The sequence below is a fragment of the Diadema antillarum genome, unplaced genomic scaffold (assembly GCF_040938485.1).
Source record: "Diadema antillarum isolate AM-2024a unplaced genomic scaffold, OU_Dant_1.0 seq00000712_RagTag, whole genome shotgun sequence".
Lineage (NCBI taxonomy): Eukaryota > Metazoa > Echinodermata > Echinoidea > Diadematoida > Diadematidae > Diadema > Diadema antillarum.
Window position 1 is genome coordinate 212,583 of NW_027271616.1, and position 60,824 is coordinate 273,406.

A 60,824-nucleotide genomic window follows, 5' to 3' on the forward strand; every position below is an offset into this window, starting at 1 on the left:
GAATTGGGTGTTTTTTCTGCTTTACATGGCATTTTGAAGATTTTGTGTCTTGGAACATGTCTATTATTCAGAAGTGTGATGGAAATAGATCATGTGACTTTGTTGATGGGGGGGGGGGAATCAACATTCACCCTTTCCACTTATAATTCATAACACAATACTTTATGACGCGTAGAATAAAGTACTGTGTTCATTGTTTATGAAAATCTGCACAGTTACTCATTGAAATCAACATTTTGATTGATCAAAAAGTGTCATTTTATTAACAGCATCATTGCCCGCAAAAGGTATAGCACGCAGTTTCCCAATCACCCGCCTGCTTGATAATTTATTATGAAAGATTTTAGTTCAACTGACATTTTTTTATTGTTTCATTTCCTTCGATTTATTAAAGAGTCCAATATTGATTACTTGTATAAAGGTTTGAATATCGTATAAAACTACAATGACGTTGGTCTATACTGCCTCTGAATGCATAATCACTCAATGATATTATTCTAATCACATATCCCCGAGATAAAGTTTCATTTGATAATGCTTTTTATAAAAGCACTTCATTCTTATAAAATTTTCATAATATTCTGCATATTGTGCAAAGTAGGTTAAAATCCCTGGTCAGTCTATTTCGATTGAGTGATACAGTGTAATCTGTGTACGTGCATGCCAAAATGTGGCATTTATGCTGTCGATATACCATGAAGAGAAAGTTTTTTTTCTTTCTTTCAAGAGGAAAAGTGAGAAACATTGCGAAGTCTTAAATAAAAGCTTGAAAAAGCTTCGAATGAACAAGTAACTCAAGCACAGAGAGCTATACATATTTCACGAAAAACAAAATTTTATCTTTTTGTCTACCAATTGACATTCATCTCGAGTTATTTGATCAACTATACTATTGCAAATATTGTTATATGCAGGGCTCGACACTAACGGTGGCCCGGTGGCCCGGGGCCACCAAAAACGCATGTCGGGCCACCAAAATTTCAGAAATGAAGAATGTGGTGGCCCGATGGGGCACCAAAAAGGTCGGATGTTTGCCTTTGGGCCACAATTTAATAATAAAAGTTAGTGCGGAACACTGTTATGAGTGTGATATTTGGGGTTTTGAAAACGTAATCCAATTTTGAAACATTTATACTTAAGGGCTTTTTACACTTGTAAATTTTTGCTTAGCCCCGGACCAACGGTGGGGCTAAGGGGGGGGGGGGGGGGGGCCTTAGCCCCACCGTTGGTACGGGACTATCCTTAGCCCACTTTCTGTTTACACTCGTTTTTGCCAAAGTGGGCTAGCCCCACCGATAGTACGGTACTATCTGGCCCTGCAAAATAGCAGGGATTAGCACCGCAATTGCGGTGCAAAGCAAGTGAGTGTAAACAGAACGAAAAAAATAATCCTGGGCTAAGCGACGGAGACGAAGTCCGACCCTCACTGACCAATCAGAAACGAGGTAATCAAGTGCTGCCGGTGCGTGCGTGTACGTGTACAGTACACAGCGTAATTATGAATATTCATGTGGTTTGGAAAGTCCGGGGCTAAGAAATACGAGTGTAAAAAGGTCAGTTTTCTCCTTAGCCCCGGACAAGAGATATAGTCCATGGGCCAGGCCAGATATTGGTACCATCTGAGGTGGCAATACCTTTTTGGAGTCATTTTGTTTGTCGGGCATAGATATGCTTATCAAGCTATGATAGCATTTCCAAATGAGTACGGTAGCTTAGTCATAGTAAATGAATTTTAAACCAATTTGGTTTCGTTGTTATATCCCTGTACTTCTGAATGGAGACCAACCGCTATACAAAGAAGAGCACTGTCTTCTGTATGTTCACAGGTGTTCTGTTGTAAACGCGGTGCGCTTAGTCTTTATTCAAGGTAACGAAGGGAATATCCAAGGGTTATGATGTCCACAGCACTTAGTCTAATATTCAAGACGGCGAAGGGAATATCCAAAGCTTATGATACAGTGTATATCCCTTTATCAAAAAACAACAACAACAAAAAAGCAATTTCTCGTGAATTTTAGCGTCTTTTTCAATTATTTATCATTTTCCGGTGAAAATGCTACGTTGAAAACGCTAATACCACGCCAATGTTGCTTTATTTCCATCCAACAATGAAAGATTATGCAAAAACAATGTACCGGTACACTACAATACATTATAATTAATAATGTTGTAAATGAACAGAGTGATTTTTGTTTAAAACTGATGTATTAGTTGAGAGGGTGGTATAAATACAGTATAGACAATCCCTTTTATTAGGAACTTTAGATATGATAACGGTACATTGTTCTAGAAAAAGACTAAGCGCACCGCGTGACAGTTGTGGACATCATAACCCTTTGGATATTCCCTTCGCTGCCTTGAATAAAGACTAAGCGCACCGCGTTTACAACAGAACACCTGTGGACATACAGAAGGCAGTGCTCGTATTTGTATAGCGGTTAGTTTCGATTCAGAAGTATAGGGATATAAAAACGAGACTAAATTGGTTAAAAATTCATTTATTATGACTAAGCTACTCATTTGGAAATGCTATCATAGCTTGATAAGCGTATCTATGTCCGACAAACAAAATGACACCAAAAAGGTTTTGCCACCTCGGGTGGTACCAACAACCCATTTTTCGGCTCTTGGCCCATGGACTAATAGTACGGGACTAATTGGCGAGTGTAAAAAGCTGAAAAAATTGGTACTGGACTAACGATAGTCCTGCGTCAGAGAAAGTCCGGGGTTAAGAAACACAAGTGTAAAAAGCCCTTAAGAAATATTGTCATTTTCCATTAGTTATCGTACTTTATACTTTTTTCTTTCAATCAATTTGTAAATTTATTTAGGTGGTTTGACTTACTACATCAGGCAGTGCTTGTATTATTCACATACAGTTATGTTAATGTAGACTCACATCTCTATGACTATTCACAATCTATTTTCATGCAAATATTAAGGTCATGTCCTTTATACATATTGTTATACATCAATATGTTTAGGCCTTATAGTTGGGTGTTGTTTTTTTTTGTTTTTTTTTTTGCAATTGTTCTATTTTGTATAATTTATGTTATCGGTAAAGTAAATTGTATTGGACTCCAATGCCCCATGAGCGTCGTTGAGTTAATGAAATTCATACTTCAAAACTTTGTACCCACGTTTTCGCAAAGGTCATTTTTGTCATCTTACCCCCATGCCCCCGCTGGTCCTGGGTCCCTGGGAAAGGTAGTTATAATTACCATGAAGCTCCTTGGTATTTTCATTGTACCAGGGATCTCACCGGACCTCCCTCTTGCCAAAAGCCACACCTAGCTCATCATACCGCACACGCGCGCACACGTACACTACACTGGTATTGACGATATTAAATGGTTCTTCCAGCTTCCGCCAGGGGATCTTCCGAACCATGACAAAGCTTCAGTGGTTTCAGACAGCGCGCCGTAAATCTGCAGTCTCGGATTGGTCCATCCTAGCGATACGTCATCGTTAATCAGCTGCCAGCGCGAACGAGCATTCTGCAAGACACGGCCACAGTGAGTGCTTTGCGACCCGCGGGAAAATCGTTGTTTTCGCGCTTAGACCAAACCGCAATAAACTACACAGCCGAGACAGTACGAGGACCCGGTTGGTCGGCGAGCGGTTTGTCAGGCAATTTCGTCAAGATTTCTTCAAGTCCACAGCTACACAGTAACTAGTTGCCCAGTCAAAATGCAGAGAACTTACGTCAAAAAACGAGGTAACCTGATTATATATGATTTTGCATTGTTCGAGAATGTTTTTAGCCGCCCGACAAATGCATCACCAAATTGCGAATGCAAAAGGCGTTCATCATGTTGTTCATATGACGTGAATGGTACAGCAGTGGGAAGATTTCTCCTCGCCCAAATTCCAAATAACCGAGATCATCTAACGTTACTGGTGTAAATTTACTATGCCACAATTGCTTAGTTGTGTACAATTACTATTGCCTTGAATTTCACGTCGCCCATAGTAGTAGGCAAAATGTAATACGAGTGTAAATAAGTAGTAGGCCTACAGTGTTTCGTCAGTAGAGTCTATTTTCAGTCAATAAACTGTTCCCAGTAGGCAGTAGTGTAGTGTGTATAACATAGTGTCTACTATGTATGAAGGCAAAAATTAAGATGTGGGTTAGTAGGGGTCGGGATTGTTACTATAGCATACAAATGCTATACCGGTATGTAACGTTAGAGGTCTCCTAAATTTAAACCTCAAACTACTGTGTTAGAACCCCAGTGTTGATTGTGGTACCGGTGAGTTGTAAGCCGGCCTGGCGGGTTGCATATCATGAAGCATTTTGTGTAACAAATTTGCTGTCACTAACGTTACTCAGCCAATCAGATGCAAGGTCCAGACTTCAGTAGCTTATAAAAGGATATACTGTAACGTTATACGCCGTTATTTTCGCGTACAGATATTTTCGCGAATGACAAGGTCATAGACATTTTCGCGAGGTGTTGTTTTCGCGAATTGACGCCGACGCTTACGTTAATGCTCTATCAACAAAGGGCATGGAGACAATTTCGTTGTTAAATTCGCGATCCAACTGAAATTCGTGAAAATTAAACCCTCGCGAAAATAACGGCGTATACAGTAGGACAAAACGCTTCATCAAATGCCCCCCCCCCTCCCCGTTCAACACGACATGTTTCATTAATTAGATAAGTAGCAGGCCTACAAATATGCATCACTTGTTTCTAGTAGGCCCTAGATCTTCTATGCATTGAGAGAAGAAGTGTACTGAATCATGAATGCTTTTTGATTTTGCTATTTTATTCAGATGGACGGACTGAGAATGTGATGTTTGACAAAATTACATCACGAATCCAGAAACTATGCTACAAACTGAACCCAGATTTCATCGACCCAGTGAGTATAGTCTATAGATTCTAGTCCGTACTGACAGTTAACACTTTGACGTCTGTTTTGAATCATTGTGAATAGAGCAGTCTAAATAAAATGTACATCTGTTGTAAAGTTCAGACATCAAGATTATAACTCTCTTTTCACACACTTGAAATATTCAGACTACTCACTCATGATAATAGGTAGAAATATGCAATATTTTTCATGGCACACTCCACCCCCCCCCCCCCCCCCCCCCGAAAAGATAATGTCGGTGTAACTTAGTGTGCTGTGATGAATCTTGTTGAATTCAAACAAAAAAGAATTCTCGACATCTTACTGAATGAACCATTGACAGGTAGGTACAGCAAAATACTGGGTGTGAATTGTTTTATTTTATTTGATATGCAATATGGGTCTGCCCCTTTATATTCTTGCAGTTGAACACTTATGCTGATGAAATAATGAAGGCAATAATGAAAATTAAGTAAGCATGAGATCTCTTCAATAGGTTCTGTTAAATCCTTCTCTTGGTTATTTGTTTCAATTTACAAAAGCCCATTTATGAAGAATTTATAAAGTGACAAAATGCTTCAATTGATATTCCAGTGGCGCGCTCCTGATCCTAGTTCGCTAGAAATACAAGCAAATGCAAACACACATAAACACGCACATTTGTATTAACAGTCTATGTCTAGTTTAGAAGCTCATTCATTCTGTGTACAGGAAATCAAGTTTTCTCACCAAACTGTAGACTTACACCTACGCATGTCAAACATTCATGTGCATTCTCAAAAATGAAAAAGACCACACTTGTTTTATGCAGCTCACATACCAGTATACATGTAGAGTGCAATACATGCTGATGAATAGCAATGTCAACACGATGCAGACTTTTTCCACTCCACCCCACTCCACTTGTATTCACACTCTATTATTCTTCTGTCAATGCACTTGTTCTGCATCAGTGATTACCTAAAATGGGTATTATGCTCATATGCTTATGCTAGAATATTTCCCTCTGCTAGCTGCTGTGATCGACCTACTATTACTAATATTTAGGAACTGAGCCGACTTCATGGGCACACAGTGCCAAGGTGTAAAATTATTTTGCACAGGCCATTTTGATTACAAATCTTTGCAGTTTTCTGAAACATGGCAAAATGCCCTCATTCATAGAGATGCCACAAGCTTTTCAATTTGTTATTATTATTTTGTAGATGTTGTGAAGTTCTATCTACCTCCCATCATGATATAGATAGGTCTATTGGCATGTAATACATGAAGATATTGATCAAGCATTGTGGTTCTTGTGAGCATAGACATGTACAGCTCAAGTTTTAGGTGACAGTAATTAATACGCAATATGATATTGCACTGTTCATAATTTTCAGTCCTTTGAGCTAGATATTTGCTGGTAGGGTAATGTTAACTCACTGTGTATGGTGTAATTGTGAGTGATTAAAATGATAGAGGCTGCAAGCATAAATACAATGTGGATAAAGTGAAGGTGTCATCATAACTCAACATTCCCCATTTAATTGGTTTACTTGTATGTAAACACAAAATAGATCAGAAAAATGTGCCATGTACATTTGTATTTGGTTGATAATAGAGCGACTTCGACCCCTTTGAACAGCCTTCATTGCTTACCCAGTAGTAGTTATAGCATGGCAATGATGTGAGGTGAAGGATACAACCTTAAAGGTTAGCATTTTGATTTAAATATTGCTTAAAAACAAAAAGAAAAGAAAGTGTGTTGCTGTTTACAGTGTGTCAGCCTGTTTGTCAGAAGATATCACAAGAAGTTTTGAAGTGGAGATCTTACATGTACTGCCGTCGTTTTGATTTTATAGTAACACGCAATTTGCTGATTTGATCTTTTTCAAGGGCTGCACCACCACAAGGCTTCCAAATCTTTTACAGAATTGCCTTTGTACATTAATAAGCTCAGATTTCAGGAAATTTCAGGACTTTTAGTTTCATTCTGCTGCTGCAGATATTTAATGTCCTCCTCGGTTCTGTCAAATATTATTTGCGAGTTTTCTTTCAGCGCAGTGTCATTGTAGTGGCATGGTGTGTGTTAAATTAATGCATGCCGTGGCTATTAGCATGGGATTTGTTGTAACGAACCAATTGTGAAGTACATGGAAAACCCGGTATAAAGAGATCTGGTATACGTAGTAGCTGATATCACATTTTTTCTTCCTTTGGTGACAATTGATTAAGTGCCAACTCCTTGTCTTCAGCACATGTTTGAGTATTTGGTGTTCATTTCAAGTACAAAATGCAGTACTCAACCTTACTGCCACCCTTCATCTTGTTACCACTTTAAAATTACAGATGGGACTTAGTCCCACACATACTGATTTGGTTCATGTGTGCAGCCATTTCAAGTCCATCCTACATAGAGATTGCACACTGATGACAATACATCAAGCTTTTGTTGTTCCAAACTTGTTGATATCATGCTTTTGACCACCTCTACGCTTCCAGGCTGTCATCACCATGAAGGTGATCAGCGGGGTCTACCCCGGCGTGACCACTGTCGAACTCGACACCCTGGCTGCGGAGACTGCCGCTACCATGACGACAAAGCACCCCGACTATGCTGTCCTTGCTGCTCGCATCGCAGTTTCCAACCTCCACAAGGAGACCAAGAAACTCTTCAGCGGTAAGATGGGAGGGGAGAAGAGAGCATCTGACTTGTAGTTTCCCTGCCTCTCAGTAATATAAGTTTTAACTTTGCTGAAGATAGTTCTGGTTTCCATGACATTACAGTGCCTGTTGACCCCAACCTGAGTTTACTCTGACTTATCCAAAACATGGGACTTTTGTCAAACATTTTCCCAATTTCATATGGAACGTAGATCTATGAAATTTGAGGTTGCCCCCCGAATGCAAAGCGTATTATGACCCATAGGTGTGTGACATGAGCATGACAACAAGTTACAGCGTTATAATTTGACATAGTATTGCTGACACATACAAACGCAGTTTTGAGCATTTAAAAAAAAAAAAACAACCTTCAGCTTTTTAAGTAATCTATGTAAAGCAAAGAAAGAGAAGCTTAATTTGCCAGGAAAAATGCTACTAAAAGGCATGCCCTGTCATCCAATTGGGGGGAAGACATTGCCTCAGAACTATTAATCTGCCTGATTGCTTTCTGTTTACGTTGGGGGCTCCATTTGTGAGGGTTTCTTTTTTTTTGGGGGGGGGGGTCTTGTTTTTTGTTTTTGTTTGTCTTTTTTTTTGCTGTCCAGTGTATGCATTTCATAAGCACAAATGCTGTAATTTCCAAGTAAATTTGGAGATTTAAGAGATTTAAGAATTAAGGAAAATTGAAGAGAAACAGAATGAAGAAAAAATATAATTCCTCATCACAAAACTACCAAGGGTACTATCTACATGAAGCATCTATTTTAACGTTGTAGAATGTTTGTTGGTCTTGAGTGAGACTGTTTTGACTTTTTTAGCTCACCTGAGCCGAAGGCTCAAGTGAGCTATTGCGATCGCTCTTCGTCCGGCGTCCGGCGTGCGTCGTCCGGCGTCCGTCGTGCGTAAACTTTTAAATTTTCATCTTCTTCTTGAGAACCCCTTGATCGATTTTCACCAAACTTGGCAGGTAGCATCCCTAGGGGGATAGGATCTCAATTTGTTCAAGTGGGCACCATTCCCTACCTGGGGGGCCCCCAGAGGGGCCCAAACCCCTCAGAATTAAGGAATCTTAAAAAATCTTCTTCTCTAGAACCAAAAGTGATAGAGCTAAGTTAATACTATGAATTAGTACATTGATGACTGTAGTTTCAAGTTTCTTCATGGCGGAATCAGGGGTGCCCCCCTTGGGACCCAGGGGAGGGGGGTGGGGAGGGGTCCTAATGAGGCCCAAATTGTACATTTTCATCTTTTTCTTGCAAATGCCATTATGAATTTCCACCAAAGTTGGCAGGTAGCATCCCTAGGGGGGAAGAATCTCATTCCCATCAAATGGGCACCATGCCCCACCTGGGGGCCCCAGGGGGCCTAAATTTGGACCGAAATTGTAAATTTTCATCTTTTTCTTGAAAACCCTATCACTAATTTTCACCAAACTTGGCAGGTAGCATCCCTAGGGGGATAGAATCTCAATTCCATCAATTGGGCACCATGCCCCACCTGAGGGGCCCCAGGGGTCCCCTCCTGTAAGGAATCTTTACAGATTTTCTCTAGAACTGGAAGTGATTGAGCTAAGTTAATACAATGAGTCAGTATATTGATGACTGTTGTTTCGAGTTTGTTCATGGGAGAATCAGCGGTGCCCTCTCTACCTCCCCCCCCCCCCCCCATCCCCTTGGGACCCAAGGAAGCGGGATGGGATGGGGGGGGGGGTCCAAATGCGGGCCTAAATTTTCATCTTTTTGCTGAAAACAACATAATGGATTTTCACCAAACTTGTCAAGTAGCATTCCCATCTAGGGATAAGATCTCAAAGTGTTTGAATGGGCACCATGCTTTCCTTGGGGGCCCCAGTCGGTCCAAACCTCCTAAATTAGTGAATATTAAATATTATTTTTCTCTAGTTCTAATCAAAAGTGATAGGGCTTTAAGTCTTTTTTCCCAAGCTGCATAATCCAACATTCTATAAAGTACAGTGTACTTGGCAGGTATTTTTACCAGTGTGATGGAATATGTAAATGGACACCATACCCCCATTCTCAAAGCTACCCCCACCATAAGTTTCCAATGTTCTCAGGTAAGAGTCTGCAAGAATGCATGGAAGGTGAACTTGCGATACTCAGATGAGCGCGTGACCCGCGGGTCTCTTGTTTATCATAAGACACTTAAGTACCTGCTATTCTTTATCAAGAGACTTATCAATCTCTATCCTGTCTTTCTCCATTGCAGCTGTCATGAAAGACTTGTACGAATATGTGAACCCCCGGAACGGACTCCACTCCCCTCTCATCAGCAGGGAAACCTTCGACATCATTATGGAAAATGCAGATGTGAGCTATCTAGTTCATTTTTGTTATCTCTCTACTTTTCCTTCTCATCAATTTGTACATCATCATCATCATAATAATAATAATAATAATAGCTGGTTTTTATATAGCGCATTTCACACTTGTAAAGTATCTCAATGCACTTTACAGACTATAATTACCCCGGTCACTGGATACATTATTTCCAACCAGCACTGACAGTGCTCACTCTCCACTCCCTGGGGAGCATTCCAGCCAGTCGCAGCCATTTACAGGCGTGCACATGCTGATCAACCAACATAAACGTGTTGGTACCCTACTTGGTACCCATTCATACTCCTGGGTGGAAAACAGCAATGTGAACAAAGTGCCTTGCTAAAGGGCAAACGTGTCGGGCTTGGCATGGGCTAGAACCCATGAACCATACTACGCTCATGTCGTTCAGACGAGCGCTCTTATCCACTCAGCCACGACACCTCCATCATATGGCAAATTATTCAAATTTATGCCTAGAAATCAGTGAAACTGTAACTGAATGCATAAAGTTTGAAGTGAGTATAATTTATTTAGCTGTGTAATTTTTGCTTATTAATAGTAATATGAAAAACAGTAATCTGTTGCAAATTTATCAGTTGGCTTGGTAAATTTGACAGCTTTGACGTTGTTTCAGCAATATTCTTGACATGAGTCAAGGCTTTCACAGAGCATCATATTCAGTTTGTCAATTTACATGTTATATATATTTTTATTTTCTTTGAAGTAAAAGGTGATTTACCAGATATTTCTATGTGTCTGTAACAGAGGCTGAACTCCGCTGTGCTATATGACCGGGACTTTGAATACAACTACTTTGGCTTCAAGGTGGGTAACCTTACTCAACTAACTCCTTTGATAATACATGCCCACTGATAGACTGATATCGCAGCTTGATAGAGTCCAAAGCAGCATCAACTATTTAGAGCTGTGTTCCAGAAAAAAATATATAGAATTTAATGCCAACATTTTTGTTTGTTTGTTTTTTTTCTTTGCAAATTCCTTCATTTGGGTTACAAGAATCATTATATGTTTTCAGAAGTTTCATTCAGACGGGATGTAAGCAAAGTGTTGACGTTATTTACTAGGAAGGGTAAAACTTTGCATGATATGTGGATAAAAGGCAAAGTTATCGTGTATTGTATTGAAAATTTGATAACATTGAAATGTTATTGAATTGATTAAAGTAATTTCATTACCTGTAGCAGGGAAGAGAAAATCATTGATGTTGACTAAATATGTGAATCTTGCAGCATGCAGCAATAACTGTGATGTATGCCAGTCCGCTCGGCTGGCCCTATGGTAGGGAAAATCAGACATGTTTCACATTTATGAAGTTAAAATGAAACAGTTATCATGAAAATCAGTCACTTGGTATGTCGGCCTTTGATGTGGCATTTTGTCCAATCTTTAGAAAACTAAACTTGCAACCAGAAATCATTTTCAGCAGTTTTCCCCCCACCCATGGCAGTGATTACATTTATTTTTTTTTTCTTTCACACAGACACTGGAAAGATCCTACCTACTGAAAATCAACGGCAAAGGTAAGTCCAAACAAAACATTTGTTTACAAAGTCTCTTGTCTTGGTGATCTATCAGGACTATTTTTAAAGACGGTATTGGGCCTTGTAACAGACAGAGAAAGTTGGAAATGATTTGGATATAAAAACAGTAATGATAATAATAATAAACTGTATTTGTATAGTGCATATCACAAAAAATAGATTAATGTCTCTATGCACATTGAAGGAAGGAACTAATAGAAATTGGGAATAAAGACATGAGAGAGAGAGAGAGAGAGAGAGAGAGAGAGGAGACAAAACAAGACGAAAAGTGACAGAGCTGCGACAAACATTGTACAGTGTTAAGCCAGAGCTTTATTGTTCTACACTCGTAGTAAATAATAATAGTAATAATAAATAATAATAATTGCATTTATATGGCGCTTCATACTGACGTTTCTAAGCGCACGAGTTCAGGATTCTGATTATTATGTCATTTGTTGCTCTCCCCAGTTGCTGAGCGCCCCCAGCACATGTTGATGAGGGTAGCTGTCGGTATACATGGTCGCGACATCGAGGCAGCGTTGGAGGTAAGGTCAAAGGTCATGCCCTGCTGACATTTCACTTCAGCAGTGGTTCAGTGGGCCGTACAGTACACTATAGTTTTGTCGTCTTGTCTACCTTGTTTAAGAAAAAAAACAAAAAAACTGAATATCCAGGAGCCACTACAAGCATAAACCAGTCACGTTCTTTGAAGAGTTTATGTATTGTGCTATCCATGCTATTTCATAATAAGCCGATAATCCTTCAAATTTTTGGCATTTTTCAGAGGTTGATAAATCATCTGTTTTAAAGCAGAAGGGTATTCACCATGCATATATTGTGCAGTGTACATGTAGTGCTACACCTTGTACAAATTGTAGTTCTCAATTGAACTGAACTGGGTTGTTATCCATTTGCAAACAGCCCTCTGTAAAGAAAGTCTTATAACTCGATAAGCATAGCTCAAACAGTACAGAGGGAGACAGCAACAAACTACAAAAATACAGTACTCTCCGCGTAATCAGGTATCGCTTAAACGGGTACTCTGTTTAATTGGGTAGTATTGTCAAAATCAGTTCCAATGCACATTAAATTTACCTGATAATCGGGTTGCCTCTCCGCATAAATGGGTAAATAATTTTCTTCTAATATAATTTCTACCCACATTTTATCGCAGATAAAACACTTTAAGAAATCATGAATGTCAAATTTTCCACGGGTAATCGTATTCTCTTTAATTTGCAAAGAAGACCAATCATTTGGGGAGTGATTAAACATGAGTTTTCCGAAGACATATTTGTCCGTAAAAAGAGTGAATTATTGCTCATTACTCAGCAAGTGTAAGGTATGTATAATGTGCCATGCAAGCATGCGTGTTCAAGCATACAGTGTAGGTATTTGGTGCAGTGTACAATGCATGTATAATGTACATACGCACATTGTATGTGTCAGCTGTGAATGAGACGTGTTCTTCTGTTAATCGGGTACTCCGCTTAATCGGGTAAGAAACGCTCTGCCCGAGGCTACCCGATTATGCGGAGAGCACTGTATTAATTTTTTATTTATGACACATACTGAAACGTGAATAGAATAACAGAAAATAATTGCTTTCACACTGCATGTATATGGAGTAGACGATGGAGTGTATGCTGTTGGCTCTGTGGTGATGTGAAACTAGGTGCCTCAGAAATATCTAGTTATGGGCATGCATTACCCTAGGTTTATGTGTCTCCCAAATAATAGGCCTACCTTATAATTACCAAATAATATATACACATATGAATTATGATACAATACCTCATAATTACATTTCTCGTTAGGGGCCACAGAGTGTTTAAACCACAGAGTTTGAAGTGCTGTTTTGATGAAGTTAACAGTCTCGATTTAGTCTCAGAATTAATAAACTTCCTGTTAAATAGCAATTAAAGGACAAGTTCACCTTCATAAACATAAGGATTGAGAGAATGTAGCAATATTAGTAGAACACATCATTGAAAGTTTGAGGAAAATCAGACAATCCGTTCAAAAGTTATGAATTTTTGAAGTTTTTGTGCAGTACCCGCTGGATGAGAAGACTACTGCAGTGTATGAATAACTTAGATGTCACATGCGTACAACAATATAAGGAAAATATAAAGAGAATTTCACAAAATTTCATCTTTTGAAAAAAGTACACATTCCCCTGACTCGTTACCGATAAATGTTATGGGAAATATTATTCCCCCTGCCTTTAGAAAGAGGCAAGTCAATTGCTCTTTTATTATGCGAAAAAAGTGAAAATATGTTGAATTTTCTTTTATATTTTCTTTATACTGTTGTACGCATATGACTCACAAGCTGTAGTAGTCTCCTCATCCAGCGGTTCCAACACAAAAATTTAAAAAATTCATAACTTTTGCATCGATTGTCCAATTTTCCTCAAACTTTCACTGATATGTTCTACTAATATTGTTGCATTTTCTCAATCCTTATGTTTATGAAGGTGAACTTGTCCTTTAAATCTCGTGAAAAATCTGGTGTTTCCACGTCTGTCAGCCATTATCCATATATAATGTCATGTTAACTGAATATTCAACAATCAACAATGCCCGAGTGTCAGCTGTTCCAAATTTCCAAGTATGTAGTTATTGAATGGTAACATGTTTCATTTTACCTCCTTCTTGCTCTGTACAGACATACAACCTTTTGTCAGACAGGTGGTTCACCCATGCCTCACCGACACTCTTCAACGCTGGAACAAACAGGCCTCAGTTGTCCAGGTGAGCTCATACCACTGTCGCCGTTTTGGTTACTGCAGAAGTGGTAATTTTCGCGCATTTCGCGTGACGTGAAGCTAGCACAAAAATAAAAGTGTGAATATCTTTGATTGTAATATGCAATAATTCATCTATTTGATCCTATGGAATTGAAAACATGCAAAATTTATTTTACCTGAGCTCGAAAAATTACTCGGGTGAAAATTTCTACTTATATTTTCAGTATTTGTATCCATATACAGGTATGTATATTTACGGTTTGTTCATTTGTTTGTTTGTTTGTTTGTTTGTTTGTTTTACTTGTTTGCCTTGTTTTTTGCATTCATGGAAGCTCTGCAGATTTGACATTGAAAAGACTGGCGAGCTGTCGGGTCTCTGATTTTGCAGGAGACTCACTGAAAACTAAAATGTCTCGTGCTCTGGCAAAGTCTTCTTGATTTTGTAATTGTTTTTGCCCCTCATTGAGAGTCATGTGACACGCAAGCATCTCCCCCTGATTTATCCTTGAAATCTCCCTACTTGCAATGTGTGAATGTCGGGGGCAGTAAAAGAGACGAAAAGTATTTTGCAGTGTCCATCATAAGTGATGTTGAGATTTGAGTGAATGCTGACATTGCTTACCATTGTTTGACCAAGATGTTTGTACCAGTCAAATACCACTCCCATTCTTGCCTCGATCCCATTGTGTGCTTGAGTACTGATCGGCACAGAAAACCTCATAACATTGTACACTCTGTCCAAAGTCCTTTGCTCAGAATGGGTAAAAGGAGTAAAAATCATTCAAACAAGATGGTTGAAGTTTTTCTTTTTTTCATTAATTCCATCATTGTATCTTCAGATTTCAAGAGTATTTGGCTGTGCATGGAAAGTGTGCTGAGGCTTGATCAAAGTCTAATTTTTAGATTTTGCACCATAAGTTGCAACTGCAAGACATTTTTCACAATCTACAGTATATCACCAAGTTTGACCTTCAATTAAATGGTGATTGACAAGTGTCGATGTAAAGCATGAAACAGTGAAACACACGAGCATGCTTAGCACAGTGTGATACATAGACAATCAAGACAACATATGAATCAAGTGCTATGTCTGTTTTCTTCCAATGTTGTTCTTTTTATGAGAGAGAGATTCTAAAGATCATTGTTTATAAATATTTTGTCCTGTCCAGTTGCTTCTTGCTGACGATGAAGGATGACAGTATTGACGGAATTTACGAAACCTTGAAAAACTGTGCTCTCATCTCCAAGACGGCCGGAGGAATCGGCCTGAACGTTCACTGCATCAGGGCATCGGGCAGCTACATTGCCGGGGTGAGCTCAGGCTGTATAATGGAATAAAATTGGAATTGAATTTAACCGAATTGATTTTTTTCATACTCCTGTGCAGAGTGATTAACCCGTTGAGGACGGTTTGATTTTGCTACAACACGCATTTCCCATAGACACCTGCGACTCGTCCTCAATGGGTTAAGAGAATGAAAGTCATAGTCTGAGCAAAGCCTGTAGAAAGATATTCATGATTTTGACAGGTAATGTAAAAGACCTAGAGGAATTCAGCAGATACAAAAAGAAAAGAAAAAAAAAGAAAAAGAAGAAAATGGGTGGGTCTCCAGAAAGCAGTCCCCATACAATCATGAAATGTATAATGTCATGATAACAAGTTTATTGAACAGATGTTGATAATACGGACTATTTCTCAATTGACCATATACAGACAGTGCATGATCGCCCACAGGTGTTTGCACATTAAGTGTTTTAAGAAATGGATATTTAATATTGTGTAAGTAGTAATTTCGTAGAGAGGGTAACTTCCAAGATTTGTTTCAAAACTCTAGACTTTAGTCCACTAAGGTATTCAGTTGCCAGGAACTGTCTCCCAAAACTCTTTCAGGAAAATCTTGTATGCAAAGTTTTTAGATACGAAGTAGAATATTGGGATCCACAAGCAATAGATCATATAATGGAGTGTGCTTTTATTGTTTCCTTTGTTCTCATTTTGTGGCATAATACATGGAGAGAAGATTGGCGTCACTGAAATCTCACAAATGTGATGCTTTTAGCGTGATTGGCAATATCAATGAGTTAAAATGCCTCACATTATGGCACACCTGTTTTATGACTGGCAAACTGTTTTTCCCCGCAGACTAATGGTAACTCCAATGGCCTGCTGCCCATGCTTCGTGTCTTCAACAACACGGCAAGATACGTCGACCAAGGGGGAAACAAGGTACGGTGCCATTGTAGTGTGATAGTTAAAGCTTTGCTACACAGAAACTTTTGCTCCAAAAGAGCAATTTTTTTGGTGATTTTTTATGCCTCCGCCACGAAGTGGTGCCGGAGGCATTATGTTTTCGGGTTGTCCGTCCGTCCGTCCGTCCTTCCGTCCGTCCGTAATGAATTTTGTGGACAGGGTAACTACCAAAACCTTTTGAGGTATCCTAATGAAACTTGGCATGTATGTGTATTAGGGGGTGAAGTTGTGCCTATCAACTTTTGGGTGCACATGCTCAAGGTCAAAGGTCAAAAGGTCAAGGTCAAATGATTAAAATTTCACTATTTCCCCCATATCTATGCAATGCCTAAAGATATTTTCTTGAAACTTAGTGTATACATGTATTACCCAATTAAGATTCTCTGGTGAAAGTTTGGGGTCATGAGGTCAAAAGGTCAAAGGTCAAAAGGTCAAGTAAAGTGTTAAAATTTTACTTTTTTCTCTGTATCTTGGAAATTGTTCAAGGTATCTTCATGAAACATAGTATATATGCATGTACTGACTGGCAGTGGTTATCTAGGGAATTCAGGGTTCATTGGGTCAAAGGTCAGGGGTCAAAGGTCAAGGCAATACTTCAAAATTTTACTATTTTCCTTATATTTATGCAATGCCAGCAGGATTATTTTGTTTAACTTGATGTATGCATGTATAACCCAATAGAAATTATTTGGGATTTTTTTTTTTGCCAAGAAGGTCAAAGGTCAAAAGGTCAAAGTGAAAGTGCTGAACTTACTTCTTTCTCCATATCTCGGAAGTGGCTCAAGTTATCTTGAAACTTAGTACATATTTATGTATGTTCTGCCTGACAGTGATTCTCTTATAAATCAAAGGCCAGATGAAAATGATAACAATTTACTGTTCAATACAGAAATTGCACTTTTTCTCCATACCTTGAAAATTACTCGGTGCATAAACTTATGAAAGGGTCAAAGTCAAGTTAAAGTTCTTAAATCCCCAAATACATGCTCTCCTCCAATTCATCCAATTAAACATACACGTGTAGGTCAAGGAAGGTAAACATTCAATACATTTGTGACAAACATGTCATTTTGATATTTTGCCAATTTTGTGAAAATGTAATCACACATTGTCCACATGTACCTGGTACTATAGACCCATTAGGAGAATCATGCATTATGGCGGAGGCATACCAGTCGCCATAGCGACATTTCTAGTTTATTTTTTTTTTTATTTCAGATAGTTACAAATGAACTTTCTTTTTCCACCATAACTAGGGGTGCTTGTCATTATTTCATGCTCTATAATGATGCGACATACACGGAACAGAGAATGATTCTGTTAGCCATGGCTCTGTTGTAAAAGCAACGTGGTCAAACTTCTTCGTAGCACCTCCCTGGTTTAGGTGAGATTATCAATGCAAAATTGTTTCATTCCATGGCAGTTTAAACTCACCCTATATGAGATATTCAACTATGAAACTTACACCAAGTGTAAAGCTTGCCGACTTAATCACAGCAGTTGACAGTCTCATTGTCAGAACAGTGATATTGTTTGTGTTATAAGTGCGATAGGTCTGGTATCAACACCATGACCACTAGCGAAGAGACTTCAACACTTCTGCTTCTGGCGGGATGTCCCTTCCCCCCACCCCACACCCCACACCCCCACCCCCACCCCACCCACTTGAAACCAACATGTGATTCAAGGTCAAGCATTTGTTCCTCATTATGCACTCTTTTCTTCTTCCCTTTCTCTCCCCTCCAGCGACCTGGCGCCTTTGCAATCTACCTCGAGCCGTGGCACGCTGACATCTTCGACTTCCTGGACTGCAAGAAGAACCACGGCAAGGAGGAGCAGCGCGCCCGCGATCTGTTCTACGCCATGTGGGTCCCCGACCTCTTCATGCGCAGGGTGGAGGAGAATGGCGAATGGACCCTCATGTGCCCCCACGAGTGTCCGGGACTCCCCGACGTGTGGGGAGAAGAGTTTGAGGCTCTCTACACCAAGTGAGTTCTACTAAAGTCTGCACAAGGATACCAGTTTTGAGGCAAAAAGCCTGAATTCAGGCCCCCGGCAGAATCAAATGTGACGCCCTTTCATTGACAAACCAGCTTCCTGTAAATGATTTTCAGATCATCTCTCTTAATCTAATTGGCATCCCTGTCTTGTGATGTTCACCTGTATCTCACAATGGACAGTTGTCCGCACGACGATGTAATTGTCAACTTTTTCATTTCTTGTTACTGTTCCATTTTCAGTGAAGAACTTTTTTGTTTTTCCTGGGGATCTGTGCTTCTGAAGAGGGTACTTGGCCCTTGTGAAAATCAAAACCCTGTTGAGCCGGTAGAATCATCGTCCGTGGCTTTTGCTAAATAGTAAATAATTCATACACACCATGGGTGTAAATCGTAACCGTGAAATGTCAAGCTCATTTCTTCCTTTAATTCTGAATCACTTCTGTCTCTTCCCTACCAGCTGCTATAAACAGAATTCTGTGATGTCAGAGTTACGTTTTTTTCGGTGAGAGTATGGTCGTTGAGAGTTTTGCTGGTTACTCTTTCCCACCAGATACGAGAAGGAAGGGCGTGGCCGAAAGACCATCAAGGCCCAGACTTTGTGGTATGCCATCATTGAGTCACAAACGGAGACCGGAACCCCGTACATGGTGTACAAGGACCACTGTAACAGGAAGAGCAACCAGCAGAACCTTGGCACCATCAAGTGCAGCAACCTCTGCACGGAGATCGTGGAGTACTCCAGCCCGGACGAGGTGAGGGATATTGATATCTAGATTTTATCAAGCTTTTAGATTTGTCGCAGTTCATTTCAGCAAGGCATGCTGTGAGCAGACATTGGTATGCAAAGAATAAAGAAGACAAAGGCAAGTCCTGATATGGTGATTAATGAGAAGAGAATTACTAGAGTCAACTTGTAGTCATGGACATTTAAATTTCTGTGGTATAAAATGATGTTTGCCAATGGTTGAGCACTGAAAGAGAAGGTCAATGCTTTTCTCACAGGCAGAAAGTCAAAAGTTTGAATTAAACCTGCACTTGTCGGATTTGGCCATGAATTTTCATGTTCTCATGGACTCCGCAGTTTTCACAAAAACATGATGAATACTATTTTGAAAGCATTTTGAGGGTTGAATAGCTCTCGGACATAAAACGCAAGATACAAGAACTTCCACTCTCGCTTTCTTCGAAATTATGTCACATGCATGCAGACATTTGGTTTCTACGTAATACCTGGACTGCCAACGTAGGTTTCATTGTAGATCTGGATGGTTGTTTTGATGCATATGCAGCATTGATTTGAGGATTTGAAAAATCATTCCCCACGATATAAGTGCAGTGACAGTGTTGAACGGCTACAGACATTTATTTCTTTCCCGTACAGGTTGCTGTTTGCAATCTGGCCTCCATCGCTCTGCCGAGGTTCGTCCTCCCGGACCAGAAGTTCGACTTCAAGAAGCTGGAAGAAGTTACTATGGTCATCACTCGCAATCTCAACAAGATCATTGACATCAACTACTACCCAATCCCAGAGGTGAGTAGGCCAATTGCCTTGGCATTGCCTAAAACAAGTGTTATAATCAAAAGATAAAAAGTGACATAAAATATTAACCAACATGCACACACACTGTAATTACCTTACATATTTGGGCTGTTTGTGTTTTGTATGATAACTGCTAAAGGGTATGCTGAAGGGTATCTTTGTGTCATTTCAGGTTTGATTCAGGATACAAATGAATTTATTCCGTATCCATGTAACTTGTGGCAATGCTTTGCAGAATCCTGAAATAACTTGGTTTCATCGTCAATGGATTCATATTTCTTTCTTCAAGCACATATTGATTTCTTTCCAGTGTGGTCTTTCTGATTCTCCAGGAGGCTCAGTAAAAGTTTAAATGACCTTTTCATATCTTGGCATGAGAATATGCAGGCCTGGAATATGACAGTCTTCCTGATTTGAGAACAAGTTTTTGGCCACTGAGAGGCAAATGGCACACAAAGTTATCCCCAAGTGCTCCCTGGAACCTCCTTGAGCTTGGGTGTGGGAATGTTGGAAGCAATCCTTTCTCCCTTCAGCTGGACAACCACTAGCTCTCCATCACTGTTCAAAAACCTGACATTTTATTTCAAAATCATTCACAGTCATGTGAAGAACCATCTGTGCATGCATGCCTGTTCATCTGCCACATTTGGTGTCACAAATTTGGACGGAAAATTCATGCGCTTTACTTAGTGTGACTGCCCCATATTTCTAAGAATAGTTGTTCAAAAGGGGACAACCTTGTTGCTGTCCTTGGGTTTTCTTTACAATATGGAAAAAGCTCAATCAAAAATCGCTGACTATTTCCCAGGCAGGTGAGGCAAAGAGCCAGCCCATGTTCATGTCTACAGTTGTATGTCAGCTCCAGTGAAGCCAACTGGCAAAGCCAGTGCTGTCTTGCTCAAAGGAGCTCTAAATTGGGGCAGCTTGAAGATGAAAGAAAGAAAGCCACTCTGCAATTTACCACTAGTAGCAGCAAAGCTGAGCAACCTGTTTTTCTTTGATATTATTCATGATTGCAGGCAAGGCGTAGCAACATGCGACACCGGCCCATCGGTATCGGAGTCCAGGGTCTTGCTGACGCCTTCATCCTGATGAGGTACCCCTTTGAGAGTCCTGAGGCTAAGAAGCTCAACATCCAGATCTTCGAGACCATCTACTATGCCGCTGTCAAGGCTAGCTGCGAGCTTGCAGCCAAGCATGGCCCCTACGAGACCTATCCAGGATGTCCAGCCAGCAAGGGGGTGAGTGATTTGCCAACCAGTGACCCATATACTGCCATAACAAACTGTAACATGAGATAACCCTTATAGTCTTTTGATGTCAATGGCAGTTCCATCATTCAAATGATTATGTGCTTAATTGAACTGATTTAGATTTTACTGTAAGGAAAATAGGGCAGTATTTGAGATCAGAAGTGGCAAGATGCTATCTTACAGTATACACTCTACAGGATAGAATGTGCCTACTCTTTATCCATTATAAGAAAAGATATTTATGAAATGCAAAATGCCAAAGATCTTGTCTACACAATATGCATTGACTGTTGGGGGCAACTCACGAAAATTTGATCCCGTTAATAAGGCTGTTGGCTCCCATTCACAAAAAAATTTCATGCCACGAAAATATCATGTTTTACAGTATATGACTTTGCCAGTTTTAACCCAATTATGATTTTTGCCTTCAAAAGTACAGTTATTCTTTTTCGGTCTGCAGAGCTTTGCAGTCATTGTGGTATATTCACTTAGTGCTTTAGTGCTTGTTTTCTGGCTCAGGATATAATCAGGTGTCTCAAATGCCCATTCAAAACTTTTTTGGTCTCTGTCCAAAACAAACATGCAGATCTTGCAGTACGACATGTGGGGAGTGACCCCCACCGACCTCCAGGACTGGGCCACGCTCAAGGCAGACATCGCAAAGCACGGCCTGCGCAACAGCCTTCTCCTGGCCCCCATGCCCACAGCTTCCACCGCCCAGATCCTCGGCAACAACGAGTCCATCGAGCCCTACACCAGCAACATCTACACCCGGCGCGTGCTTTCGGGCGAGTTCCAGATCGTCAATCACCATCTGCTACGAGACCTGACTGACCAGGGTCTCTGGACAGACGAGATGAAGAACTTGCTCATTGCCCACAACGGCTCCATCCAGGTAAAAAGGGGTGGCAGCTCACACTCTTATGCTCACTGCATCTTGTCCACCATGCCAAGACAGCACAATTTCCAGATAAGATTAGTTTAAAAAAGAAAGAAAGATATTTTGCAGTAAACTTTGGGACAGATCCAGCAGGGTGTTTGGTTTTGGGAAGGACAGCACTTAGTTCACATTCTATTTGTCTAGAGTTGGATGTCTGCAACTTAGATACGGAATGATGACATTTCTACCAAATTTGAGACCTGTTTCTTTCATCCAGCTAGTATAATAATCGAATACGACTGTACAGTAAATTTGTTGGAGTTGACAAAGTTTAAATGGATGTATAGAACTTTCTTAATATCTTAAGTTGAAGAATCTATGTGGATATTTGTAAGACCAGTGAAATTAATGAACCAGAGATGTACAGAAATCTGCACTGCTAACCATTCCCCCAATTAGTGTTGTGTTTCCACAAGTAAAACAAAATATTACACTATGAAATTTATACTGTTATGAAAAGGAAATAGAAACAAAAGTGCAAGTTATTTGGTAAAAAATATTGAAGATTGAATCTTCTTTACTTTCTTGCATACTTCATCTTGCTTGATTAACAAGAATAGCTTCCTTCATCAGAATGCTCTTATGGTCTTTTGCCTATTGAGTTCCAAGACATGTGACAGGAGGCACAGTACAACTTCTTTTTTTCTTTTTGAAACAAGTAAAGCATGTATCCTAATCGTGATACACAATGCCTCCTTATCTGCCACAGCAAATCCCGCAAATCTCTGACGACATCAAGGCCCTCTACAAGACAGTCTGGGAGATCTCGCAGAAGACCGTCATCCAGATGGCCGTTGACCGCGGCGCGTTCATCGACCAGAGCCAGTCCCTCAACATCCACATTGCGGAGCCAAACTATGGCAAGCTGACCAGCATGCACTTCTATGCCTGGAAGATGGTGAGTGAAGTAAGGCAATGCGAAAGAGATCGTTGTGAATAGAGTAATTGTTTGGATGGCAAAGTTTTGATATCAGTGTTGATGTCCACTTGCGTACGGTCCAAAACTGTTTGCGCAAGAGTTATACATGAAGTCGAAGCACTTTCGCTCGTCGCAAATACTTTGACTTTGAAGTTTACTGCTGTCGATTGGAGGTTGATTTCTGTCATGAGAGCTGACATTACAACCTTTTTCACTGTATTAAAAATATTCACGAATTGGCACTGGCATTCATGTGTATAGTGTAGACAATAGATTTTGCATGCATTTTAATTGCGCAAATCTTTGCTCTCGCAAATTTGTGATATTAGAATGCATGTGAACATTTCTGGTTCTACAGTAACCTTGTGAATTGCTGACAAATATATTTAATCTTTAATAAAGAAAATAAGATTTTATGGAATTTTATGCACAGGAAAAATGGAAAGGAAGCTCATGTACTGCATCACTGTGTTGCCAGTTTGTACTTGATTGATCACAACTTAACAAATTCATGTCTAATAATTACAACTTCAAAAAATTATAACTTTCTTGGTTTTGATCAAAATTGACTCAAACTTTCACTGTCCTGTTCCTCTCCCTTTTTTCACACAAGAAAATTTCAGGGTAGATCTCCCTTTTAAGAAGCCAATTTTGTGCCATGCTAACCTTTGTTCCACCATTCCTGCTTGTCTTTTTTTCCAGGGCATCAAGACTGGTATGTACTACCTCCGCACCCGACCGGCAGCTGACCCCATCAAATTCACCCTGGACAAGCTTAGCCTCAAGGACAAGGTGGGCAAGGCAGCCTCGGAGGCCAGCAAGAAGGCTGAGAATGAGGCCGCCATGTTGTGTTCCTTGGAGAACAAGGACGCCTGTTTATCATGCGGCTCTTAGAAAGGTCCCCCCCCCCCCCCAAGAAAAAAAGAAACAAAAACTTTGTTAGGAAACAAAGGAGGTCATTGACCTCATCAAACGGGTCTAGAATATGAGCACAATGTCCACATTCATGATATCAACTTGTTTGTTTTCTACTATTTTCATTGTTGATATTTGAAGTACATTGAAATCTATTTACCCAACTGAACGTGATTTCTCAGAAGAGATGTATTGAACCATTACTTTCACAAATGTTTTTTTTCTTGCTACCTTTGTTTGAATTCAAGGCACGTAGCTTGTAAGCATATTTATTACATGATACACTGTTATAAAAGCTACATTACTACTACATTTTAGTACTTTTGATCAAGTGAAGACCATTTACTTTTTTTTTAAGTGTGTTTGTGCATAGTCAAATCAAAGAAGCCTTTTTTTTCCGTTCAGTTTGAAACCAAAACGTGACAAATAACAATCACACTGAATTTCCTTATCTATGGACCAGAAATGTCCTCTAAGAATGAATACTGTTCTGAATAATTAATTTTTTTTTCCAGTGTCTGTTGCCCAAATACATCATTTCTACATTAGCACTATTGCAGAAGTCAATGAAATATAAAAAAACCAAATTTTGTATGATAGAATGTAGAAATTGGGTGTACTCATGTGGGTGTCATCCACTTAAAATGTTGTACAGGGTGTACTGTGTATTGATTTGATTTTTACTGTCCTTGTCCATCATGAGGCTGGTGTAAATTCCAGAAAACTAACATACATTGTTTTCTTTATTGCACTGCTACATCATTACAAGTAAAAAGTACTGTTCATGATATTTGTTTGACACCACAGTAAGACGTGGACGCATGAAGCCATGTCGTTTGAAAAGACGAGTCTGCTCTAGTTTTCGACCATTACCCCTGCCCATACATCTGTGCCTTTATTCCCCAATTTTTTCCTACCTGTATATGAATGTTGAATTGTATGTATTTCCTGTCCAACAGATTGTTTATCTTTCTCCCAAAAAACAGTCCAAAAAATTGTGTATATGTGTATAGTCTGTTTAATGTATACTTGTCATATAAAAACAAAACCAAAAAAAAAAAACAAATGAAAAACAAACTTAGAAAAACAAAAGTGGAGAAAGTATGCATGTACATGTGAGAGGCGTGAGCCCCAAGTTTTTTATTTTCAATTTTTGATACCAAACAGGATCAGGAGCTGATCATGAGGATATGTAGCTCTTGGCCAAAATGGGATCAGATTTGTGGAAAACGTACAAGAAAGAAATGTGCCATTAGAGAGCTTCCAACTGCGCTTTCTTTGAAGCCGCTCTGGAAATAAAGTGTGGTTTCTTTGACTATTTGATGTCTTTGAGATACGAGTTTGCCAAAACATGTATTATTTGCAAAGTAAATGAGCTCAAGGCATTCCATTGGATTAATTTATACCATACACAGACCTCCCAACCATTCTGAATTTTGAGGAAAGAATCTGAATTTTGTACTACAGTATTACAACCTCTTGTTTAAATGGGAGTTTTCTATTTGTCTTGATAGTTTCACTGCACACTCCTATGGGAACTGCTCTTTCTTTAGTACTTTTGAGTCAAATCCCTATTTTTCAGTGAGAAAGGTTGGAAGGTCTGCATGCGTGTATCCCAGTGTAAGAGGACAGTGCAACTTCATAAGTACATGTACAGTTTCTGCAGGCTCGAAGAAAAAAGTGAAAATTGTTTCTAAAGTGACGGGTGTGTCACACCCGAGTGGCTTCTGTGACCAAAGTTGGCAAAATAAACCAGCAGCATTTCCTCTATGTGGGACTAGCTAGCAGAATATGGGTTCTGCTGCACCCTGCTCCTATGTCTTTTGCCAAAAAAACATGAAGTGGCAATGAAATGAAAGGATTGCCACAGATGTTACTTAGATACAGGAACATACCATCAACATCCGACCAATCCAGGTGAAGATGGAAATGTGATGGATAGAGAGAGAGATGACATGGATTTGTCAGAAATGATGTTCTAGGGCTGTGCAGAGCTTTGCAATAAATCGGCTCACTGCCTCTTCAAACTGTTTTGTATGTGCGTCTCTTACTTCGTCACAACATTTCGTGAAAGAGTGAAAATTGAAGGGTGTGTGTGTGTGTCTGTGTCTGTGAATGGGTGTTTAGTGTTTGTGCTTTGATGTATGTTACACATGGCTTCAAACTGCAGCAGAAATGCACACTTGGGTGCAACAAAGAACACACATTAATGCCATTGCACTTCAGTGAATTGCATATCAAGTCGAATCGAGTGCAATTTGAAAATACATGTACATTGTACGTGTACTTTGTAAATACAGTAGATCATCGGTTTGACACATCTATGCTATACGGTCAGAATATACGTGTCTGAGGTGCTCTGCCACAAGTCACACGTTCTATACAATTTTATTGGCTGACGCATCAAAATTACTACTGTACTTTTACTTTCTTCTTTCTTTTTTTTTTTTTACTTCTCGATGTACTGTATATATGTACTGGAATACACTTTTGGCCCGAATTCACGAAGGTGGTACAATTGAAGCCATGGTTTAAACCATGGACAAAGACCGTAGTTTTGTATGGGGCACCAAGTGTCGCATGTCCTATTTTGTTACGAAATCAGTCTCTTCGTAACGAAATATTCCATAACGTAACGAAATATTCCATGCAACACTTGGCACCCCATACAAAACTACGGTCTTTGTCCATGGTTTAAACCATGGTTTCAATTGTACCACCTTCGTGAATTCGGGCCATCCTGTACCATGATTGTATTTCTGTGTTTGATTGTATGTATGTTTGGTCATCATGTCTGTTTTTCTATCTGTTCGTGTATTTGAGTGCAGGAGACACTACAGTAGACTCCCGTTATAACGAAGTCGTCGGGACCGGCAATTTTCTTTGGCTATGTCGAAATTTCGTTATAACCAAACGATAAACAATAAAAATACATAGAGTGGATAATGATGTGGCCTGAATTTTTACTTCGTTGTAACCGGAATTTCATTATAACCGTGTTCATCATAACGAGAGTGCACTGTACCACCGTTTGTGGGTGCTTACCTGACATAAGCTTGCAAGATGCAGACGGGTAAAGTTGACTTTTGGACAAGATCAAAGAAATCACACTGTAAAATGGCAGCTTCATTGAAATATACTATTGTTTGGTAAACAGTTTTGGAATGTTCATTTCACAAGTTTTACATGGTTTCATAAAAGAAATACACACAGTATAGGTAACGACATGCAAAAGACATACCAAAGACAAATCTTTATCCAATAAGAATTCCATCCGGGTCAGGGTAATATATACATTATTGTATTTGCTGTATAAGGCTATGTATTAGGCCGTCGTCTTATTACTGTTCGCACTCTCAAACTCCCAGATTGGTCGACAAGGAACATAAAAGCGCAGTAACTGAGAGAATTTATTGTGAAACATCTAATTGATTGCAACGTACTGTCAACAACATTAGAGCGCGCTCTTCTGATTTCACACGCCATATGATACTAAATTCATCATGAAAGTACATGTAGCTACCATTGGTATAACATACCTCGCAAAGATGAGTAAGTGCTTCTTGTATTATAGTTATAAGTTGTTTCCAACCGTTCATTTACACCATATCTTATTATTTTTTTAATGCTCATTTTGGCAGAAACGGTACTGAATCACTGAAGATTTGATGTGCGTTTTCTATGGTGTGTGTGAGCTTCTGGTATTAAAACTTGAAACAAGAATGACGTCTTGGAAAAATACACTTGTACTCCCTGATTACTATAATTTATGATATAGGTAGTTATTCTGTTCTTTACTAGAACAGCCATGAAGATTATGTCACGGAAACCAGCAAATAAGACTTTAACAATGTAGTAACTTAACAATGGAAGCATGCCAAATTCTGGCAGGGTTTATCTGCATTTCAATCAAAAAGAGTGCCTTACTCTTTCATACACTCACAGAAATTGTACACTGTATTTGTGGAAATAATAATAAAGTCTTTGTCTTGAGTTGCACATGACACATACTGATATGAAATTTATATTTCATACTTTTCATCTCTTATAGACCAACAGAAGAATAGATTAAGTTCTCCCACAACGATTTTATTTGGTATGCAATGATAATATATTCATCGCTTGCATACACAGACAAATATGAATGTGCAGTATTGTCAATAGGCCTATGAAATCTCAAGATATAAAGGAGACTCGGTTTCCCCTTTTCCTTCTTTTTGTACATTTATCGGTTCTTCTGAAGTCAGGAATGACCGGTTTTACTGCACTGACAACTTCACTTGCTTGCGCTTTTCATGGAAAGTCCCCATGTGAATTGATGAATACATCGTCCTCTAACCGTAGAACGCGAATAAAAACACGCCAACTCCAGCCAGGAGCACGCCGTTCCACGCCACGATCTTCTTGATCAGGGGCCTCTCTACTATCGACGTCATCTTCTTCTCCAACGCTCTCTTTTCCTCCTCGCTCAGGGGCTCGTCATCGGGCACAGTTGTGTCGATGCTGCAGAGGAAGTTCCACGTCTTTCCCAAGAAGCTCGTCCTCTTTGCCGCCTCTGTTCCCGCCAAAAGCAGTACAAAGTATAACAATAATCAATTTAAGGATGAATTGAATTGTCGCAGTAATTGTAAATGTTGCCGTACTTTCAGTTAAATATTTTGAGGTTTAAAAAGAAAGGATGACTCGCCATAGTAATTATGATGTTGAAATTACATTATTGGTTAAGGAATTCCTTATACTCGTGTTTCTACCCCGGTAGCTGAAATATCTACTTGATTATCATGTGAGGTAAACGGCAGATCAGAAATCGGGAACTGAGTGTATTATCAAACCCGTAGAGATTTACCGGTACTCTACATCGGAGGAGAGAGGTTAAATACTGGACTATATAGTAGCAAAAGGGTAATTCAAATCAATTCAATTTTCAATTTCAATTTTATTTGTTCAATTCCATCAAGCACAAAAGAGATTTCTTTTGCATGCAGCCTATCTACTTTGTACTCTACTTAAGTGTATATAATATATATATATATATATATATATATATTTTTTTTTTTTTTTTTGGTTCCAACCATAACTTTTTATAGTTATTCGTGTTCATACAATTAACATGCACTGGTTGCGTATAGGCATATCGTGACTATCGAGAAGTTCGGGTCTACCAGCGAAATCTTCCAAGCTGGCTGGCAACAAGTGTTGACGATCGAGTGTCTTTTCAAAGGTTATCAACAAGTTGGGTTTACATCAATGCGCTATGTACTTACGCTCAGCAATTTCCTTCATTTTTTCGATCTTGATTGCCTCGTTTTCCTTGTCCTTCAAAGCCTGTTTCTCTGACATCGGTTCCCGGGGAAGCGTGATGTGTTTGGACCACCACGTGAGACGGACAAGCTATATGGAAAATGTGAAGATGACACGCATGGTATTTAATCACTTTGGTTTGGTTTATTGGTTTTTTTTTTCCATTTTTTTAAATTCGAACAATATTATACATAACATATTACGTAGTATTAGCATGACATACAGTGGATAATTAACTAAGTACAAGATACATAAAATATGATATCATTTAACGAAATAATAAAACAATATTCTGATATTCCTGTCAAATTACAATGATGACAACGTTCATGTAATCATGTCATTAATCTCTTGGAAATGATATTTGAATCGCACAGGAGACCACCATCATAAGGAGTTATGCATGGGCTTTGAGTAAATAAGGGAAATATACAAACAAACATATGAATAACATGTATGTGTACAAGAAACTCTACACGATGATTGTAATCCTTTCATTGTCATTTATTCATGTAAATGCAGTGGTAACGAGAATCGGAAGTAACGTGACTGTGTTCTTAGCAGAGGCAGCGGGACAAATATACCCGAATGCAAAGAGGCGACGAAAGGATGGAACGGCTATTCACACTCGCTTCACATGATTGTAAACTTTGTCCTTTTTTTTACCCTCACAATTAACTACAGAACAGTCACTGATTACTGAAGTACTGTAATGTATACGATGTTTTTTCACAAAATTAATCTTCTTCCATTAGGTGAGAAAAAAAATAGTTTTGCAAGTTTGTTCTTTTTCTTTCTTTCCACCAAATGCCTACACATTACTAAAAGAAATAAAAAACAATTCATGCAAGTGGACAATGAAAAGTCACGGGGAATAGAATACTTCGACGCATACAAAATGTTCCATCTGTGTGTACACAATGATTATCATCTATATCTTTTATCTGTCTATTTGTCCATTTATCTATCTATCTATCTATCTATCTATCTATCTATTTATCTATCTCTTTATCTATCTATCTATCTATCTATCTATTTATCTATCTATTTATCTATCTATTTATCTATCTATGTATCTGTCTGTCTCTCTATCTATCTATGTTATGAAATGTAACTGTGTGTGTGTGTGTGTGTGTGTGTGCGCGCGTGTATGTGTGGCTGCAGTAGGCGGAGAAATTATAAAGGTATATAATAATTATGATATCACGGACGCAGAATCATACACAAAAGAGAACAATATCTTGATGATGATATACCTAAAACAAAATATATCTTATTTTATAGAACTCGAAAGCTCTTGCCTTAATGGACGGGATTGGTTTGGACAGCAGACTGATGACCACAATACAGACGAGAGTGGCACCATACAGGAAACAGGCGAAGTGAAGATAGTGGAAATTCTTCACCAATCCGGGTCGCACGTCCTCCTCGCCACAGGGAGGGACCCCGTACACGATGTCGAGCATCGCCCGCGTCACGCCGATCAGGAATCCGCAGATGATTCCGTAGAAAGCCCCCTATACACAGATGGAAGAGTAAAGAGAAATCTTTTCAGTCAGGCATTTTGTTTGTTTAGTTTTTTCTTGTGTGTGTGTGTGTGTGTGTGTGTGTGTGTGTGTGTGTGTGTGTGTGTGAGGGGGTGACAAAATCATTTCCAATTAAGGACTCTGTAATAAGAAGGAGGCAGGTTAATGATAGATGATAGATTGGGGGGTATTTATATCTTTGCTCTATTAATACGACTATTGGGATAGAGATGTTTTCTTTCAATGAAAAAGGGTCCGTTTCGGGGTTCGAATCTTATGAATGTTAAATCATCTCTCATTAATTTTACCTGAAGATGATTACTAGAATTATGTGTCCACAAAGTTAGACGGCCGGCACTAGTGACGTGCAGTATTGATTTTGATTGATTTTATTTCATTTCTGAATTTCTTTTTCATACATAGATGAAATACAAAGTGAATTGAACGACCTGGGTATAATTGAGCATAGTATGATTTGAATCTGACAGTTAAAACAAATAAATTATTGATTCAATTATCCAACTTTTTCTAACACAATGTGAAATGAACACAAACAAGCAGTATTTTATGGATATGTTTATGCAAAAATATGACGTGACCCACCGTTTCGTTGATTCGTTCTGACAAGATGGCGGCCGTGTATAGAGCGAACATGGTTGGTGAGAAATAGGACGAGATGGATTGAATGTAGACGAAGAGCTCGCCGGACCCAAAGGCCTCGATGACCGGAAGCCACAGGATACTGACCACCACTAGGACTAGAGTACATAACCTTAAGGGGGAAAAAAGTTACGAAACGAAATGCTACGAAGTCGGGGATTGGTTGGGGCTCTGTGGTATGAAAGGAAAGTTCTTGACTATCAACGAAGGTCACAAGTTCGAATCTTAAAAAGAAAATAACACCTTCCAACAAGATGTTGGAACCCAAACGATGTCCCTTTTTTAGCTGGATGTATGTGCGATAATGCCATCGGGTGATAGTTATAGTAACGGGGTCATGGCTGGGGAGTGCTACTACTAAAGAGGATCAACCGTGGGGAAATACGACCATATCGATACTGCTATCATTGTTTTTAGAAGTAGAAACAGTGGCTTTCAAATCCTTGACATTATTATCATCACCATCATTATCGATATTGTCATTGTTGCGATCACTGCGGTCAAAATTCAATATCATATATTTCTGATAGACTGATAGAAACCTCCGTGGCTAGTAAGCTTCCATCATCCTAGTGTACATATGACACATATAGGCATACATATACATATGAACTGATTTAAACAAATAATCTGAATCTGAGTTTGAGCAGGGTTTGAAAAAGAAGACTTTTTTTTAGCGAAATCAAGCGAAACATTTGTTTTTTCTCACGATATTCCAATGATGATAATAATGACACTTTAATGAATCTTAAGTTATCATGATTTGAATTGTGGGTTGCAGAATGGAATTGCCATGGTGTTCTGTTCACTATAGAAACAACCTCAAACAAATCTGAAAATGTTTGAGACAGTTTACTACACGGAGCTACGAATCCGCCTTACTTTCCCGCCACCACAAGTTCCAGTTCCGTGGACGTCGGTCGGACCTTGAGCCAAACGTCGATCACGAACATGGAACTAGCGCTGTTGAATATGGACGTTAGGGAACTCATGAGCGCAGCAAGCATGGCTGCCAACATGAGACCTTTTAAACCTGCAGAAGAAAGGAGAGGGAATAAGCGAGATATTTAGAGTGATAATCACAGATTACCTTGTAGAATTTGATGTCATAATGCTTTTCCTGTTATTGGATCTTAGTGTTTATTGTGACCTTGATAGTGTCCTCGGAGGTTAATCCCCTCATGTCGTATACAGGTAAACGACATTCACTGTATAATCTCTTATATCCAACGCTCAAAGGTGAATCACGCACAAGGTGTACCTTGGTACTAATAAGCTTGATCTTGTCATACAAGCGATTGAAAAGATACTGATAACCTTTATGTTCAGATGTTATTGTTGATGTGTTTGCTTTTGTGTTTCAAAGTCTCTATAATGTGGTTTTCCCAAGCAAGTACCAATAATGGACGTCGATTCAATGCTGGTAAATGGCATGTTGTCTTTTTCTATTTCAAAAAAGATGAACTGCTGTTGTGCGTGATACACAAAAATGAATGTTGGACTGGACGCCATTAGATTATCTGATAAACGATCGATTTCACACAAAAATGAATCGTCAGCACTGCATTATATATATTAAAAAAAAACTTACATTGATGTTATCAAGGATACAGATGTAACGATGTCACAAAGTCCTTGTGAAACGTGTATTATATTATTACGTGGGAGAGGGACTGTAAGAATTCATACACACATACACACACATATACACACGCACACACACACACGCACGCACTCACACCAAAAACAAAACAAACAAACAAACAAACAAACAAACAAACAAACAAACAAACAAACAAACAAACGCAGATACAACTTTCTATCGCTATCCAACTTATCCTGCATCACTCACCTGGAGGCATGAGATATATCAACATCCTCGGGTATGCAATGTTGGAACATCCGTATTGGTTGCTGCAAACGTTTTCACATATGCCTGGCTCGACGCACGCCACTTCATCTGAAACACAGATATGCAAATTAATTTCACATTGAGGGCGTGTACCGAACTATATAATAAAAATAGTGATCCAAATTAGAGAATAATTTCATGTGTTCAACTGCACAGTAGACAGGACAAGCATCAATATTATCATCATAGTTTTAGGTCTTTTCTTTTATCGTTTCGGCAGTTAACTATAAAGACGGATTAGACTCTCATAAATAATATTTTATTTCAGGGGACATTACAAAATATCGCCCTCACCAGGATCACATTCTCTAATGTCACACTTTGGGATATTCCATCTGATTGATTAACAATATATGTAGCAATCCTGTCATGGTTACAAAACTTTCCCTTGATACTGTACACTATAGCTATAGCTTTCAGGAATTGAAAGAGAAAGTCCCTGGCTTGTATCATGATTGGAAGGAACGGTGCTTCACCTAAGACATGTGAAAACTTTAGAGCAGGAAGTTATGCACTCGATCTATGTGTTATGAACATTGCTTATATAATAAACGAATATAAATTCAGACAAAGTATACAACAGTAATCGGAAAAACAATATTGTTATTTTCAGATTTTTCACATGAAACAGTGAATATTGGCCGAAATCGCTATTATGAAAATAAAACCTGAAACGCGGTGGCATCGCCTCAAAACGTTTCCGTTTGTCCAAACATGAAATTTAATCCGAAACTTGCTGTAAGTAGTAAACCACACCCGAAATTATATAACTTACGATAGGAGACATAGTTATTAATATGTTTCTCTCATTAATTCCCTTCTTTAAAGTAACTTCAATGAGGCTTTGTTTACCAGGCCACAGCGATCTACTAATCATCCCAGGGATGATCATAAGGAAGAAGGGTAGGATTTTACAGTATCCCGCCAAAATGGTACCAGCCTTGGCTTCAGACACGTCTGCCGCCGCCAACGTTCGCTGGACAATCACCTGCACAAGCAAACGTCACCGGAAACATTACATTATTATATGTTATACATTATATATTATACATTGTATATTATATATTATATATTATATATTATATTTTATATGTTATATGTTATATATTATATATTATATGCTATATATCATATATTATATATCATAATATCATATAGCATATATTACAAATTATATATCATATATAATATATTATGAATTATATATTATATATTATATATTACATATTACATATGAAATTTCACGAGTGATCATCATATTTTGCTCTATTACAAATCCCTTGGCAAGCAACGACTGGCGCTGGTGTCTTCTTGTTTCTTATAACCAATAGTTGTGTTCTCAATTTAACAATCCCTCTCTTTCTCCCGTAACCTCGTTCATTCTTTTCTTTTGTCCCTGTATCCCATCTGACAATCGCTCTATTTTAGCATTAAGTATGCAAAAGTCGTTGCTTTGGAACATTACGTTTGATGTTTAACACAGCCCCTCTGATGAAACGGCAAAATCCATGATTTCAATTTTCTATTTCATAAAAAACTCTTTTAGGATCATATCGACTGCAAAGCAAATGACATCAGTGAGAACCAATTGATCTGAAATCACAATTGCATATGAATTGTATAAGTTGTTTCAGCCGTCTGTGTTTTATTAACTGCAATGGCTGTGCGTTTTCTATGTATTTCTCTTTATTGCATATCGTATGTATCGTATATCGTATAATGTCTGAGACACTGTGAATACAAGTTGGTTGACGCCGTCATGCCTGTATGTAAAATTACGTTTGCAGGGAAGGCTATATGTCTCATTGTAACTTTGTGGTGCATGCAATGTTGTTTGTTATAAATATTGATGGTGATGATGATTTACTCCAAATGAGGGGACGTTCTTAAAGTTGCTATAGGATCTCTTATTCACCTGATTGGTACAGAAATACCAGGCGGAGAGCAGGAAAATCCCCATGACCACTCCAGGCCAGGGTAGAGCGTTCGGGTTTGTGGCGCGTGCGTCGCGAAAAATGTGGAAAGCGTCGGGGGTCGGTATGCCGCAAGAGGTGTTGCCGTAGATGGCGGTAGTGTTGGGTATGGCTGTCATGTACTTGATGTACAGTTGGTCCAAGCCTCCGATTTCGTTCAATCCTAGCATACGAAAACTTGACTTGCATATTAAATTTTTTGAGGTAAACATCAGCAGTGAAGACGACTCACTCATAGAATGTCAACATTAGTGAATATCAAAAACCACGTTTATCTTTTTACTTAAAGAAGATCTCCCATTTCTTGCAGACGAGAGAGAGATAATGGAACACAGAAATATTCAAACAAGCGTGACGCCAGTCCTATTAAGAAATAGGTATTCCACGCTGATGAAGAGGTACTATTGATAAGAACATTACTGCATTAACTACTAACAAACATTAAATGATGCGTCAAGTAATTTTGGAAGTTGTGTGCCGTGGCATCGTCCGGTAGACATAAGAAAGACTCTTCGATTTGATTTGCAAACTACAATCTCGTCACCACCTAATAACAATCACTTTATCTATAATGGATGCAGTTGATGTAGGAGAAGAGGTGCCCGGGGATAGTAACTCAATGGTAACCACGCTTTCATCATCTTTATGTGTTGCAAAGTATGCATAGTAAACATGCAAAGAAACCCCGGCTCGGTTCTCCGATCCCGCCGTCACACCCCTATCCCAAATAATAATAATAATAATAATAATAATAATAATAATAATTGCATTTATATGGCGCTTCATACTGACGTTTCTAAGCGCACTTTGCTACTCATACAAATAGATTAGAAAACACAATAACATTAACAAAATCAACGTTAACAAATCACGACTCATCCATAATTCTTCGTGCCAATCCCATTCCTCCGTCACGCCCCCATTCCACAACTCTTTCCCTCTTCCCTCAGATCCCAACTTTCAAAGAAGATAAGAGCAAACGTCACAATGAATGGAAGAATAAATTGTTCTTTTGGTCTGACAAGTATTACATGGACACTAACACTAACCGATGCCCATTAAGATGAATGCTCCTGTGATCATAACCACTGTCTGCAGTGCGTCCGTGTAGATGACGGCTTTCAGCCCACCGGCCACCGTGTAGATGGTCGTTAGAGCCAGCAGGAGGATGGTCGAGAGGTAGATGTTCCATCCAAGGGCCTCTCGGATGATGATTGAGCCAGCGTACATCTCAGCCTATGGGACCAAGGAGAGAGAAAGTCAGTATAAAGAAAAAAGAACACACACACACACACACAAGGAATTGTCATAGACGCACAAAATTATGCAATCATACTGGAAGAAGTAAAAGGGCACAGTACAAATTCACGGTCCCGAAGAAACATAGTCATTTCGGAAACCCAGACCATGGAGAGAGAAAATCAGTAAAAAGAAAACAAAACAGATTACTAGCATTGTAATAGACGCTCAAAGTGCCATGTGCCCTGCGGGTGCTGTTCGTTATTCCGAAGGTTCGCTATTCCGAAGGTTCGTTATTCCGAAGGGTCGTTAATCCGAAACACGCAAATTCCCTATACCTAGAGGTTCGTTAATCCGAAAATTTGTGGCGATATTCCGAAGGTTCGTTATTCCGAAGATTGGTTAATCCGAAAATGAAATTCGGAACAATGAACCTTCGGAATAACAAATCCTAGGAATAAAGAGCCTTCGGAATAACGAACCTTCGGAATAACGAGCTGTAACCGTGCCCTGCTCCTCAAAGTGTTTTGGTGAGATATGGTGAATGATGCAAACAGACCGGAAGAAGAAAAGGAGAACAGCAAAAGTTTACGGTCCTGCAGGAACACAGTCATATCGGAAATATAAACAGTCTGGCATTATCAGTACTTCAAAGTGAAGCACCTCAAAGTAAATTAAAAAGTTTGAATGTCCTTTACCATAGTGTGATGGTACCTAGTATCCAGCGTGGTTCTCGTGCTTTCATTATTTTGCGCTCGTGAATGAATGGGAAGGGAACAGGATGTTTACTGATTACTTTACCTGAAAGTAAATACGATTCTAAACATCTTACTATCAATAAGAATGCGACTGAAACAAGCACGAATCGCTCAACCATTGATACTTAAACTTGAAAGTTAAACCATGTTTCATCTGCTTTAAACTTACCGACAATGAGGCTAGGACGAGCAGGAATAGGTTGATTACGGATATGCCCACTTGGAGGCGCTCTCCACCAAAACGCAGCTTCAGATACTCCGGGACAGTTGTGATCTGAAAAAAAAAAATACACCGCATTATTCATTTAGAATTCTAAGCACTGAAGACCACTATCAACATGAACACTTCGTGTATAGACTTTAAATTGAAATGTTGGTTGCATTTTGTCCTTTTTGTCGAGTAGGAGAATTGAATAGACCATGTCAGGGGAGGAACATTGAAGATAGCGAGATCATTTACGATACTTGGAGGATCACAAGAAATGTTGCCATATACCTTTTGATTAATTGAAATGCCAAATTGCAGTTAACGATCATCATGGAACTGATTCATGAACGAATGAATGAATGGATTATATGGATTGGGGGAGTCTGACACACCCCTTGTACGGAATGAAACTCAAGTACTCTCGTAAATCTAAAAAACAATGAAATAGCGTTGAGCGGACACTCGCTGCAACAGTGTGAATTATTTGACAGTTCATCCAACATCATATACCGCTGTATATCTTTCATGAACTAGCCTCGAGATACGTACCCCAGAAGCAAAGTATACAGGGACGAATATGAACCCAAGCAGAAGAAGGCAGAATATTCCCTGGAAATTTGGTGGAAACAAAAACACAGCATGTTACATTACAAGGCTTCAAATTCATCTAAGCATTAAAAAAAAAGGAAATTGTACAAAGATTTCACAACCCCCATCAAGAAAATGAATACATTAGTACTGACGATGCAGATGATAATAACAATGATAATGATTATAGTGATACAGTAATTATAAAAATGAAAGGATTATCATCATCACCTACTCAAAGATAACAATGTAATGGTAATGATAATGATATAAAGAACAACATCAACAATAACAATACTAACTAATGACGATAGAGTATGAGTCAAATATGAACGACACGACGGTCACTGCCTATGTGACAGCACAAAGCAGAGAACGTAATTTCTATCTGGAAGATGTTAATGCTGCAATAGTGGTTGCTTAATCTCTATCAATAATGATACCCGAGAAATACAACTTCATATTCACTTTGGCCAAGTATATTGGTACTTTGATACTACAATATCACCACCCAACCTTATACTATAGAAACGAAGAGCTTACTCTCTAAAAAAAATCGAGTGAAAATTTTCACTCTGAAAAGAGTGAATACAAAAAAGAGTGAATTTCGAGTGAAATTGGAGTGAATTTTGAGTGAAAATGCTCATTTTCACTCATTTTGGAGTGACGTCAGGGATCACTCCAAAATCTTCGAGTGATCCCTGACGTCACTCCAAAATGAGTGAAAATGAGCATTTTCACTCAAAATTCAATCCAATTTCACTCGAAATTCACTCTTTTTTGTATTCACTCTTTTTAGAGTGAAAATTTTCACTCGATTTTTTTTCGAGAGAGAGTAAGTGTGATGTCCAAGGAAGTTTTCATATCACTACAGCTTATAACTCTCACCAGGTGTTGACAAAATTTATTGACTTGTCAAGCAACATCACGTACTAACCTGGAATTCATAGGCGATGACTGCATATCCGGAAGCTGCGGCTGACCCGGCCAGACCAATGAATGAACTACTTCCGATGTTACTCACATACAACGATAGACCGACCTGAAAATATGTTTTTGCGTAATGGTAAATAAGTACAAATGCTTTTTAAAAAGCTTGTTGGTAAAAGGCAAATCGCTATTAAAGAAGGACGTAAGTGACTCGTGATTGTGCAATACAATGTATCTCTTATTCACTGTATACGTCACTAATATCCCTAGCTTGAAATATCAAATCTGTAAGCCCCTAATCTTAAAAGTTAATTATGTTTTTTTATGAAAAAGTAATCAGATTCTCAAGGACAACATTGCTTAGTTCTCTTCTTTCCACACGGGCACAGATCTCTATTACTTACCACCGAAAAGAAGATTTTAAAAAAGTTTCTAGGTGTTTATCATCATGATAATGTCAAGGACTCAATGCAATCTGTGACTGCGTTGTCATCAACACGTAAAAATCCTGTACGAACAGATTTTTTTTATTAAAAAAAAATCAGCATTCTGAACGTGATGCTCATGCATCCATAAACCTGTTTACAATTATCGACTTGTGCCTTTTCCATTTACAAAGAGATTTTTTTAAAAATGTTGCGTTTTAGGCGGAGAAAATACAAACTCACCAGCCACCACGACATATCTCGTCCTGCGAGAAAGTATCCACTTGTTGTGTTTTTGTCCGAACCCCGCCATGATGCCTGTGTAACGTATAAGGAGAAAATGCTGAATGAAAACCATGGGAAAAGTTAAATTCATAAAGAGATTATCTTTGCGTTCAGCGGCAGTGTAAGAGCAACCACAATCGTTTGAAAAGACGATATAGATTACAGAGTTGAGGTCTGAGTTGCACACACTGATAATTATATTAAAGAAAATAAATATATCACTTTTCCAGGATGATTTGTGTTATTTTGTGATAAACACTTTATTCGGATAGAGATTTTCGGATTCCCAAAAGACATAAAAAATAAATGGGAAAAACCAAAACAGAGCATAAGGTACATGATTCTGAGATATTTATGTTTTGATCAATGATAAGACATCTAATCCAATTCAGAAATGAAAATATTGACATTTTAGCACCTCTCCGTGCAGACTAAATGGATTTTACAACAACTTTAAATAAAGAAACGGTGACGAGAAATGCTAAAAAAAAGATACTTAGATGAATCCAGGGTTTAAATAGTTAATATTATACGAAAATAAGACAGAAAATATACCACATTAAAAAAAAAAAACTTGGATGACAACGCTTGAATGCCATTTAAAGGCGAGATAAGGAAATCTGTACGCTGTTCTCATTTGCTGTCTTGTCGAAAAAAGAAAAAAAAAAGAAAACCAAAATACAAGAGAATTCAAGACACAAGGACCTAATTAACCAAAACGGATCGCTCGGCTGAATAAATATTTGCTCTTTGCGAAGACAGTGAAGCCAAAGTGGTAGAGTATAGACCATGCTCAAAATAAAACAAAACAAAAGAATACTGGTCTGTAAACTAGCACAAAGGAAGCCCCTGGTTTTTTAAAATGGCATAGCTATTAAATGTTTAATGCCTCATCAGTCGTCTTTTCGCGACACCTTCGCTATCTTATTGGCAATGCAAGGGCTGAACTGAAGGTCTCATGTCTGCGTCCTTGGCATTCTATGTGACCTTTTTTTTTGAGGGGGGGGGGGGGGCTTGACATGATAGTATGCGGTTGTGGATGCCTGATGAATAGTCACTATATTTTGTTCATGTTGAAAACCTTTTTTTTACGTGCACTTCCGACTATTCTCTGCAATCATCAATATCACAATATAGCTGTTATTATCATAATTTTCAGAGTATTTTATTTGTTGTTGATACGATTATCATTCTTTCTTTCAGAATATAAGTACCATCTGTGTCACATTATTGTATTAATTTTGTTATCAATAAATCGTTATAACTGAAATATTATTCGTATCACCATCATTACTCTCAGAATATCATAATTTTAATTGGTACATTGAATGTGATTATCGTTGTTATGGCATGGCTACTATTATCAAAATGTTGTGATACTTGTTCATCATTGCTGTTTTCTCTATTAACCAATGATTTTATCAAATGAAATAGATAGAAAGAGAGATAGGTGATAGATAAATAGATAGATAGATGATAGATAAATAGATAGATAGCTGATAGATAAATAGATAGATAGATAGATAGATATATATATATATATATAGATAGATAGATAGATGATAAATAAATAGATAGATAGATGATAGATGACTAGATAGATATATGATAGATGAATAAATAAATAAATAGATAGATAGATAGATAGATATATAGATAGATAGATAGATGGATGGATGGATGGATGGATTAAAGGGAGAGAGGGCAACAAAGACGGGGACTTATTGTGTGATTGTGAGCTAACTTCTCTTAGTATACTTATGTCGTGGACCTATATATTCGGTCACCTCTGATTACTTTTTAGTCTTTTCGAAACGAGTGCCCTATGTTTTAAGCTCTGAAAGATGTGTCAATAAAGTCACCGTTGCCTCGACAGGATGGTGGATATAGGTGAGGAATTACTGATGAAGATGGTGAAGAAATCAACTTGAATATCACGGTCATTTTTTTTATGGAAATGCGAGCCCTGGTATTAATGGTATAACGTCACTCATAAACTTGAAATCAGTGTGTCTAATTCCCATTCGAGCTACAGATATAGCTGCCTTTATTCTCTACATTTTGTTTTCTTGAGTAAGGATATCAGCGTTCGTTTCTGGGATTCGTCCGAGATATAAACTTTGATCGCAACCTGTTTACACCCTGGATCTTAATGATAATGCATTGCAGCTATGGGCTACTGTACGCACTGAAATATCTTAATTAGCTTAATTCAGTAATGCAATCGCGATTCGCACGATGTGTAGTGCTAAAAGAATTTAAGGGAGGCGTGTGTATGACAGGTATGAACTCTGCTCTGAGGAGAATGGACGAATAGTAATTATACTATGTTAAAGAGTTGATGCTATTATCAACGTAATGTTATTGTTACACACTGCAACATGAGAGTGCTGGGGGAAGGGTTGCTGGGGCTACATGCTTCGACTCCAAACAACCTTTGGCTATAACTGCATCAATAACAATAATGACAAAAATATCAATAACAATGATAGTAAAAACAACAACATGTTTCGAGGCCCCTAGAGTGGAATGTAAAAACTTTTTCATTGTAACAACAACAACAACAACAACAACAACAAAATCCCAAATTTGATCTTTTAATTGATTTTTACGCCCTATTGACAATGATTGGAGAAATAGAGAAAACAAGCTAGAAATCTTCACCTGCCATGGCTATATATTGCTCTATCTCTCATTCTCTCTCTCTCCATCTCTCCCTCTCTCTCTCTCTCTCTCTCTCTCTCTCTCTCGCATGATATGTTTGCACTCTTATATTCTTTGTTGAAAATGAAAATATACAAATGAAATAAACAAATGAAATAGAAAAAACACTACATTTTGGTGGGTGTTGACTGAAGTTAAACTGTGAGCAGGCCCTGATGAATTCCCCATTCTCTAATTCCCTCTGAACAATGCTATAATACTGCTGATCGAGGCCGATTTTCATGCGACATGAAGACTAGTATACCCTATCCTGATTCTTATATTGAAAATGTTATTTCATCACATACCCGATTATTGAGGCATCACAGTTTTTTTATCTCTCTTGTCCAATTAAAGATCAAAGAGTTACAAAAAATGACAAATAATGTCGACACCATCAATATTTAGACAAACGAATGCTCAATGAAACGATGCCTCCATTCTTGCTGGAAGTTACTACCAGTCGATAGGGCTTACTCAATCAAGACTATACAGCAAGATCACAGCAAGAGAATCAGATAGAAAACTTCTCTTTTGGAGCATTTCATTGCCATGGCAACATTATATTTTGAATGAAAATCATACAGAAATATTGTAGATTCAGCTAATTCATTCAGTTTCTGAGCAGCTCTCTATGTATGATAATGTTGATGCCCCGAAACCAGAGCAAAATAGAAAAATAAACACTGTGTGCAATAAAAAAACTATCCAATATGAAGATTCCAAACACTTACCCAGATTCCGAGACTGAAGACGATAAGGAAGTGGAGAACGATGATGACGATGTCGACGGCAACCAATGCCGATGGCTCTTCATCCGCCATTGCAAAAATAGCGAGAAAACTCCAAAAATAATTATTATACAGTTATATTTGAATCAGTGGTCGTACGCAGCAGGCGACCAAGCCGTACCCTAGCCAAAGATAATACTCATGACAGTACAAACGAGAAAATGGTCCGATCCTGTGGTCCCAACAAGTGCAAAATACAGTGATTACCCAATCTGTGCGATTTCATACGTTGCTTATTTATCTTATCACGTTTCAAGAGTCAATATAAGATATATAACACACACGCTGTATAGTCAATCGAGTGGGTTGATAGTCAAGGTAAAATATCTCAACAATTATCTCTCGGTGATGAAGAAGCTCGGTGATAAGCGTCATCCAAACCCAACGTTTTTTCAAAATGTTTGATTAGGAAGGATCAAGGTACCTCCCTGTCCTTAAATCGCTAAAGGTGACGCGCAAGCACCAATCATCTATATAGACGACTGGAGGTTAGTGCACGCACAAGAGTTTGTGACTTGTATATGTAGTGCATGGAGGCCTATCAATATTCTGTAAATATAATTATGCTTTGTTATTTCATATATAATATTCATGGAGCAAATGCAGAAATATCCATTACAGTCTTCAAACAGAGGCTTCAAATGTGAAACATTCTTCCTGCCCTGCACATGCACATACTAGTTACAAAACGTTGGTGGAGTACAGTTAATTCTGAGTATACCGACGGAACCGGAACAGAAACAGAAATAACATCACACTGAAATAAAGTGAAACTTAAAGTGGACATTTGCGTAAAGTATACTTGCAATAGGTATCATAGGCCTACAGACGCATACAGAAAGAAAATGGGGGGGGGGATCGAGGGAGAGAAAAGTGCGTCTTGTGGAATGAATATCAAATCTGTTTAGAGACAATTCCATTCCGCAGAGATGAACATTTCCACTCCTTCCTGTCTATCTATTTGCCTCTTCAAAAATCCTTCCAGAGTCGAATGAGATAATGCTTGTCTTGGGTATAAAACAACAAATTGTCGGCATTTATGGCCATATACTAAAGGTAAGGACAGAGGAAGGTCTATTCTTATTGTTTTGTTTTTTCTTGTTCTTGACACATTAGGCCCTATAGAAAAAAAAAATGAGGACTAAATAGGTCCTAACCAACTTCTTGAAAAGTTCCTGATTCGTGGCAGATGGTTTTATGGATAACTATTCTCCTTGCCTATGCGTAGGCCTACATTAAGTTCTACCTCCCCCCTCAACTCCCCCTCCGTGATTCCCCTCCCCTTCCCCGTTAGCGTTCCCCTCCCCTCTCCCTCCTCCCCTCCCCGCCTCCCCCCCCCTCCTCCCCTCCCCCCCCTCCCCTCCCCGTGCGTCCCCTCCCATCCCGCTCCCATCCCACTCCCTCAACTCCCATCCCCCCCCCCCCCCCCCCCCCCCCCCCCCCCCCCCCCCCCCCCCCCCCCCCCCACTGATCCCGCCTCCGTCAATATTCATTAGCACATAAAAATGAGTTGGTGACGAAAGCTTAGCTAGCTAGCTAGCTGCTGTACTGCGCATTTATACACAGTGAAGTGGCCGGTTGCTTTCGTGCGACCACGGCAAGTTAGTACACGTCATATTCGGTGGCGAGGTAACGTCCCTGTGTTTTCCTGTATAAAAAATGTTTGTTTAACAGAAGCAATGTTTTTGTAACTAGGACCTACTGAATATTCGTCTTTCAAAACATATGTTAGCAATTAACTCATTAACACAAACTTGTATTCATTCATTGACGAGGCGATGTTCCTTTCAGTCCCATACGTATAGAATTACGTTTGGTGATTTAAAGCGGAGTAGATCTAACGTTAGATAAATTTATAGACCTAGACCCTCATCATAGTCGGATCTCTATGTTGGCTAGATCTATGTCGGTAAGTAGATCCTGTAGACCTAAAATGTATGCCTAGTACATATGCGTGCCTGTTGTAGTGTTTGAATAGTGTATACCGGTACCTCTAGTTGGGGCTTGAGTTGGGGTGATCTTCACTTTACGACTATACGAGGTTATAACTCGTGTTAAATCCGACCAGTTAGGGAGTTTGTCTCTGATCTCCTGTTGTTAGCCTTGCCTTTAAATTTACAGTAAAATTTACTGTGTTCTGAAACAAAGCGCTGAATAGGGTGAAGATTTTTGGTCACTTATCAAGCAAACATAACAATTTAAATTTAGATTACAATAACATTAGTCATTAGATCTAGACTAGTCTAGGTCTATAATTTTACAGATAGAAGTAGTTTTAATTAGAGCTGAATAAATTTAAGAATTAATGAAGTCATAATCATAAAACCCAGTTGAATGGATTGATATTATGATGTCAGTACCGTAATATTCACAAACAGATAATTTTTCTGCTTCAAATACAGCTACTGATTGCAACCTGATCATGGCAGCCTCAGCGCGACCAAATCGTGGTCGCGGACGTGGTAGAGGACGAGGCGGCGGTGCCCAAGAAATGGACAAAGAGAACGTTTTTGGTCAGCGAAGACAGAGGAATTCTCTGGAGAAGACGAATGTTTGGTCAGAGCCAAAAACAGAACGCAATGGTCCTCAACAAGGTGTGTGGTACAGTGATGAAATGCATGAGATTTTGTTTTCTTTTGACGGTCTTTCATCCCTTCCCATTGAACTTTGTTTCCAGGTTTTTCCTTCTCTCTTCTTACTTACACAGCCTTCATATTTTCTCCTCACTTAGCCTCTTTAAACTGTTTACTCTTACTTCAATCTATTTTCCATGCTATCTTTGCCAAATCCTCTCTCTGGAACGTCTTTTGGCCACACCTGAAAAACTGAGTGATGAACTGAAGCAGTTAATATCCAGCATTCAATAAGTGCATTTTGGTAGTAATTGCAAATGCATACTAAGATATCCTTGTGTACCAATCCTTGGCAACATTGATGTTACAAAGAAAATGGTTTTGCTTTTCCAGCAGAAAATGTGTTATTTTGTATGTGTTAAAGTTATTAAATATGAATTGTACCACAATTAAAACTCTGATCTAATTTGCTCACTGAAAATGATCGAGAGCATTTGTTTTTCATTTGTGTGTGCATAGAAATAAAAGGATAAACTTTGTGAGACTCTCTCCATGTGTATTTATGGTGAGAAATTAAGTTTCCCTTGTCTTTGGGCCCAGTATTCTAGAGAGTTAAAGTTGTAGGTGACTGTAAACTTGTTGTTAGTGGTGACCCAATCAGTCTCTTTGTCATAAAACTTTCATATGTGCCTTGGATGTCAAAGTGCCCACATGTGCAAAAAATGTCATTGTCTTGAGGTATTAAGACGTATGAATCATAATTAATGTACTGCAAGTCAGTTTCATGGTTTTATTCACTTTCATTTGTCCTGTCCTTTGTCATTTTCACCCTAACAGCAGCTAAGCACGGTATACCAAAAGAACCAGCCTCGCAAATGAATGACAAGAAGCGGGAACTGGTCATGGATGAGGACTCTTCATCTGATGAAGAGATAGATGAGAACATTGTCAATAAGATGCTTCAGGCATATGGAGGCAAGCTTGGTAAGTTTATCTGTATTACTTGTTATGAATAAGAATTATTAGTGTTTGGTTTTGGTATGGCGGGGTGGGAGGGGGGAGGATGGAATGTGTCCCCACTGGGATTTCTCTGAGAGATTGTTTCCTCTCCCCCCCCCCCCCTTGATTTTAAAGACATTATCCAGGACAAGTTTGTGTGCATATCTTAATCTCAAATTATTAGCTATGTTACATGTGTTTGAGTTTGTTAAAGACAAGTCAGATGAACAAAGTCACATGATTTGAAAAAAAAAAATTCTGGAAAAATAAGAAAGACCATTACAAAACAAAAGGGTAATGATAGTTTTAATGCAAATTAAAAACATTTAATCAAATCTCTTCAGAGTACCTGGCAACTGTCTTGAGTTGAGGCTGAGGAGAGTTTTTGTAACAAATTTAATGTTTGTGTTCTCAAATTACTTTGACTTAATCTTAACAAGTATGTAAAATGATTGTTGTTGTGGAGAATATTCAAAATATGCTAACTTTTGATTTGATTTGTTGTTGCAGTTTCAGGGAATCTTATGACCCTCTTGACTTCATCTCTAGACCAACAGCTTCCCTTTGCACCACTTGAAACCCTTCACATGAAATATTCTGTATGTTCCCTTCCCCGCCAGTTATTATTTACACAATTTAAGGCATGGTCTGTTTTACCTGTTCAGGTGATCAGGGGGATGGTGTCCTGACGGAGAGCAGGCAGAACCTTCAGGAGGCCTGCCAATCTGGTGCTAACGACTGCTCTGTCTGTCTAGGGAAGATCCGGCGCACTGATGCTGTGAGTTCCCAGTGTCTTTCTCTTTAGTTGGTGGCAAGTTTTTCTTTGTTGATGCATAATTTCTGTCAGTATTGGTCTGACAATCCCCTGCAGGCTTGTATTAATTTTCTATGTTTGAAGGCTCTAGTATTGTATAAATGTAACGAAGCTCAATTTAGAGCAGAACAATGGATAAACCAAAAAGATTTAGACTATTAATCATCGGTCATATTCTTGGTTTTATTTTTTCCTCTATCAGGACACCTTTTCCTTGTACAAATGTTGACATTGCAATAATTGAACCATCAACCTATGGATACCAAACGATTTATTATTGTTTGTCCTCTATGTGTGCACACATAATGTCCCTTTTTTGTCATACAACTTCCAGCATGATAAAAGTTATCAACCTTTTGGGAATATTGACCTTTTGGGAATATCTTTTGTTTGTTTGTTTGTTTGTTTGTCTGTTTGTTTGTCTGTTACTGAATATATGCATGGCTGTGCTTCTTGTCTTTTTTGTTACTTGTCAGATTTGGACTTGTGACTCGTGCTTCATTAGCCTACACCTTCAGTGCATACAGAAGTGGGCTCAAGAAGGCATCCTACAGGCAAGCCTGCAGAATGAAGATGGAGACTCACAATCAGCAGCCAGTGTATGGTCTTGGTAAGGAGAAAATGACAATCAAAGCTACTCCTTTGCATCATCCGATTATTCATTAACACGAGGAGCACAAGCTATGATTTTAATGAGCCATTTAGCACTGATTTTGATGACATGATTTCAGTTGCTAGATATTTTAAATCACGACAAAATACACATCTTTTCATTTAAATGTTCATTATCATCAAGCACATCAGAAGCTTTTGCAGCACAGAAGAATATATGTCTATAGGTTTTGCGCTTCATAAATTGATATATTGTTTTATACATTTACCAGCACATATAAAGGGCAAAAAGATATGTTAAAAGCAAATTACAGCACTGTTCATACCATGTCATATCTAATAGTTATCTAGAAAGAAGATATGAGTAATCATAATCATTTGTGACCAAAAATCTAACAATCGATTGCTTGGAATGAAATGACTTGTTCTCTACACCAGAGATTCTTCTGCAACACAATGTATACAAGAAACAGAGGCAAACTGCTTTGTCTAGTAGTAGAAAAGAAAAAAGAAAGAAAGAGAAGAGAGAGTTGGAAAAAAGAAAAGGAGCTTAATGATTTTGATCGACAAGGTTTAAATTGATATATCTTTCTCCTTCATTATCATATGTGTTCCCTGTTCTCTGGACAATCAGCCCAAACTGCAGGTCAGAGAAACCTATGTCCCAGTGCCCCAGGAGGTACATGTGCTTCTGCCAGAAGGTGGTGTCACCCCCACCACACCCCTGGCTAGCCCCCCACAGCTGCGGGGACACCTGTGGACGGGCCCTGCGGCCGGACTGTGGTCACCGTTGCCTGCTGCTCTGCCACCCGGGTGAGTATTAAGCTTGGCCATCATTGGTTTGCTCAGAGCAGGTGCAGCCGGTGAGATCTGGTCTTTGACACCAGTTCACCAAGTTCGGAAAAAAATTTCTGCTGGTGTGCCCTGCTCACCAGTGGGCATAGATGTTTTACGGATAGGTGCAAGTGAACAGAGGTCTTGTAATCATTTTAATCTCTTTTGCACGCACAATGACCGTTGTTCAGAAATGATGCCTTTATTACACCAGGAGTGACTAACAGACATGCATTTTCACTCATTCGTAGATAAATATGAATTCAGAATGCTTGTCTAAGGCAAAGAGAAATGTATGCCCTTTATCCTACATGGGCACTGGATGAATCAAAGTCAATTTATGTTTACCTGTAGGCTTGTGTGAATACTTTTGCCCCTGTAATTCTACATGCTTAGCATCTTGTATTTGCCTGCATGGTATTTTGCTTGTATGCTTTGCAGAAATGATACCATTTACTAGTTTCAATTCTCAGAATTGCCTACCCAACAATGCAATCGTACATATAGCACAAGCTTAGTATTCTCTATCAATTGGTCAGCCAGTCAATCACAAAAACGAAATTGTGTGTCTGTATGTATGTCAACAATTGTATACTCATTTGAATATATGTATGCGCATGATAAATAGACGAGTACTGTAATGGGTACTGTAAAACTAGAAACATTTGTGAATTGGAGCTGACAGCCTTTTGTGTGCATTTTACTTTCACAAATCTTGCCTGGCAAAATTTTTGAAAGTTTCACGCAGACAATAATTTCTACTTTTACAGTAGATCTATAGATCTAGAGAGATTCTGGTAGTTTTCTTCCAAAGGAATGTAAACTTACAATTAGTCCATTTCCAATTATGTTTGCCCCAAGGTGCATGTCCTCCATGCCCCCAGACTGTGAAGGCCAAGTGTCACTGCGGAGGGGCGCAGGCCAAGCTGAGACGTTGCAGTTCCAGGACCTGGTCCTGTGGAAAGACCTGTTCCAAGCTGCTCCTGTGTGGCCAGCACCGATGCACACAGATATGTCATGCGGGTGAGAGAAAGGGGGCTATGTTCCAAATAAATGTATCATGACCTAAAGTAGAAGAGGAATCCAAGCTGCTGTGGTGGTATAGAGATCATCTTTGTATGGAATAGATCATATGCTGTATTCATTCAAACATCTAAGGTGACTACCACCAGGTACTGTGTAAGCTGTTATTTTTGCGAGGATTTAATCTAACAAATATCGCAAACCACTGTTGGACCGCGAATTTAACAACACACGAAAATGTTGCCATATTCAAGGGTAATACAGGGGAAACTCAATATAACGAGATGGTCGGGACCAAGTCATTTTCATCGTTATAGCCGATATCTCGTTATATCAGTAAGCATAAAAAGCATAGCATTATGACATTAATTTGCACATGTGGGACTACCCATCATCTTTCAATCAATACTGATAACTTGGTAATGTGTGTGAGGGAATTACTCACCTTTATGGGTCAGAAGATGTTTTTGGCCAATGAAATCCAATATCAAGAATGTGTTGCTTATTAATAGATGTTCAAATTTGTAGATTTATAGCTTGCAATTATGTATGTATGTGGTTATGGCAAGCGTGTGTTGTGTGTCGAAAGCTGGAATATGTTCTGCACAATGCTGTGTGTGTATGTGACTCATTCTGTGTTTATGTACATTTTGCCTGCGTGTGTGAAGATGGGGAATTCCCTAAGTAGAAAGCCAATCGCAGCTGCATCAGATTGCCTCACACCTGCTATACACCATGATGATGTTATCACTCCCACCCCTCCCCTCTTCCCTCAGGTGACTGCTTGCCCTGCCCCCACACCAGCCAGCAGCCCTGCCTGTGCAAGAAGAGGACCACCCTCCGAGAGTGTGCCTCCCCCAGGTGGTCGTGCGGGGAGGTGTGCGGGAAGCCCCTACCCTGTGGCCACCACCGGTGTGAGAGGGTGTGTCATGAGGGCGAATGTGGGGATTGCCCCCGCTCTGGTACCAGATACTGCCCCTGTGGGAAAACAGGTATGTCTCTATGATCAAAGGAGCTGATCGACTGGTAGCTTCAACTTGTCTCAGTGCTTGTTGCATTGTTAAAGACCACATGCTCATTGTGCTTAACAGCAGTAAAACCCTGTATTGATTACGATAAGGCGTCCCACAAAATTCAGTACAGTCCATAATTAGTAGTCTAACATAATAAACCTTAATGCTTCATCACAGGTTAATAGACTGTGAAATTCATATTCTTCTGCTTCTTAAACCACCAACAAACAAAAAGAATAAATGTGATACCCATTTAGATTGATGGCAGATTACTGTAAAAGCAGAAATGTTCATGTGCATTTTAATTCTGCAAATTTTGCGAAAGCCAAGATTCATGATATTAAATGCACGCAAAAGTTATTGTCTGCACTATATGCATTGAATGCCAGAGGCAATTTGCTAAAATTTCACGCTGCCAAAAATATCTTGCTGTACAGTAAACAGATAGTGGATCATAATTTTTAGTGCCCAGTGATAAAAAGTGATTACCATCTAACTCTCCCGTTCTTCAGCTCTCCAGCTCCAGTGTACAGAAGACGTCCCTCCCTGCGGAGACACGTGTGACAAACCGCTTCCTTGCGGTGTCCACCGATGCACTCGCCGCTGCCACACGGGGAAATGTGAAAGTGTAAGTGTGGGGAAAGCTGAGTGAGCTTGATGCCAGGACCGTGACATGCCCACCACTCATGGAATAAAAAAAATTGATATGTATGTGAATGTCTTGTCCACATAGAGCATGACTATTAAAGTGAATTGTTTCTTTGAGTTCATGGCCTGTTTGAGGTTCTTTGAAGCTGTAAGAATCTCTAGATGCTGTCAGTTGTCATCTCAGTCTTCTTTTTGATAAATTTGGCCACTGTGAGTGAGCTGTAATCCAAGGGCACAAATCAGTAGCCCTCGACGGAAGAATTTCATGAATTTGAATAATTACGCAGTACCCGCTGCATGCTAAGGATTAGAACCAACACTTGCTGTGGGAGAAAGGTCGGTGGTCTAGTGGAGATGACGCCTGTCCGGTGATCAGGAGGTCGTGGGTTCGGATCCCGCTCGAGTATATACGCCCATGATTTTTTATCATGGCTACTACTAAAACACTGATCAATTCAGTGCTTAATTATGTCGATGCAGGGCAATTTGTCAATCTGTTGAAATCAGTAGCCATATCGTAGTAGGTATGTGGACACATTCAAGGGCACACTTTCATATTTTCAGCATGTCAATTTTTGGCATGGTGCTAGGAATGTTGCATATTTTCCAGAATGTTTCCGGGATCAAACCCCATTGAAGTAGGTGATGTATGCTGAAATAGAGATGCTTAGTGACTTTCAGCACCTTCCTTCCCATTGAATCTCACAGTGCCTTCAGATGTCGAGAAAGAAATGCCGATGTGGGGCGCGAGAGAAGACGCTTCCCTGCCAAGAGGAATACAAGTGTGACCACAAGTGCACCAAGATGAGAAACTGCAACAAACACCAATGCAAGCGAAGGGTATAAAATCACATTCTCTTATTGTCCAGATAGTTTGCAGTCATTCAAATTAATAAGAGATTCACAACTGTTGTATGCTATGAAGCAGGGTATTGATATTCCCTCATAAATTGCTGATTTTTATAGTGAGTTCCTGTCCCAGGCACTCCATTTCTTTATTTCATTCTTATTCTCAAATCTATCTCAGTGATCTGAGATAAGCCTGTATGCTTTCTTTGGCAAAAGCAATGTGAAACCAATGAAAACAAACCAGTTTATGTCTGGATGTTTTGGTATTTACCACTGCTGGATTGTAATGATCAAACTATTTTACATGATATTATGCCAGTGTCTTTTATCCATTTGTGTACACACCATAGCTACACTCCCAAAATGCTGTTTTCCATAGAAGGGCAATTCTTATTGCTACTGATTGACAAGAATTTTGACAATTTTTTCTTCTTATGCTTGTAGATATTTTTCTTCATTCGTGCCCAAGTAAGCTGCCATGTTTGTTATTTCATGCTTTTCTCTATTTTGTCTTTTTTATCCTTATCTAACTGATACAATAAAAGCTTATCTTGAAAAAAAAAAATCCATACGAACAACTCACCATAAAGTATTGGCATTTGTAAGGTACTTCGGCTCTTTGACAATTCAAAGGTCTGCACTCTCCAGTGGTGATGATAGTGACTGATTATCATTGTGAATAGCGCACTGAGAAACGTGTTGGCTATTTCAGTCAGACGAATTATTCTCATTTGTAGCAGGTTGCTGCAGAACAGACATATTGAATCTAACCCAACAAATAAATCTGCATTTAGAAGCAGCAAGGCTGTGTTCTGTCAATTAAAGGACAAGTCCACCTTCATAAACATGAGGATTGAGAGAATGCAACAATATTAGTAGAACACATCAGTGAAAGTTTGAGGAAAATTGGACAATCGATGCAAAAGTTATGAATTTTTAAAATGTTTGTGTTGGAACCGCTGGATGAGGAGACTACTACAGCTTGTGAGTCATATGCGTACAACAGTATAAAGAAAATGTACAGAAAATTCAACATATTTTCACTTTTTACGCATAATAAAAGAGCACTTGACTTGCCTCTTTCTAAAGGCAGGGGGAATAATATTACCCATAACATTTGTCGGTAACGAGTCGGGGGAATGTGTACTTTTTTTCAAAAGATGAAATCTTGTGAAATTCTCTTTATATTTTCCTTATATTGTTGTACGCATGTGACATCTAAGTTATTCACACACTGCAGTAGTCTTCTCATCCAGCGGTTACTGCACAAAAACTTCAAAAATTTATAACTTTTGAACAGATTGTCCGATTTTCCTCAAACTTTCAATGATGTGTTCTACTAATATTGCTACATTCTCTCAATCCTTATGTTTATGAAGGTGAACTTGTCCTTTAACCCGTTGAGGACGGTTTGATTTTGCTACAACACGCATTTCCCATAGACACTTGCTCGAGTATACTCGGGACTCGTCCTCAACGGTTTAAATGAGCAAGCTTTTGTCCAGCCGATAGATCCTACAAAGTAGACACCAGTTTCTATATTATCCTCCCACAGTGCTGTAGCGGTGACTGTCCACCGTGCGAACAAAAATGCAACAAATACCTCCCTTGTGGCAACCACAAGTGTCCATCACTCTGTCATCCAGGTAAGCCAAGACTGGCCTCTGATCTTTTGCTTGCTCCTTCCTCTCATTCCACTGTGGAAACCACTTCGAAACCATAGCAGTCTTCACTGAAAACATTATCAAAGAGATCCTTGCCATTTGGGCATAATGTGCTGATATTTTCATTAATCTTTGCTATGCTTTTTTCACTGATTAGTGGGTCTTTACATTGCCAATTGGCACGGATGCCTGAAACCTAATTGTCAATGAACAGAGATTACCTAACTCCGTAATTCATATTGTGTCACCATGGCCTTCCTGTTGGACTGAGGCACATGGCTACTTCCAAGTGGGTTGGCTAACATACAATTAAGTCAAGTTTGGAGTAATTATCTCAATGCTACTGAAAAGTCACCATATGAATATTTGTATTATTGATAGATAGGGAAATGGAGTGTCATTGATTTGTCTAGAAATAACTTGTTCCAAGTCAAGGCCAAGTTCTTAGATTTCAAATGCATGCACATATCTTCGTGAAGCAGAATCTTGAACCCAGGCCAGTTATTCTTTAGTGTGTTAACACACAGTCATAAATTGTCCCAAACCAAGGCCAAGTTCTTAGATTTCAAAGGTGGATGGAAGCATGCACTGATCTTCATGAAGCAGAATCTTTAAACACAGCCAGTTTAATATTCTGATGATGGGACAGTGAGAGTCAGTTGTTATTGTTTTTTATTGTTTGTGCACCTTTTGATAACCAGACTGTCAATCTCGAGCTGAAAGTTTTTTTTTGTTGTTGTTGGTTTTATTTTCATGGCTTTGTGCCATGTAACTGTATGTTGTCTGAATACTCAGTGTGTCACTGTCTGTGAAATACAATTCTCTGTCTCTGTAGGTAGATGCTACCCATGTCCACTTATGGTAGAACTCAAGTGCCGCTGTGGAAGTGCCAAGATGTCCGTCCGTTGCGGCAGAGAGAAGACGATCAAACCTCCAAAATGCAAGAAACCTTGCCTGTAAGTGAAGCATCATGAATTTTTATGGAATATAACCCCAATAAACCACTTACTATTTACAGAATAATGTCATCAGACTGCAAGCAAAGTCAGGGAAATGATATGAATTTTGTGAAATCATCAAATGTGATGTTCTGTCGGAAACTTGGACCTTTGATCCAGATCATGACAATGCTTTCTGCCTATTTTGCGCCTGAAATGTGATGAAAATCATCATCAATGTCATTGTTCAGCCCAAAGATAAATCAAGGATTTTATGTTAATGAATTTTCACCAAGACAGATGTAGTCTAGTTTTGTTGTGTAGATCTAGCAAAACAATTTGGAATATTTTTTATTTCCACAACAAAGTCTTTCGTTATGTGCCCATAATAGCTGTCACTGTTGCCAAATTCCCTTCCTGGCTATTTGATGTTCCAGCACAGACCTTAGTACCAGTATTTCAATCCTTGCAGAACAAGGTTCATTAGCTCCCAGTTATTTCCTATTATAAAATGATGAAGCTGATCCCAATCAAATGATTGGTTGAGAATGTACATGCCATCAGGCATTTATCTTGCCTATCACATAATTTTGCATATGACTGGTCATTACTACTTTCACATCACAATAATGACTGCACAAGATTTCATCATTTTATTAAGTCACGATGAAGACGATTTATCAAACAAGATTGATCTGCTTTATCACATTGTAAAACAAATAATACACATCGTTTAGTTCAGGCATTAGTATAATTACCCACACTCAGTACCTGATGCTATGCATACTATTAATTTGTGTACTGTGTGCTAGGATACCACCAGACTGCCATCACAAGGTGAGAGATCCACACACCTGCCACTTCAACAAGTGTCCGCCATGCAAGCAGGTCTGTGGGAAGGTGTTTCCCTGTGGTCACACTTGTCCAAAGAAATGCCATTCCGCAGTCATCCACAAGAACATAGAGAATAAGGTAAAAGTCAGCAGCAGCACTGATCATCAGTGGTGTGGTGTGTTCCTTTGTTCTTGTTTATGTCGGTATTAACTGATAAAAGAATGCTCACAATAATTTGAATGTGCTTTTACTGAACAAGATGCAATGTATAACGTGTATGTCATTTCTTACTCAGCAGTACAATGTCATATTTTAATCACAGTCCAGAATCTAATTTAAATATACTCACACAAACATTCTTTTACATTTAATCTGTGATTGAAGTGCCCACATAGCACACTCCTGAATGGAACTACAGTCAGGTAGTTTGGGTGATACAGTATTCATATGTCATTGAAAGACCTTCGTGTTGATAGCTTTCTTTGCTTTGTAATGGCCCTTGAATGAATTGGTATTTACTCTCTAAGGCATATCAGATCTTTACAACAGAACCCTTTCAACTCATTTTTTAATGTTATGTGTAAACTTTCACAATTTTACGGCACAGCTCAGTCCTGTTGATAGCAGATTCCATTCCGTAATAAAAGCTAAATGCTATGCATGCCGTTGATTTTTTTCTTCATCTGAAGGGACCAAGAACACCTTGGCAACCAGCACCCAAGATGGTAATCAGCACCGTAAATGAGCCTTGCCCACCATGTGAACACCCCGTGCCTGTCCAGTGCCTTGGTAAACACGAGGTGAGATGGTCTTCTCACGTCGAGGAATAAGACAGTACAGTAGTATTTTAATACTGTCAGGCCCATATGAACAGGTCTTTGCTGGAGTTGGAGTTGGAAGGTGGTCGTGAATGTAGATAACAACACAAAGCTGTTTCTCATTAGATGAAAAATGAACGGTACAGGAAGATATTTTCGCGGCATGAAATTTTCGTGAATTGAAGCCAGCAGGCCTGTTTTGCAGCTTGAAATGTTTGTGAATTACCATTGGCATTCAATGTGTAGTATAGACAAGAACTTTGGCTCGCATTTTAGTTTTGCAAATCTTGGCTCTTCCGAAATTTGCAAAATTAAAATGCATGAAAACATTTCTGGTTTTACAGTACTGTGAGCCAATTGCAAAGTCATGCACACAAGTTGATTGTGATTATTTCTCTGATCAAGAGAGAAGGCTGTCTGTGAATTTGAATTGAACAAGGCTTATTATTGCATGCCATGTAGGAAATATTTCAAAATGATGACAAATATCACCACTTTTTCTGGTAGGAGAGCTGTTCATATTGATGTTGATAAAGATGTTTAATGGTATCCAATCGCTAAATGGTATCTACCTGAACCCATACAGTGTTTTGTATGCTGTTGATGAGCCATGAAATGATAAGACTCAAAACACACTTCTATGATAGAGCAGAATGTAAGAAGAAAAAAAAAATATGTAAGAAAAGAAAGATTACTAAGAAAGGATGTTGTCATGGTTTTGGAAAGTATGATATAACTTGGTTCTCCTTTCCTCCACTCTCAACCCCCCCCCCCCCATGACCCCTCCTACCAGACAAGTGATCTCCCTTGCTCCCGTGCCAGGCCATTCTCCTGTAGGAGAGCTTGTGGGCGTGTCCTGGCCTGCACCAATCACACCTGTAAATGGGAGTGCCACGAGGTCACGGGGTCACCTGACGACACCAAGGTGAGATGTCAAGACAGCATTACATCAGCCAGCTCAAGGACACTTAAAGTGCCAATGACTTTGGACAGTGTGTACAACACTATGGGGTTTTTCTCTGCCAATCAGCACTCAAAGCACCGAAGGGGTTATTGTAGGCCTGTTGTACAGGGTGTGCAAAATGGTTATTATGAGGTTTTCTAAGTCTGAGTGCAGTTTGATTTTGAAACATGTCTACTGAGCTTCAAAAACAAACAAGAATGAAAGGTAGATGTGATTCTATAATGCATGCTCTATGAGTATCAAACCAATTCACAGTCTTTGTAATGTTTCCAGTTGACATTTTTTGAATGCTTTATATGGTGTAAATGGCAAACATATTAACAATTTATGGCCAATAGGATTGCCTTGATTTTATTGTGATAACAATTTATTGTGTGTCTCTGTTTTGTTTTTTGTTTTGTTTTTTGTTTTTCATTTCAATGTGTTATTTGCTGAAAGATTGTCAAGAACCTGCATGATTAATACATTACGTCAGGTGAGAATGATAAGGGCGTTATGTTGCCACTAAAGACATAGTGTTTGAGGCACCTTAATGCCCTTCTCATTCTCAGTCGATGATTATTCTGATATTATTGTCTCTGTTTTGAACATGTAATAAACCGATTTGTGTACCTTAATAACCGTAGGCTGGAAACAATTGCCAGGAGTGTGAGGAAGGGTGCAGTAAGGAGCGGCCTGAGGGGTGCAGACACCACTGTCGGCTACCCTGCCATGAGGGACACTGCCCCCCGTGCAAGAAGACCAACAAGACTCGCTGCCACTGCAAGGCCATGGCCCTGTATCTGGAGTGCAAGTGAGTCATCGTTGTAGGTTCTTGGTGTCGTAGGTCACTGTGCCTTCCTGTTTGTTATTTATCACACGTCCTATTGTTAATATACAAATAATATGCAGGTGAAAGCGCATTAGTGAAAATGCAGCGCATATGAGGGTATTTACAATGACACTCTTATGCAAATTTGATCTTCAGCTTATTCTTGAAATTTGGTGATGCATGTGGCCTAAAGCTTGCTTCAATTTGTTGATCCACCTTGCTTCCATTCGCTTTAGTTGAAATTAATTTCACATGACATGAAGAAATATACACCCGACATAAAATTATAAGCATGCATTTCCAAGAAAGGCACAAGCCTGTGTTTACTGTGCAGCAGCATCCAGTTTAGAGCCATTCCTTTTAGGTTACCAGCAAAATGGCCCAGAAAAACTTGACATCTCTATGGCTGTCCTCACCAAATTATGACACAGTGCTTGGCTATTAGCCACTGAGACGGAGAGGGAGGAGATACAGTCCTGTAAGGGCCCCTGCCCCAGGGAGCTGGCCTGTGGTCACCCCTGCTCCAAGACGTGCCACTCGGGGCCCTGCTCCGATCCACAGTCCTGCACCTTCAAGGTGGCCAGACGGTGCCAGTGTAAACGGAGAAAAAAGGTGAGTTCCCATGGGAGTGGATTGTTGTTGTCTTGCCTGAAATGTGACTGACAACATTTTGTGTTCATGTTCATACAGCATTTTTATCTATTTCTTGTTGGGGAGTTATGACTGCCTTAGTTGACTTTGATATGTAGGATTCATTTATACTATCAATACTGGGTAATACCTTTCCCAAAGTTAAAGCTAACATATCTTTTAATTCATGTTATAAAACCATCCAAAGATGTGTGTGGGGGTGATGTTTTGATCCAATAAAGATGTAAGTATGTGGTTTCAATAGCATCATAATACTTCAGGTTGTATGCATGAAGTTTTGCCAAGAACTTTAAAAAAAATGAAAAACTTACAGAATTGTGCTGTGGAAAGTAAATGTGTCCATTACAGTCATCCACCCTTTTAGCGAGTGTCAGGAAGCGATTCATTGGAATTTAAATCCTTTCTCTTTTTTCTTTACCCCTCACTCAGGAGTTTTACTGCCATGAGATGCGTGCGGGAAACGCCAGCGTTGAGTGTGATGACACCTGCAAACAGCAGAAAGCGGCAAGACAGCAGAAAGAGGAGGAGAAGGCTCGAAAAGAGGCGGAGGTGGAGAACTTGAAACAACAGGTAAAAAAACAAAGTGTCCCCCTGCTGTGTCTTTTTCCTAAAGAAACCCATTGCGGTATGGTGTTCTTTGCAATGCTGAGCTCTGTGTGAAGACTGTACGTTGATTGCTCTATGTGTGAACAGTTATTCGGTTTGGACTCATCAATTATTTGCAATTACTCTAAAGCAAGGAATGTTCACATGCATTTTAATTTGCATATTTCGCGAAATTAAAATTCATGCAAAAGTTTTTGTTGTCAGGCAAGAATGAGAAGGGCGTTAAGGTGCCTTGAATACTATGGCTTTAGCGGCAACTTAACGCCTTTCTCATTCTCACCTGACGTTGTCTACACTGTATACATTGAATGCCAGTGACAATTCATGAAAATGTCATGCCCCGTAAAAAGCCATTGTCTCCAATTCCCAGAAATTTCATAATGCGAAAATGCATGTATCTTGCTTTACTGTATGCTCTCGCTTCTTAGAATTTGTTGTGTGGGTTTTGTTTTTCATTTTGTTTATTGTCATAGTGGTCTTTCATTTGAAAATTATTAATTTCCCTCTGAGTGATTTTGTGTTGTTTTTGTTGTTGTTGCTGTCCTCTCTGTAGAAGGATCTTGATGAGTACAACCGCCTGATGAACAAGAAGAAGAAAACGCGCAAGAGGAGAGAGATCGTTGAGGAGGAAACCTTCATAGAGAAGTATGGGAAGAAGATGCTGGTCGTAGCAGGAGGAGCAGCCATCTTGTGTTTCGCAGCTTATCTACTTCTGCTCCAGTGAGGACTGGGATGTGCAGAGTGTTCTCGTTCAGACCCAGGAATTTAGAAGTTCAGACATTTCCAGGGATATTTTAGGGCCTTTTCACACGTACCGAGTTGCTTAATTACAAACTTGTTTGCAATTAAATTTCAAATCACCGTCTGTTCACACGCAGGAAGAAGCTTCGCGGATTCTGCGGTTTTGAAAATCAGAGC

At 39.1% G+C, this 60,824-nt stretch overlaps 3 protein-coding genes across 3 annotated transcripts; 2 read left to right on the forward strand and 1 right to left on the reverse strand.

The window, feature by feature from the left end:
• The first annotated feature begins 3,633 nt into the window (after positions 1-3,633).
• LOC139737885 (ribonucleoside-diphosphate reductase large subunit-like) lies at positions 3,634-23,935 on the forward strand. The gene is made up of 17 exons (XM_071648554.1): positions 3,634-3,718; positions 4,781-4,869; positions 7,342-7,519; positions 9,730-9,830; positions 10,608-10,667; positions 11,344-11,383; positions 11,855-11,931; positions 14,057-14,142; positions 15,308-15,449; positions 16,282-16,365; positions 18,136-18,377; positions 18,940-19,141; positions 19,771-19,920; positions 20,949-21,170; positions 21,769-22,077; positions 22,832-23,020; positions 23,744-23,935. Exons 1-17 carry the CDS (start codon positions 3,691-3,693, stop codon positions 23,933-23,935), a joined length of 2,391 nt encoding a protein of 796 aa, XP_071504655.1. The 5' UTR covers positions 3,634-3,690.
• Positions 23,936-28,290: 4,355 nt separating this feature from the next.
• On the reverse strand, positions 28,291-43,288 carry LOC139737886 (sodium/glucose cotransporter 4-like). Its single transcript, XM_071648555.1, has 14 exons — positions 43,199-43,288; positions 39,720-39,794; positions 39,059-39,163; positions 38,083-38,142; positions 37,495-37,599; positions 36,378-36,564; positions 35,271-35,491; positions 34,208-34,343; positions 33,296-33,403; positions 32,326-32,476; positions 31,387-31,555; positions 30,559-30,774; positions 29,221-29,347; positions 28,291-28,511 (listed from the first exon to the last, which is right to left on the reverse strand). Exons 1-14 carry the CDS (start codon positions 43,286-43,288, stop codon positions 28,291-28,293), a joined length of 1,971 nt encoding a protein of 656 aa, XP_071504656.1.
• A 3,422-nt stretch (positions 43,289-46,710) lies between these two features.
• On the forward strand, positions 46,711-60,630 carry LOC139737887 (NF-X1-type zinc finger protein NFXL1-like). Its single transcript, XM_071648556.1, has 17 exons — positions 46,711-46,812; positions 47,493-47,605; positions 48,118-48,251; positions 48,888-49,066; positions 49,949-50,110; positions 50,887-51,102; positions 51,636-51,751; positions 52,480-52,611; positions 54,176-54,266; positions 55,120-55,240; positions 56,035-56,194; positions 56,746-56,856; positions 57,668-57,799; positions 58,465-58,631; positions 59,081-59,261; positions 59,730-59,870; positions 60,460-60,630. Exons 1-17 carry the CDS (start codon positions 46,731-46,733, stop codon positions 60,628-60,630), a joined length of 2,409 nt encoding a protein of 802 aa, XP_071504657.1. The 5' UTR covers positions 46,711-46,730.
• The last annotated feature ends 194 nt before the right edge of the window (positions 60,631-60,824 follow it).

Excerpts from the sequence above, each read along its gene's own strand:
- LOC139737885 (XM_071648554.1), top strand. The coding sequence starts at position 3,691 with ATGCAGAGAACTTACGTCAAAAAACGAG. Across the intron at positions 4,870-7,341 it reads ACCCAGATTTCATCGACCCA|GCTGTCATCACCATGAAGGT; the intron begins GTGAGTATAGTC and ends CTACGCTTCCAG. Across the intron at positions 18,378-18,939 it reads TTTGAGGCTCTCTACACCAA|ATACGAGAAGGAAGGGCGTG; the intron begins GTGAGTTCTACT and ends CTTTCCCACCAG.
- LOC139737886 (XM_071648555.1), bottom strand. The coding sequence starts at position 43,288 with ATGGCGGATGAAGAGCCATCGGCATTGGTTGCCGTCGACATCGTCATC. Across the intron at positions 37,600-38,082 it reads CTGTATACTTTGCTTCTGGG|ATCACAACTGTCCCGGAGTA; the intron begins GTACGTATCTCG and ends TTTTTTTTTCAG. Across the intron at positions 30,775-31,386 it reads CAGAACGAATCAACGAAACG|GGGGCTTTCTACGGAATCAT; the intron begins GTGGGTCACGTC and ends ATCTGTGTATAG.
- LOC139737887 (XM_071648556.1), top strand. The coding sequence starts at position 46,731 with ATGGATGAGGACTCTTCATCTGATGAAGAGATAGATGAGAACATTGTC. Across the intron at positions 57,800-58,464 it reads GGTCACCTGACGACACCAAG|GCTGGAAACAATTGCCAGGA; the intron begins GTGAGATGTCAA and ends TAATAACCGTAG. Across the intron at positions 58,632-59,080 it reads GCCCTGTATCTGGAGTGCAA|TGCTTGGCTATTAGCCACTG; the intron begins GTGAGTCATCGT and ends ATTATGACACAG.